General features: G+C 37.8%; 2 protein-coding genes across 3 annotated transcripts; one reads left to right on the plus strand and one right to left on the minus strand.

Annotated features, from left to right (window-relative positions):
- Positions 1-5,076: 5,076 nt before the first annotated feature.
- On the plus strand, positions 5,077-38,640 carry fn1b (fibronectin 1b). 2 transcript variants are annotated; one of them, XM_067442213.1, is made up of 45 exons: positions 5,077-5,414; positions 5,499-5,624; positions 5,827-5,964; positions 6,247-6,378; positions 6,744-6,881; positions 7,460-7,621; positions 8,282-8,479; positions 9,396-9,578; positions 9,808-9,984; positions 11,112-11,264; positions 11,371-11,499; positions 11,744-11,884; positions 14,037-14,149; positions 21,259-21,427; positions 21,530-21,706; positions 22,001-22,129; positions 22,453-22,542; positions 22,666-22,860; positions 24,712-24,990; positions 25,141-25,404; positions 25,486-25,580; positions 26,031-26,199; positions 26,292-26,378; positions 26,897-27,088; positions 29,168-29,356; positions 29,490-29,579; positions 29,678-29,944; positions 30,031-30,147; positions 30,238-30,411; positions 30,516-30,671; positions 30,802-30,915; positions 31,136-31,435; positions 31,968-32,155; positions 32,286-32,373; positions 32,460-32,651; positions 32,928-33,017; positions 33,142-33,330; positions 33,438-33,527; positions 34,299-34,798; positions 34,886-35,024; positions 35,122-35,283; positions 35,371-35,496; positions 35,582-35,688; positions 37,356-37,445; positions 37,653-38,640. In XM_067442213.1, the coding sequence occupies exons 1-45, from the start codon at positions 5,255-5,257 to the stop codon at positions 37,728-37,730; spliced, it is 7,242 nt and encodes a 2,413-aa protein (XP_067298314.1). In that variant the 5' UTR covers positions 5,077-5,254; the 3' UTR covers positions 37,731-38,640. The 2 variants fall into 2 exon arrangements, with proteins under 2 accessions (XP_067298314.1, XP_067298315.1); XM_067442214.1 differs by having other exon boundaries at positions 32,469-32,651.
- atic (5-aminoimidazole-4-carboxamide ribonucleotide formyltransferase/IMP cyclohydrolase) lies at positions 38,082-52,202 on the minus strand. The gene is made up of 15 exons (XM_067442216.1): positions 52,062-52,202; positions 51,253-51,379; positions 51,028-51,171; positions 50,479-50,567; positions 49,724-49,875; positions 46,066-46,222; positions 45,857-45,982; positions 45,334-45,441; positions 45,118-45,203; positions 44,908-44,997; positions 42,457-42,582; positions 41,944-42,036; positions 41,640-41,822; positions 39,459-39,614; positions 38,082-39,270 (listed from the first exon to the last, which is right to left on the minus strand). Exons 1-15 carry the CDS (start codon positions 52,075-52,077, stop codon positions 39,151-39,153), a joined length of 1,773 nt encoding a protein of 590 aa, XP_067298317.1. The 5' UTR covers positions 52,078-52,202; the 3' UTR covers positions 38,082-39,150.
- Positions 52,203-67,609: the final 15,407 nt, after the last annotated feature.

Consider the following 67,609-nt stretch of genomic DNA (forward strand, 5'->3'; position numbering starts at 1 on the left):
GAGCTCGTAATAAAACAAGAATCTACATTGGCTTGGCTTTTCAGAGATGGCGAGAACTGAGGGATTTTATTGAATAGATAAATTGCTATATCTAAAGTAGTTCATTGTAAAGCATTGTCTTTTTTGAAGGGTCACTTGATTATGGTTGTTGCACCGCTGTGATGGAATTTATTTTCAAGGAATGTCTATATTAATTAGTCTTCATCTAGTCAGCTTGTGGTCCTTTTCATCTAAACTGGTTATATATAATGTTTTATGATCATTAGAATACTTTCTTTCTTTCTTTCTTTCTTTCTTTCTTTCTTTCTTTCTTTCTTTCTTTCTTTCTTTCTTTCTTTCTTTCTTTCTTTCTTTCTTTCTTTCTTTCTTTCTTTCTTTCTTTCTTTCTTTCTTTCTTTTTTTTGAGAGCCAAATTCATCCACACCAAACAATATGATTCCGCAAACAAATACATGCAGTTTTGTTAGCTAGTCTAGCTAGATGGCCAAAAGTTAGTGTACCTTTTATTAGGCCTAGTCCTTGCTGAATAAAAGTATTAATTTCTTTAAAAAATTATAATAATAATCCTTACTGACCACAAACTTTTATCACTTTTTTTACACTCTCTGAAAAAAACGGTACACGAGCAGTCAGTAAGGCACTGGCTTTTCAAAAGTTACGCGTTCTTGTTTCTTTTAGGTACTAATATGTACTACAATATATACCTTTTAGGCACACAAGTGTACATTTTGAAAAGGTACCGCCACAGTGACCTCTTTTGTACCTTTTTTCTGATAGTGAAGCTGCTGTTTAGTGGTGGGCAAATGGACAAAAATACACTAAGACGATCATCTAAATGACCATCACTTTTGTAACTCATTGACTGTTTAAAATATGTAAACCCAAGGCTGACCAAAGGGGGCGATACACACAATAGGGGTGAACTCTGGCTGTGTGGGAGGACATATTTCATCATGGAACTGAGAGTTATTGAGTTGTGCATTGCATTGACCATTACGTACATCATACTTAATTACTCATACTTCTGTCGCCAACAGAAAATGAGACTGAAGCAATATTCTGAGCAATTTTCATATGACTTGTCAAATTCAACGGAGAAATAATAGTTGTTATCTGTAATATGCCATCTGTATATAATTTGGGAACGCTTTAAGTGAGGAATTGTTTAAACAAACAGTTAATAACTCTCATAGCAGAAGATAAATTCAAATAATGGTCAACAAGGGATGGTCCATCTCACATTTGACTAAGACTGATTCAGTCACTTACTGCAGAAAACTACATAACTACAATCAGTTACAATCATATTCATGAATTTTCTCTCAGGCAAGGTGAAAGAGTAATTTGAGGGCAAGAGAAGCATGTAGGCTAGCCTTTCTGGGAGACTTGGAGAATGTCAGGTCATTTATCAGCAAGGTGGTCTGGGATATATCTGTGCCTGTGCACTTAAATCACTGTTAAGGCCCGTTCACACCAAGACCAGGGACTATAAAGATAACCGTAATGATAACTATATTAGTGTGCACATCAAAGAACAAGTTTTGTCGTCTGCAGCTTTAAATGCTCAAGCTCTTTTTAAAGCGGAATGTTTTTCGGTTGGCCAATTTTATTGTTCATCGGCTGAAAAAAATAAAATTATTTCTAAAGTGATTCCAACAATATATTTTTTGTGCCGTTATAATTAAAGCTGTGTTGTGGACTCAACTATTATTTTATATTTAGAAAGATTTATCATTATTATGAACAGCCTTTATGAATGTTCAGATTTTTGTAAAGTTAACCAGGTAGACCATCCGGTGTTACTGGAACTTTCAAAGAACTGAGATATAAACCATGTTCAAAGCAACTTTGAATATACGATAACTGTTTAACAACCAATCCAACTAAAAAGAAAGTTAGTCACTTTAGATAATAGTTCCATTCTTATGACTTTTGCCTCAATACACTCATGATTAATGCCTATCAATAGTTATTAAGGTAGTTGTTAAGTTTAGGTATTGGGTTAGGGGGTTTAAAATATGGTCATGCAGAATAAGGCATTAATATGTGCTTTATTTGTACTAATAAACAGTCAACATCATAGTAATATGCATGCTAATAAGCAACTAGTTAATAGTGATCAGTCAATGTTGGGCAGTGCCGAACTGAAAGGAAAAACTGAGAAATTTGATATCAAATAAGGTTTGAAGAAAGATAAAAATCTGCACTTCTGAAATCAAAAAAGTAATTGTGGCTAATTAACTATATATTGACACTCCCAGTTTCCTAAGTGCTTTACCTATTTTGGAGCTTATATTTTATCTTTTAGATCCACAACTGAAAATGAATTCTAAAGACACATGGAATGAAAGGCAAATTGCTTAGTGAGCAAATATCTTGTTGCACTTGACGAAATAGAGGGCTTGTAAACCTTTGGAGAACGTGGGACGGCCCTGTCAGTGAAGTCCTGTTTTGCATCAGTTTTGAGGGGAAAAGTTCAGCAAAGTGCTATGAAGTAGATCTACTGCACACACCAATCACACTGACTTTATATTAAACTAACTCTACACAGATACACTCTCTTATGCAACTATATACTAGAGCAAGGCTTTCTCATTGACATTTTGTTTAAATAGTGAATCCTCTGTTGATTCTTTAGCATATACATTAAACATGCACTAATATTGCAGTGGAAAAAAACAGCTGGAGGCTAAAGGCGAGTAGAGGCTGTATCTCTGTGTTGATGAGCTCACCTGCCTGTCATTGAGTCACGGCCTGTTATGTCAATTCACTTCTGAATCATGAGGTTTTTGAACTTGTCAAATGGTCGCCTTGCCTTTGCTCTGTGCCTGCGGTGTTTGTGAGAGTGCTTGTTTGCTTCTGATTCAGACAGTCCCTTACAACAGTGCTTCACTGTAACTGGATATGGGGTGAGACGGCTTCATACAGAGAAGACCTTGTGAGTATGTACCATACATTGAAAAAAAAAAGGTGTAGAAACAGTTTTCACTCGAAATTGCTAGTAAATTTCACAAAGAAATAACACATTGCATTGAATTTCAAGTGTTAAAATAAAAGACTGGAATATAATTTTCTTTTAAAGCGTACATACTACAATTTTTTTTTTGCTTTATTTACAACTTTTTTTTAAAAAATCACAGTTTTATGAAAAGGTTTACCGCCCTGAAAAGAACTGACAAGAGCAACATTAGGGAACCTAAGTAAAGACACAATTCATTTTATTCTTTAATATAAAAACATATTCATGTCACCGCTTCATAAGTTCTTGATTGTTTTGAAGTCCTCTTTAAAAGCATTGTGCACCTGTAGATGCTTTCTATATGCGGTAGAATTAAATTTAAGCATGAGAAGTCCTGCTTGTTATAACTGATTTCTAGTTTTTCTTGACTATGGAGGCAATTACTTTTTCACAGGTTAGATTACTTATATATATATATATATATATATATATATATATATATATATATATATATATATATATATATATATATATATATATATATATATATATATATATATATATATATATATATATATATATATATATATATATATATATATATATATATATATACGTTTTTTTTTTTTCTCAGGTTACTTGTCTATTATTCAATGTGGAATGCTTGATTCTGATTGGTCAATCAGAAAGTCCTAAAGGTGGAAAAAATGTCTACACTGTATAAACTAAAGTGATCAGTTTACTTTACTTAAAAAAGTGAGGAAACCAGTTGTCTTAAAATTATTAATAAACTTAATGCTTAATTGAAAAAAGTAAGTTTGACAATTCCACATAACTTTTTTCTTTTTAACTTAAAATTATTTCATATGCATGATGTTTATTTACTTTTTTAATTTAATATAACTTGTTTTTCATTACAAATTATATTAGCTTACAGTTTTAGTGTAAAGCTGAACAATGAATGTGAATTATGAATATCTTAGTATTTTGTCTTTTTTTTTTCTTTTAGGACAGCAGCACTCAAACTTTCATGGACTGATTATAATGACTAATACCAAAAGTCCTTCTGATGCGTTTCACAGATGTGAAAAGGAAAGAGTTGGATGACAAAACTGAACAAACTTGCAACAGTAGACCGCTGGCATTGTGGGCAATGATGAGAATTTGATAATGAGCCGCATGCCTAGACAAGGACACCACTGGACATCGGTTCCTGTAAATGAACGTGTGTTTAGGCCTCATAGTACTAAATATTGTTTTGTAGCCAGCAGCTATTTCCCTTTCTACTCTGTGACTTCCAGGATAAGCTAGACGAAAACATGCACCAGCAATATCACATACTTTCCACCCATAAAAAAAACTCAAGGCATGATGGGTAATTTGTATGCTCAGAATTGCTCTGCTCTCTTTTCTCTTTATTCAGCATGGAGGATAAATCTTATGCTAAGCAAAAAAAAAAAAAAAACCTTAAGTGCTGAGGGAAAAGAGCCTATTTTAAAAGGTACACCAAAGACAAACAGATGACAAAAATACCACACAACAAAATGTTATTTGATTGTCATCTAAGTTGGGGGGGGGGGGATGATTAGACAGACAGACACAGATAGATAGATAGATAGATAGATAGATAGATAGATAGATAGATAGATAGATAGATAGATAGATAGATAGATAGATAGATAGATAGATAGATAGATAGATAGATAGATAGATAGATAGATAGATAGATAGATAGATAGATAGATAGATAGATAGATAGATAGATAGATACGTGTTTAACTCTGAATAATTGTGAACTCTATGTGACAGTTACCTGCGGGTTTATGACTGCGCAGGTGATGCTTGTGTTGTGTTGTGCCAGATTTCCCGACACTGACGCACGCGAGACTGGAGAGGGTGAGAGATCCCTCCCCTCAAGCCCCCAAACACACACACACACACACACACACACACACACACACACACACACACACAGACACATTCTCTCTCTCTCTCTCTCTCTCTCTCTCTCTCTCTCTCTCTCTCTCTCTCTCTCTCTCTCTCTCTCTCTCTCTCTCTCTCTCTCCCCCCCCACACACTGGGCTGGATAAAATCCTCCTTTAAAAGAGCACTCGTCCCACATCAGCTTGACGGTGGAGGTTCAGTACAGTCAGGGGAAGGCAGCTGAAAATCCAACGTGCGCAAAGACAACCAGCATCTGCGAACCTTTCCTCGCCTTCCTCTTCAGTGCGCAAAAGAAAAACACCGCACATTGGACACAAATACACACAAAACTGGTCTCCGTGACGGGTGGAAATGGCCCGTATCCCAGTAAAGAAGCTTCTGCTCCTGCTGTGCATCGGGGGATCTGTCCACTGTATGCCAAAATCTTCAGGGAAAAGTAAAAGGCAAACGCAGCAACAAATCAATCTGGACCCGGTCTACGAGGAAGCCAGGAGTTTAGCAATCCATGAAAGTAAGTTCATCATCCAGGGCAACTCAGACCACTGTACATGAAATTGTATAGGAATATATGCTAATTTCGTCTTTTTAACTGTAGATGGCTGCAACGACAACGGTCGGTTTTATAGGATGAATGATGAGTGGGAGCGCCCGTACATGGACAGCACTCTCGTCTGCACTTGTCAGGGGGCTTCAGGGGTCAAGTGTAAATCCAAACCAGCAGGTATCACACTATTGTATTATGAGTTGTGATGCGTTAAGGTTATTATTTATTTTACCTGTGTTTTTCTGAGTGCGCAATAATGCGCAATTACGCACGTTAAATATAACGCGTTTAATGAGTTGTTTGGTTATGTTTAATGTTAATATAAATGTGTAGTATGATGTAAATTGATGTAAATATATAATCATTTTGCCACCTGCAGCCGAGGAGATATGCTATGACAAATTCAATGCCCGCTCCTACCGAGTTGGAGAGACCTACGAGCGACCAAAGGATAGCATGATATGGGACTGTACCTGCATTGGGTCCGGCAAAGGCAAAATTAGCTGTACCATCGCAAGTAAGTCTAAGTCATAAAAAATGAAATAAAAATGCTCACATAAAGCATTTCTTTGATTGCACTATTGTGTACTTACCTAAGAAAGTGTGTGTAATATAAGATAACTACATGGGTTAAGGTTAGATTCAGGGGTAGGTTCAGGGATAGTACCTAGTTATTACCCAGTTATTGTAGTTACTAAAGTAGGTACATAGTATGTACATGGGAACAGGACTGTAAAATAAAGTGCTACTGTTCTATTGTCTCGTTACTAAACTGGTAATTTTTTGTGTGTGTGCACAGATCGCTGTCATGAAGGAGGTAATTCATACAGAATCGGGGACACCTGGACTCGACCCCACGACACTGGAGACTACATGCTTGAATGTGTGTGCCTTGGCAATGGAAAGGGAGAGTGGACCTGTAAACCCGTTGGTGAGACAGTGTTTAGCTGTACATTTGTCTTTGCAAACATTTTGCAGACTAATAGGAATTCAGATAATTCTGTGTAAATATTCAAGTTGTTTGCAACTTTTATTTAATTTCCCTTTTAGGGTTAGGGTTAGGTTAGGTTATGAGTGGTTATGCATATGCTGTATTTGTATTTATTTATTTAACATTGCGTATATATGACCTGTGGATTTAGCTATTATTTGTTTGTTAGTTGTTTTTTTGATTTGTTGCTTGGTTGATACAGTATACAGATGAAACTGCATGTGTCTCTTGTTGGAAATTTGGCATGTTAGCATGCCACACCCGAGTGGTAAGAACAAGATGCTAAGTTTACTGTATCTTCACAGCGGAGCGTTGCTATGATGACTCAATGGGAACTTCATATGTGGTTGGTCAGACATGGCAGAAACCCTATCAGGGCTGGATGATAGTGGACTGCACGTGTTTGGGAGAGGGCAACGGGCGCATCACCTGCACCTCCAGAAGTAAGAGTCATTACATGTCTTTAACATCATGAATTTTGTGACAGACTTTCTAAAAACACCTCTGTGTTGTGTTTGTTGCTCAGTAAACATCTACTTGTTTCTAAGATCCTGTTTTCTTTTTCCTAAAGCACACAATTTTCCCATGTCTCCATTCATGACTTTGTAGTTATTTACATGGCACACCCTTATTACATAATTACCAATGGGTTCTACAAGCATCCTGTAGCTGGCTGGGATGGATTATGCACATGGAAAATTACAGTGTGCACTTTGCGGGGCTATTTAAGTTGAAGTCTTGCAGTGAAAAGAAGTGGTGTGGATGAAGAAATACTAATATGATTTTGGCTTCCTTCACCTGTTCGGCTTGGAAAGTGTCGGAAAACACTTAATAATGGGTCATAAATAAAGACAATCCACTGAAGTGTGATGGTGTGGAAGTGTTTCCTAAACAAGCTTGTGCCAAGCATGACCATCTTAAGAGATGGGGTGGGATGAATGGATTTGAGGAATGTTTCCACGTTTGTTATGTGCCACATCCCCTTGACTACATGTTTGGCATTGTTTCATCGTCTTTCCAGACCGCTGTAATGACCAGGACACCAGAACCTCACACCGTATTGGTGAGACTTGGACCAAAACCGACTCCAATAGAAACACTCTGCAGTGCCTTTGCACAGGCAACGGTCGTGGAGAATGGAAGTGTGACAGACACTCTGCTTCCCATGCACAACCTGCCATTGGTAAGTGTACAAAATCTAGTAAAAATGAATGGATTGAAAAGACTTGGAAGCATCATTGTATTATTTTATTACAATTCTCCACACTTTTTAATAAATTTTTACATGATGACAGACTGTCAAATAAAGGTGCAACATTTGTTAAGCTCTAGACCAAATTTGCATTGGGTGATATGTAGCATATATGTGTAGCAAACCAGATGTTCATTACATACTGTTGTAAATAATGGGACCAAATGGGAATTCCAAGGATTGAAGCATGGTTTTAAACCAAAACTAGATCTTTAAGCACCTAGTTCCTAAATTCCCAAAATTAGGATAAATGCCTCTATACGACATTAAAAGTAAACTATTAAAGTTCCTACTGTAATTTCCATGTATAGGAAACAAGCAGAAGAAAATTATTCCAATGTAATACAAATTAAGATCTGATAAACATTGCACAATGTCTAGTAGGACTCCAAGAATCAAGAAATAACCAGAATGTCCTGTAGGAATTTCAGTAGGATCATAGAATCATACTTCCCATGATCCCAATGGGACTTATTCGTAATTTCATTAAAAACACCAATAGGACCCTTTAGACATTTTATTCCCAAAAGGCATTTTTTTTTTTTTTTGGTCAAAGCTTTAACTGCATTTCTCTGCTGTCTTTGTGACTAGGTTCTGGCTCTTCTGTGGCTCATAAAGTTACAACAGTGATGAACCAAATCAACGTCCTGCCTGATCTTCTTGAGGAGGGTAACTGTAAAACCGATGCAGGTGTGTCCTATTTCAATGGAATGAGCTGGATCAGAACTCAGGGCAGCAAGGAGATGCTGTGCACTTGTGTTGGAGGAGGAATCAGCTGTGAGGAGCAAGGTGATGTTTAAATTCAGGGATCCTGGGGTATTTTGTACCCTATCCAGTAGAGTTGTCAAAAGTGAGTGTGTGAATGCAATGGGCAATCAGAGTACTTTTGACAACTCTGCTATCCAGTATGTTATCCATGTCATAGAATCTTTACATCCATGTTTACTTTAAGACCTGGTTGAGACTTGAGGTTATGTGACCAATAGCTTCAAGTCATTTCTTTCCCATTTCTTGTCCTCTTTCTACTGTCTCTGCATAAAATGGCAAACACTTTAACTTTTGTGCATTTGGCATATGAGTTTTACAATGTAAAAAATGTTGCTGCAATTAGTTATTACAACTTAAAATTCAGCATTAGAATAAGTCATAGTATGTTGTTTCAACTTAAAGTAAGTGTTTGTGTTTGACTCAAAATTTTAAGTTGTTAACTTTAGTTGTTTAGTTAAGTTGGATATTTAAGTTATCTCAAATTTTAAGTTGGAGCAACTTTAATTGAGAGATATCCTAAATATCTAAGTGAAAGTTCACTAAACTTTTGAGTTAACTACAATTTTGAGTTATACACTAACACTGAAAAAACACATTATTATTTTAATGTAAAATGTAAGTTTTGATAAATAATTGCAGCAATAATTGTTTTTGCTGTGTACCAGTTTGTACGTCGCTGCGAACTGAACCCATGACCTTGGCATTGCTTGTGCTATGGTCTGCTGTTTGAGCTATAGGACCTAAAACAAACTGTTTGGGCCAACCCATTGACCCTTATTCTGTACCCATTGACACGCACTGATTATCTCCCCAAAAGTTGGGGGATGAATAAAGATTTTTTTTTTTTTAAATATTGGCAGGACATGAAACCACATTTCTAATGATTGAAACACCCCTGGTGCCATTAATAATGTTGCCCTCTCTTTGATTTACGCAGATGGACAGTCCGGGGTTTATGGTGGCAACTCTCTTGGGAAGCCATGTGTGTTCCCCTTTGTTTTTAGGGGGAACACCTACTACTCCTGCATTTCTGAGGGCCGAACCGATGGGCAGCTATGGTGCAGTACCACCTCTGACTATGACAGTGATGAAATGTACTCATTCTGTACCGGAAAGAACCGTAAGTGCATCTCAGATCCTCTTTCTTTTGGTTCCCTGCATAGACCAACTTGTCCATACTTGAATACTTGTCCATACGTGGCCAAGCCACATTTTATTGTATTTCTAGTAAAGCCGGTTTACCAAAGACTTACCAAAGTTGACCAAAGATAAAACATGGTGGCCTGGTCTTTTCACTAGTAAAGTAATAGCTCAAGATTTCACTCTTGTTCCTTACTTTGGTCTTTCAGAGCATGTGACGACCCGTGGAGGAAACTCTAATGGCGCTCTGTGCCAGTTCCCCTTCAAGTATAATGGACGCAACTACACCGACTGCACATCTGACGGCCGTCGTGATGGGATGAAGTGGTGTGGGACCACTACAGACTTTGATGGAGATCGTAAATATGGATTCTGTCCCATGGCCGGTGAGAATGTTTAATTGATTTAGATCAGTTTTTTTTCTTTTTGAAGTTGTTAACTTTTCCCCGCCAGCAGTTTTTTTTTAAGTTACCAGCCATCATCAGAATTTTTTATCATTTTCACAACAATTTCATTGTCCCCAGATTATTTTGTTGTGAATATCTGAACATGCAATATATCAAAATAAATAACAGAGCCTCTGCTTTTAAACATAAAATATGTTTTATTTTAACTTTATGCATTCTTTTTTTTTATAAAAAAAAATTATTCTCATCCTAGGTCAACATTTCATTTAATTTCATTAACATTAGGCAGTTTTGATTTATATGCTGTTTGTTGGTTATCACGTTGTTTTGCATATGAATATAATTACATTTAATATTGCTTGTTTCTGCATCTTCTTCGCATGTGTTTTGATCAGGAGATTCAGTACTCTTTCAGAAGATATGACATAGCGCCACCTTCGGAAAGCCGTGTTTGGTGGAGAAAGTTTTACTAAGCAGTTCCCCCACAGCAGTATTGGCTTTGTATGCTAAGATATAAAGTTATATCCTCTAGGGGTAACAGAGGAAACTGTTCCTAAATGTGGAAATTTATGAACAGCTTAGAAATAAAATTTTAAACTGAAACTTTGATTATACTGTAAATACTGGAGGATTTCAGCCCATGGCTGCATAAAGATCACATTTTTCACTCAGTGTGCCAGTAGGCGTATAACTGTGGGTTGTTATCTGTTAAAATTTACTGATTCTTTTTAATACATTCAGCTGAAGTCAGGTTTTATAGACAGTAATAGATTTTTTGGCCTTAATTGGTCATTTATGTGCTCGGGCCATGACACTCAGTGGCCTGCAAATGAGTTCTCAAGCTGTATTTAAGAGCCATTAAGGGAGTTCGAGTTTTTAAGACCATGTAATGCGGTACTGATTTGTGGCTCCACTGACTGGATCTATGGGTTCCGCCCCTGTCAGGGTTTTAAGCCTGGCTCCACTCCAGACCAGACATGGTTCCTGGCTTTGTTCCAGGGAGAATGAGATCAGAATGGACAACGAACATTACATGCATTCAGAATAGACGTCCTTGTTGAAAGTATTAATGCAATCATAAATTCCCTTTCTTCGTTTTAATCCAGCTCATGAGGAAGTCTGCACTGTTAATGATGTCATGTACCGCGTGGGTGACGAGTGGGACAAGCGCCATGACACACTTGGTCACATGATGCGCTGCAAGTGCCAGGGCAATGGACGCGGGGAGTGGAACTGCATTTCCTACACTCAGTTCAAAGGTCATTAGATGTTCTAAAATACACACACACACAAAAGTAGTTCTGGACATGACAGATGACATACAATAAATACAAAAGATGTCATGAAAATTCTTGCCTATTTCAGACCAGTGCGTTGTGAATGGACAGACATATGACGTGAACGAGACCTTCGATAAGCGCCATGACGAAGGCTACATGATGAACTGCACATGCTTTGGCCAAGGCCGTGGTCGCTGGAAATGTGATGCCATCGGTAAGCAGGCATTCGTTGCTATGTTCAGCCTTTTGTTCTGTTTCTTTTTCTAACCTTTTTCTCAAAATGTTAGAACTTCCCTTTATACGTTCAAAGTATCTTACAACATGAATGGTCATGTTTCCTTCAATTCAAATCGAACAGCCGAATTTTAAACAATAGTTTTTGTAAACATGTCAGAGTTGTAATGAAAGAAAGCTTGTTTTTACTTTGTCTATACAAACCATTTATTATTTGTCTTTAGACCAGTGCCAAGAACCAGAGACCAAGGTGTTCTACGAGATTGGCCAGACATGGAACAAGGTCATCCAAGGCGTCCCGTATAGATGTTCCTGCTATGGTAACGGCATTGGAGAACTGGCCTGTGAGCCTCTGCAGTCTACTGGTAAGAGATCGCACAACTTTAGACCCCATTCATAAATGACCCAGCTAACAGTGGTTAAAAATTATGTGAGATCAGTTATACTTTATTTTAGGGTCTCACTATTATCTATGACTTTTGCCTCAATAAACGTCTAATTACTGATTAGTAATAGTTTGTAAGGTAGTTGTTAAGTTTAGGTATTTGGTAGGATTAAGGAATATAGAATATGGTCATGCAGAATAAGGCATTAATATGTGCTTTATAAGTAATAATAAACAGCTAATATCCTAGTAATATGCATCATAATGAGTTAATATTGAGGATTGTACCCTAACATAAAGTGTTACTGTGAATTCAAAGGCAGGAAGCAGTACTGTTGATGCCAACACTATATTAGCACAATTTTGTCTTAAAAAGTGGTGGTGCTTTTTATGGCCTGTTTTTTATTTTAAACCTAAATTTTATCCATAGCGCATGGCTAAAATTACTGCAACTCCATATATAATATTCAATTGCTTTTATGCTGATTTCATGTAATCTGTATACTCCATTCATGACATTAGTATATTTAATCTTAATGTGTAAATGGAAAGTATTCTCTTTACTTCATCTCGTTAATCACAACGTAAGAGAGTGCATGCGGTTTCAGAGTGTGTGGGTGCTGTGCACATACTAATGACATTAACTGTTTACAGATTCAAACAGATTTATAAATCAGGCCTGTCTGGTTGGCACAAATGCATTTTGTGTACATGTATGTACATGTTTAAGAAAGATGGATTGGAGATTCTGTTTCTTTGTATTTTACGCTTGCCGTTTTCTGGTGGCTTTTAAAAAGTGATGAGGAAAAAAAATCAACTTTTGGCAAAAAGTAGTAGGGGGCATGTCCCACCCGGAAATTACACCTATATGCAACAGTCACTTTCCCGCAATTACCCTCCTTTAACTTGACTAACACTTGATTATGCATGTTTGTTTTTCTTTTAAAAGCCTCAAATGGTCCCACTAAAAGAGCTGTCACCCATCGTTTACCAATCAACAGCCTCTTTGAAATTCAGCAGATCAACCCCCATCTAACCTGTCTACAGGGGAAACATTAACCATTTGAAGTTGGCAGATAGGACAGATGTTTATGCCATTTATCCCAACAGAAGATGTTTACCAGAATATTTTCTAGAAAGTACCATAAAAGTAGTCTATATGATTTGTCCACTGCTGTATTTTTTCACGTCTTCTGAAGCCAAATGACAGCTTTGTGCTAGATTTTGATACAAATTTTAGTCGTTATTCATTGAAAAGGAATACCTTTAAACAACATTATAGTTTTATTTTAGCCTATGGTTATGACAAACTTCTGCAAAATACCAAGTGTGATTCTCAAACAGCATTTATAGCTTTTAATACCATGGTTTGATGTTCAGTTGTGATTATTTGCAACCAAATGGCCTGTAGGAGTAGCAATAAGAACTATAAGACAAGTTGCCGTTTGTTAGCAGACAGCAGTTGGCCTTTTTTGACGAAAGTGTGAGCTGTTTTTTTACGACCTTCACAGAATCAAGAAAAGGACAGCCACGCTATGTACCTAAACCATCTGTAAATGATTGTCTTTAACACTGTATATTGAACGGTGTGCTTTTGAAGGGTCAATGTGAATGTTACCATCTTCTCGTTTGGTTTTGACACCACAAAGGCCTGTGTATTTTCTGCCAGAGGTGAAAGGGACATCAGAATTGTTCAAAATGACCTCACCACGCTGAATTGCATGCAGCTGTTAACCAAACTATGTGAAAGCCTGGGGATAATAAAGGGTAATGTGGTGCAGAATGTTATGGACAGGTGTGATTTTTAACACCGCACCCATGCAATCATCCTCTGGACTGTTTAACTCCCCTCACTTGACAAACTGGGGTCATTTTGTTCTATTTTCAGACATCTGGCCAGACAAGAGATTTGATTGTCTTATCCAAACTTCTCTTCTTAATGTGAAACAGGCTGTTTTCAAATACTTCTCGCTCCTTTTCTTTGTTTTTCCTTTTCATTCACTGTGAATGAATCACCTGTTTCATCTGCCATGTCATATTAAACACAACTGCAGTGTAAATGGCCTTTACGATATGAAACTAGCTAAACAGTAAGTTAACAATCATTATTTGTTTATCCTCCTCCTCAAAAGCTCCTGTTCGGGTCATCATCACAGAAGCTGGAAATCAGCCGAATTCCCATCCCATCCAGTGGAACCCTCCGCCATCTGCCCACATTACACAATACATCCTCAAGTGGAGAGTCGTAAGTCTTTTTGTTTTGTACTTCTGATCTGTATTTTTTTGGTGATTATAGTTTTAGTGACAATTTATGTCGCTAAAAAAGATTCCAGCGACATCGATTTTTAAGCCGGTTTCCTGGAACGAGAGACATTTTGTCCCTTCAGAGAATGTTTGTGTACCTCTGTCAGCAATGGATGATCACTGATGTTAAAAGTGCAGGATGAGATTTCATCACACACAAACAAGCCACAGTCCTTGAACTTAAAAACACACATTTACTCTTCACTCTGATACAATGAATCACGGATTTCAGTGGAAAGTTGCAAAACTGTGCATGTTTTCTTTTTCTTATTAACTAAAAGAAAGAGGCTTTTATATATACTGTATATATTTGGCATTTAAATGGAAATTTATCTTAAGTGGGACAATATTTAATTTTTGCAGGTCAAAATACATTAAGAAACAATTAGTCTTATATATTTTGGAATATATATTATTTATATGTTTCCTAATGTTATTTTTTTGCGTTTCCGTTTGCTCAAATGGCAATAGAAAAAGTCCACTATAGCGTTTCCACTGTAAGGGTGGATCGCCTACGGTGGTTCTGACTGCAGGGTTGCCGAACGACTAAAGAAACGTTATCAGCGTGATGGTAGAAAACTGTACATTTCTTGTCTATAACCACCCACTGCAACTTATACCAACGACGGAAATAAGCGCAGTTACAATAGCAAAATATGTGGGAGAGCGTTGCTTTAATGTGACTATATTGTATTGCAATAGGGAGCACTTCAAAGTCAATACCAAACCAAAACTAGTTAGCAAATCATTTATAATTGAAAGAATTTAATGACAAAATCCGGTTATGGTTACACTTAAAATAGTTACAAAATAGATGAATGAGATGATAAAACTTATACCATTAATCGTACCCAGCATGTGTAGAATGTTACCTGAGAGATAGGGAGAGATAGAGAGAGATAGAAAGATAGAAAGAGAGAGAAAGAGAAGAGCCAAAGAAGGCCCTAGAAGAGACAGCCAGAGAAAAAGACAGCGTCAGAGGAAAGAGACCTCCAGAGAAAAAGAGAAGACCTTCAGAGGAAGAAGACCCAGAGAAAAGAAAGACCTTCAGAGGAAGAAGACCCAGAGAAAAGACCTTCAGAGGAAGAAGACCCAGAGAAAAGACCCCGAGCAACAGTTGTAATCTTCTTTTATCTCTCCCTTGACCATGTGACTGAAACCCTGAGACATTCGAACTGACCAATCAGACCAAACTTCCCCCACTGTACTACAGGTGTGGCACCATTTGGCCTACAGGCCCTCAACATCTCTTTGTCTTTAGGAATCCCAAACAGCCCCACTGATAAGAGAGAGGGGGGTGAAACACAGTAAAACAAATGTCTTTGTTCAAAGAAAAATATCAAATATCTTTGAATATTTTAGATTCTTTCAGTCCTCCCATGGCACCTTTGGCCACGCTCATAAAGTGTCCAGAGGTGACACAGAACACAAAGACATTCTTCCAGTTGTGTGTAGATGTCATCTTCAGACTTGTCGTCCAGAAATGTTGAAGCAGTTTGCCAGTTCGATCTTTGTTCTCATTGCAGTCCTGCATGGGAAGGCTCCATCAAATGGTGTTGCATCCTTCTTTGATATGCAAAACGTCCATTGAATACCTCACACCTCGAGAGAACAGTCACTGAAGGTTAGAGCAAAAGCTTGTCCCTCTTTCTGAGGACACAGGATGTGAACTTGTCCAGCAGGTATCCTGTGATTAAAAGAACATATAGCACAACAAAGAGCAAAAGCATACATGGCATTTGTCATTGGTCAGAAGTTTGATATGGTCAGATTTAAATGGTCTCTGGCAATAAGCCCTTAAATCGACATACTTAATAAAGTGGTCAAGGTTGAGAATAAAAGAAGATCTCACAAGCTCTTACATTGTTTCTGGAAACATTAAAAATAAATTGCATTATAACAAAACAACAATCATTGCTGGTTTTAAACCCTTTTTTCATGTATCAACAAAGTATTCAGTGTAACCGAATACAGAGATTCAGTTGAATGGATGTCCTAAAACATTGTTCCAAGTCAAGTGGACAAAATTCAAATAATCAAAAAAGTTCAAAATCAAAAACATTGTTGCAAGTCAAATGGACAAAATACACATTCAAATCAAATTCATTGTTACAATACAATGATGAAATAAATGTTTGCACTTAGGTAAGAATGAGAAATACTAACGTAAAGTTTGATATTTAACTTGGTGAGACAAATAATAACTAACTGAATTAGTAAATCAAAGAAAAACAAAACAAACAATAACTGGAAGAAATTCACAGTTATAATACAGTCTAGATGTAAATAATTTTTTATGAGGCAGATGTAGATTTGACTTTGTGTGTGAAGATCAAATCTATGTGAATGCATTTAGCTGTGGCTATGTGTGTATCATGCCCAAACATGGTGAGGAGGGTTTACAATTGTGATGCAAATTTGGTCCTGTTGAACAGGCAGCCAGCTGAGATTGTGAGTGAGGTGTGGTTGGCTCAACATATCCCCCCACCAATGTTTGAGTTAGAGGGCATGATAAAGTGCAAACGTCAGAGTGACTGAATCCTGCTGTGATGAAAGCATTTTCATGGTTAATGCAATTGTAAATTACACTGTAGCCAAAATGGCAATTCTATGCTCCTGTACATGGTTTTACTTCAGCTATATGAAAAATAGCAGAGTTTTCCACTTAGGAGACAAACAAATTCAACATAGAAACACATGAAACTTAAAATTGCTTTACAATTCAAGCATTAACGTTATTCCAATTTTCACAAGATACATGGCCTAGAATGCATAGCATCTACAACCTTTATCCTAAGTGTTTCATAAAACACTTACAGTAAAGCAATCATGTGTTTTAAAGGACGTGCACAGGGGGGTTGCTCAGGTTGCCCGGGCAACTGCCCATATGCCCTTCTCGACTCACGTTGCCCTTCCGAGGTGGAAAAAAAAATTAAAAAATCGTACAATGGATGCAGAATTTCACGTAGGCCTAGATGCAAAAAAAAAAAAAATCGCAAAGCCTCATTCACTTCCATGTTCGGGTACCCGTCCGAAAGTGAAAGTCAAGCAATTGCTTGGGGCCCCGAGCTGGCCCGGGGGGCTCCAAGACAACGACAGGTTAAGAATAAAATGCAACGACAAACTGCTTGAGCGCCCCTTTGATAGTCTATGCAGTAAAGTGCAATGACACTGTTATCGGAATCCCCCTCAAGGGGGCCCTCTCAGTCGTCGCTGACAGCAGCCACCCAACCACGCGATCTCTGCCGGCAAAATACAAATCCTCCTCGGCGATCATGAAGCGGAATTATGCTTTAGGAAGCCAGAAAAGAAAAAAGAGAAAAAACAAGATAGTGGTAAGTGATAAATTACACAATATAAAATAGCTCTATTTGTACAAAAATGGTGTAATTTAGCAGCAGGTAGGCTAGCAAAAATATGTTTATGTTAGCTAACGTTACCTGCCTGACGGCAAATGCTGCTTGCAACGAACAGTTTTGTGCAACTTTTTTTTTTGAACGGACGGAATATGGTTACATACTGTAAGATGTTTTTTAACGGGATAAGGAAGACGCAGATCTGTTCCAGAATAACTGTTTATTGTATTTAATGAGATAAAATTGCTATAGCTTTGTAATAGGTTTTGATGAAAGTGGCATAGCATGCTATACTAACTATTTTTATGCTATGCATAAATAACCTGGAATAGTTAATATAGCATTAACTATTATTATAAACATTATTTAACCAGAAAGAGGCAGAGGAACATGATTTTTTTTCATATCTTATCTTAATGTGCTAGTGTCGGGATATATGGTAGTAACAGTTTATACAAACATGATATTATTTTTATGAGTTACCAATGGATCTTGAACAGTTACTTTATTCTGTGTGGCAATTTTTACACTGTTGCATTTTGAAGTACAGTATCAGGACAACCCACATGTTTTACTGGTACTGTTTATTAACTATTTAACAAGGTATTATAGTCATCTGTTGCAACTTTATAATAATCATCCAGATAATGTTTATAGACAGTTTACAAACCAACTAGTAACCCTTAATAAAGTGTTAGGAATATTTGGTCTGTCTATCTATGTAATGTTTATAGATGTTTTAAAAATGGTTTCTTAAAGTTTTACAAACATTTTTTAATCATTACCCGCTTATCTGTAGAAAATTAGCCATGTCCATTTTGCTTGGGGCCCCCAAATTCCTTCTATCCGCCTTGGCTGAGCCTGCATGAGCGGCACTAGAAGGAGATTGTCGCGGTTGTCGGGTGAGACTTAACGTTGTCGGAAAGGTATAACAAACGGACGATCATAAACTGTTGATGGCAGTTAAATTAATATTGTCTTTTTTTATTAGACTATTGATATTGACTGGTTTGAGTTCTTTATTGGTATAGGCAAGGGAAATGGCCTCAAACGCACCATAATGCAGGAAATCACATCTACGGAAAAAAAAAATTCTTGGGGGAGAAACCCCCAGACCCCCATGCAAAAAAATGGCCCCACCTATAATATTTTCCTCAGCAGAACATAAATACCACTAGGGGGCATTGAAATAATAATGATAATGGAAATAACAATAATATGTAATTGGACAGATGATGAGGGGGGGGTTTCGGTTGGGGGGGTGCCCTTTTTTAGGTCAGAGCAACTGCCCCTCAAAAATCCTGTGCACGTCCCTGAACTTAACTAGTCTATGTGTATTTATTAACACAAACAACTATAATATGTGTTCAATGCGCACAATGCATTGGTACAATTACAAATTTGAAAATACAAACAGGATCATTGCAATTTGGATGTTTAACTATTAAACTCACTGCTATTAGGCTGCTAGCCCACTAGCCAGTGAGGTTAATAGTTGAAGGCCTTGCATGAACAATGCAGTTAACTCACTGAGAGTTTTACCTGCAAATGAGCGATAATCTTTGCCCTTAGAAAGGAATTTCCTATCTTTCTGAAAGTAAGGTGGAGGTCGACCTCGGCCCAGTGACCAGCATTTTACCTCTGAATGGCCTATTTTCTGACAGGAACTGCAAAACCTGTTCTCTTTGCCATAGGTTTGTCTGCTATGTTCTCCTGGAGTTGGAGGATTTTTATGACTCTCTAATGCTTGAACACGAAGCGTACTGGTACATGACTCTGCGCTATTGCGGTGCTGCATCACCTTAAGAACTGAAATAGGCACACTTCCTTGAGTTGCACATGCATTTTCTGAACTAAACGTTTCAGATTCATTAGATTGAACATGCGTTTTAGTCCCATCGCTGTTAAGCGTTTTGGAGATGGACTTTTTAGCTATTAGCTTAGCCTTGAGATCTGCAATGGTCTCCTTGTGATTTTTACACTTCTCAGTCAGGGCTAACTGATCAGCTAGTAATTTATCTAGCTGTGCTTGAAGATATTGAATCTTTGCCTCAGACTTTTCTGCTTCAGCATTTTTAGAATCAATTGCTTTACATTTATCCTCTAGACTTGATAATAGAAATGGTGTCACAACATTATGTAGCCTTTTACAACTTATGAAGTTTAAAGCCTCAATTATTTCACCATGTTTTGATTTCTTTTGGTGTTTGCCAATTATGTCCCACCAATTAAGCATTTTATCATCTGAACTATTGATTCCAATATCCTCTTTCTTAAGTTTGGACAAGATAGGCTCAACTTTTTCGCTCCATAAAGCAAACAATATCTCACTTTTATCAAAAATGTTCCCTTCCATCCCGAGGTGATATTCTGAATATTCTCGGATTGTACAGTAATGGGACTATTGAAGCTGTTTAAAACCTTCTTCTTGGATGAAGTTCTGTTTCATGCAATTCATAAACAATGAAAACAGACTTACCCAATCCTTAGTCAGAAGGCCAGCTTTAATCCAAACACAAGATCAATTGTGGAAAAATGTCCTCATTCTGATGAATTTCAGAAAATTCACTGCAAGGGATCCCGGGTTTCGGCACCATCTGTAAGGGTGGATCGCCTACGGTGGTTCTGACTGCAGGGTTGCCGAACGACTAAAGAAACGTTATCAGCGTGATGGTAGAAAACTGTACATTTCTTGTCTATAACCACCCACTGCAACTTATACCAACGACGGAAATAAGCGCAGTTACAATAGCAAAATATGTGGGAGAGCGTTGCTTTAATGTGACTATATTGTATTGCAATAGGGAGCACTTCAAAGTCAATACCAAACCAAAACTAGTTAGCAAATCATTTATAATTGAAAGAATTTAATGACAAAATCCGGTTATGGTTACACTTAAAATAGTTACAAAATAGATGAATGAGATGATAAAACTTATACCATTAATCGTACCCAGCATGTGTAGAATGTTACCTGAGAGATAGGGAGAGATAGAGAGAGATAGAAAGATAGAAAGAGAGAGAAAGAGAAGAGCCAAAGAAGGCCCTAGAAGAGACAGCCAGAGAAAAAGACAGCGTCAGAGGAAAGAGACCTCCAGAGAAAAAGAGAAGACCTTCAGAGGAAGAAGACCCAGAGAAAAGAAAGACCTTCAGAGGAAGAAGACCCAGAGAAAAGACCTTCAGAGGAAGAAGACCCAGAGAAAAGACCCCGAGCAACAGTTGTAATCTTCTTTTATCTCTCCCTTGACCATGTGACTGAAACCCTGAGACATTCGAACTGACCAATCAGACCAAACTTCCCCCACTGTACTACAGGTGTGGCACCATTTGGCCTACAGGCCCTCAACATCTCTTTGTCTTTAGGAATCCCAAACAGCCCCACTGATAAGAGAGAGGGGGGTGAAACACAGTAAAACAAATGTCTTTGTTCAAAGAAAAATATCAAATATCTTTGAATATTTTAGATTCTTTCACCACACATTTCCAAAACAGAAAAAATATATAGAGAGAGATTGGTTACGGCAGTCTGACGAAAGATGTCAAATGTGCCATCACTCCCTTAGACATTGTATTAGAAAATCCCTTGCAGAATATTAACTTGTTTTTGTATAGTCTTGTAAATGTACAATGTTTTATTTTTTAAACAAAAGAATTTTTTCTAGATTTTTCAGTGTGTAACATTTTCCTTTCACAGAAAAATACACGCACACCCTGGAGGGAGGCAACCATTCCTGGCCACATCAATTCCCACACCATTTCAGGGCTTAAACCAGGTTTGACCTATGAGGGTCAACTGATCAGCATTCTGCGATATGGACCTAGAGAGGTCACTCGCTTTGACTTCACCACTACGTATGGCTCTCGTATGTAGATTTTTATTATCTTCAGTGCTTTTTTATCGGACTTTCAAAAACCTTGCTATTGAAACAAAACATGAAATTCAACATCATTTCCCATTTTTGCAGTGGCCAAAGCAGAGGGTGAGACCACCCAGCCCGAGCCGGTTTTGGACACCTCAGAGTCCGTTACCGAGATCACCTCCAGCAGCTTCGTCATCTCTTGGGTATCTGCATCCGACACAGTGTCTGGGTTTAGAGTGGAATATGAACTCTCAGAGGATGGAGCACAGCCAAGTGTGATTGGTGAGTTTAGTTAGAGACATGCCACTAGTAAAAAAAACAATAGAAATATTAATGCTTAACATGACAGCAGTGGGAAAGGAATCTTAATGTTTGGACCAACTTCCAAAAAAAAGCTATAGCTAAAGAAGCTAAAATATATGATGACCATTCTTGTCCGATTACAATCCTTGCAAATTTGTTTTATATGGTACTTTATATTACTGGGAACTAACTGAACTAATTACACCTTTTATGAATATAATTCTCAGATTTTCTAATGATAACAATTCTACTCTTTTTGTCCCCATTACACAGACCTCCCAAGAACAGCTACATCAGTGAACATCCAAGATCTTCTGCCTGGCCGTAGGTACAACGTCCAAGTTTATGAAGTCCATCCAGAAGGAAATACAGATCTCATCCTGACAACAAGTCAGACCACTGGTAAGAAGACCGTCACTGTGCAGAGGGTCCAAAACTAACTTTGCCATGAAGACAAATGAACAACCATGAATATTTCTTACCAGGCATGGAACAGTATTGTGCATTATTTAATTAAACTATTTTATTGTTTAGGTGTTTTTCACAAGCGTTTGCAGAGCAAAAAGTTAATTACTGATGTGATTTAGTTGCTCAAATTCTGTTCTTGGTTTGATACTAAGAATGGGTTGCCACACGTACTACATTTACAGATTTACCATCCAACCACCAGAAGGCAGTCATTAGATTGGTAATTTCACATTAAGTAACCATTTGTCTATTCACAGCACCTGATGCTCCAACCAATTATGAGGTCTCAAATGTCCAGGATACATCCATCATGATAAGATGGTCCAAACCCCAAGCACCTATAACTGGTGAGTAAATTTGAGTACAATTCATATATCAAAGCTAATGTTGGCTTTTTGGTATGTCTGCTGATCATGTTCAGGAATGTGGAATAGGCATTCAAATATTGTTCATGTAATGTGTGTGTGCAGGCTATCGTGTGGTGTACACACCCTCAGTTGAGGGCAGCAGTACTGAGCTCACCCTCCCGGAGACTCAAACATTTGTGACACTGAGTGACCTTCGACCTGGCTTGTCATACAATGTCAGTATTTACTCACTGGAAGACAACTTGGAGAGTGTGCCTTTGGTCCTACAGGTCAGCACCACCGGAGAGCAACAGCCTGGTAAGAGTTCCGAATATCCTTTTTTGGGATCTTATTTTATTGTATGGTTATCCTCCTGGGACCCAGTAATAGACTTTGGTCCACTGTAGTGGACATTATATTTTAGTGAGTTTCTGTGACATCACACACGTCACAGTTTTGAGTCAGGATGTCCTGTAAAGAGCACATTCAGGGCTTTACACAGATACCAAATGTTTGGAGGTTTCACCAGGACAACAACAACTTCTTGGTCTTTAAAAATGGCTGACATTAATGTTTAGCACTCTTATGGAAATATGATAATATTTTGTAATTATAATTTAAATCTGATTAATTTTCTAATTGTTTGTTATAAATCAACATTGATTTCATAAATGTCCACTGTAGAGGACACCAGGACATAAATCATGTTTATCAGGCATTTTGGAGACACAAACAGTAAATAGGGAATAAAATTACATAACAATATTCCTATGAAATATTACATATTATTATGAAAATTTTGCCAATTATTACTCACATCATTACACTTCTTTTTTTCAGTACATGTTGCACCAAGAACACAATAATATGCAAATTAGATGCAATATACCGATACATTGTATTGAATGGGAAAATCCAAGTATGGCCATTTTACTCACATATTGCATAAAGTAAGATGGTATATCAAAGCATTCAGTTATATATATTTTATAACATAGCTCAGAATCATCTTTAAAAAAAGTTTGTTTTAAAAAAAATCCTGAAACTTAAACATGTATTCGTGAATTAAAAATAAATCCCATTGTTTTTGCCTATACACGCAATTTCATTTTATTAATTTTTTTGAACAATTGAGTCCTGGTGTCAGCTACAGAGGACATCTTATAACAAATGAATACAATATAATTTTCCCAAAAAAATAATGTGTCCATTTGTTTCTTATGCTCTAAACAATCTAATGACATGAAAAAGTACAAAATTCGAAAAACTTTTTTTTTCTGGGTCCCAATAGAAAGTGAAAGAGGAGGACATATTGAGACATTTTGCAGGCTGCAGCTCCCAGTTTATTTGTTATTTAGTTTTTATAGCTTTTTACTGTTTAATTTTAGTTCAACATTTGTATTCTTACCTCTGATTGTATCAAAATGTTTTACACCCACACACTCCTAGTATGTCTGCATTCAAGTTCAAACAACTTTATTTACTCAGTTTCTCTGAGCTAGTGAAAGTGCCCAAGTTCCTCACTCACGTGTAAAGATGTCTGCCAGTTCTCTCGCGCTAAGAGCTCACTCTAGAAAATGCCTGAGCTGAGAGATTTAGTACCTAGTCAGAGAGCCAAAATAGCTTTATAAGGATGGATTAAGAAGTTTTGAGTACCTTTTTTAACCAAACACACACTTCCTTATGAAAACTGTGAAAAGTATTTTCTGTCTTGTGTGATCTTGTTTTTATTTTGGAGAACTCTACTCTTTTTGAACTCCATGCATTGATTACCTTCCTGAATAATCCAGCATAAACCAGCATGAAATACATGGTCCAGGCTGGTTTATGGTGGTTTGAGCCTGTATAGTGCTGGTTTAGCTGCTGGACCAGAATAGCATGCTGTTCTCAAGCAAAACTAAGCTGGTGTTGCTGGTTTGCCATCACTCCTGCTTCTCAACACTCATGCCGAGGACCAAGCATGCAAAACAACTTATGCTGGTGACCAGCAATTTTTCAGCAGGGGATATAGACATTCCCAATGAAATAAATATTTAGTGTTACTTGTTAAACTTATCATCATAACGTTTTGCCTATACTTATGGTTAGGATTTCAAAAGACTCCTAATCATAGCTTGCCCAAAATGCTCTTGTGTTTACATCACATTTTGCTTTCCACCTCATTAACAGAGGAGGTCCAAGCTCCCACAGACCTGCAGTTTTATGAAGTTACCGATGTCAAAATCACCATCACCTGGACTGGTCCTCCTAACGAGGTCTCAGGATACCGCGTGACCTTTGCACCTGTAAGCACAGACGGCCGGACTCAGAGACCCCTTCAGCTTCCTGTTACGCAAAACGCTTATGCCGAGCTCACGCGCTTGCATCCTGGCACACTCTACCGCTTCCATATTTATGCAGTCAATGGAGGAGTGGAGAGTGAACCTTTGGTTGGGGAGAAATCTACGAGTGAGTTACATTGATATGTGTGTCTTTGAGCATTACAACTAACAAAAGATACAAAATCTGTTTATAGTTATGTTTATGTCATACAGACCATCTAGGTCAAAGTTTTCACTGCATTTCCTATGTAAACAATTCAACATTGGCTTTCCTCAGAGCCTGATGCCCCTACTGACCTGCGCTTCACTGATATCACTGATGACAGCGCTATGGTCGTCTGGTCTGTCCCTAGAGCTCAGGTCACAGGGTATCGACTGTTCATCAGCATCGGCAACTCGGTCCCCAAACAGCTGAAGATCCCTGGCGACGAGTCTCAATACAAGCTCAATGGACTTCAGCCTGATACAGAGTACAGAGTCACTCTGCACACAGAACAAGGGAACACACTCAGCGAGGGAGTCACCGATGCCTTCAGAACAAGTGCGTAACCTTTCCTCATGAGTGATAGTGCTCTCAGAGGAGTGCTCGTTTTAAATATCCTCTTTTGCTTTTGTTCCCCAGCTCAGCCTACGGGTAATGCTCCTCGATTCACCACTGATGTCACCGACACGGCCATCATCATTACCTGGATCCCTGTAGCACGATTCAGCTACAGGGTATAAACAATTCATTTTATTATATCAATTTACTGGTTGTTACAATAGCATTTTGTTGTGTAAAACAGATGAAACGAATGTGGCTATATTGTAAATGTTATATATCGGATGGAACGTTATGAAGTTTTTATATTGCACATTTAGGAGTTGTGGAAATATATCACCTACCTTTCTTTAAAGTGTTTCCATTCCTTGCTGGAAAATCCATCTTCTTATGGTAGCTGGTTTATATGACTACCAGCCAGTACAAGCTAGTACATGATCATAGATGGAAAACCGAGTGAACAGTTTAAGCTGGTAGACCAACTTAGAACAGCTACCAAATACCAGCTTGACCAGTTTAAGCTAGGTTTATCCAGCAGGTGTTGCATCTACATTATCTACTTATTTAGTTTCCTGTGATGCTTTAACTTTGACTCCCTGTCTTAAGAATATGTATCCTTCTCTCAGATGTCTGTGATGCCCAGCCAAGGTGGTGAGACTCTCAGAGAAGTGACCTCTGGGGATGGCACTATTAACTTTTCCGGTCTGACTCCAGGATCGGAGTATACCTATAGCTTGCAGCCCATGTTTAATGGGCATAAGCGTGGCAAACCTATCACAAATAAAGTTGTGACATGTAAGTTACAGATGAATCTATATAGTAGGGCTCAACCTAGTATGCACATTTTCTAATGTTGGACTAAATGTCTATTTGCTCTGTCACAATAGCCCTATCCCCACCAACTGACCTGAATGTGGTGTCTAACCCTGTCAACGGTAACCTCAATGTCAGATGGAGCAGAACCAACAGTCCGGGTAAATATTGACTATACACCCACTTTTTATCCTTGTTCACCTTTTCTTTGAAACATGCTATTAGACCTTGGCCATCTGTGTAGGCTGTGTGTATGCGACTAGCAAATATTTATGTTAATTTCGTCCCATTACTTCTCATTGGGAATTGTCTGTTCTTCCAGTCATCTTCCCTCCAATTATTTTTTGTCAGTTAACCTATTTTTTATTCGTTTGTCATGTTTATTATTACATTTAGTGTGTTTAATGTTTTGTATAAGCTAAACTCTACGCATTGTCTGTTAGCATTTATTTTTTATCCTGTTATTTAATTGCATTACCAAAAAAGACATAATCCATAGTTTATTGAACAACGCCCATGGTGTTCTTTAGAAAACCTACATAATTAACCTAACCCTATGGTATTGTATATGAATATGATAATCAAATGTTATTATGTCCCTCAACCATAGTCACAATACTATTTTGTAAGGGACCGTTTTTATTTTTGTATACTTGAAATATCCCCTTTATCCTGTCAGATATAACTGGCTATAGAGTGACATGCATTCCAACCAATGGGCAGCGTGGAAGTACTCAAGAGGAGTTTGTTCAAGGGCAAGAAACCTCATGTACCCTTGACAACCTGAGTCCTGGAGTTGAATACAACGTCAGTGTCTACACTGTTAAAAACCACCTAGAGAGTGAACCTGTCTCAACCACCATTACACATGGTAAGTCCCCATTTATAGTGAACACTATAGAAATAAAATAAATAAAGGTAAGTTCAAGCCATGCTCTACTGGATCAAAACCCCCATGACTGATCCAGAGAATCACCTGATTATCATGGAATTGTAGATTTGTAAAATCGCCCCCTCAACAGGTGTAAAGAGAGTTGTTCTCATTGACAGCAATTTGGCATACATTATTGCCATTTGCTGCTTTTAAAGAATATCTGATACATAATAGACAGTTGATCGCAAGTATGCTACTAAAATGTCAAGAGTGAAACCAATAGGTCTTGTTTTTTTTTTTTTTTGTTGCTCTTTGCTTAGGATTCAGTCAGTGCCTATAAGTAGACCCAGGCATTGTGTCAATAATGAACAATTAAATGTCATCTAGCTATACACCTATCCTTATAAAAAATATCAGGTATTAAACCTAACAAAGAAACAGACAGCAACTTTACTACTGTTCAATAAAAAGCTAAGAAGACGTTATTAAAGAAATGACCAAGCACTGAAGAGGAACAACAAGCACATCTCAACAAAGGGCATGCTATTCCTGCGAGATGTTATGTGGAAACCAAACCACCATGTTCTTTCCATCAGTTAATGCTCAAAGCCACAATGGCGATAACTAATGGCTCACTCCTCATGTAACCCCTTCGGTCCTACTTGCCCCACTCAGAGCAGAAACCATCATCTCCGGCATGGGAGGTGGGTGCACTAACAAGGAGTCTCTTGCACGCCACTTGGGATCAGGGGAGTGAGGTTTACCTGCACAGCTCTCCCAGGGTTATACTCACCCTCTTAAACTTCACTCCCATCCAGGTCACGGCACCAATGTAACCCCTCTGGTGCCTCCTGCAGATCCTTTTAGATGCATCACATGCACCCCGTACATATCCACAGAGACAGCTGCTTTTAATATAGAGCTATTAATATCTAAGAAAATCCAGTAATACGAGTCATTAGAATTATTTATTCTGTTTGTGCATCATGAAAATAATTGTGTAATTCTCAACAAGCATGGCTGCTTCACTTTTAATTATACATGTTTGAAAATATCTATTGCAGTTGACAGGCAGTGAAAAGTTGGAGCTTGATTTATATATTTTTTAAGTATGCTTGACATCTTTTTTGTAGTATGTCTAATTCAAATCCTGTTTATTTGACCTTATTAGTATTATGTGCATGTCTTCTGAATGAATTAGCTTTTAGCATTTGTTAGCATTGATGGCATGAGAACAGTAATTTGCTGCTTGTCTTAATTATTCATTGTCATTGCTTCTTGTGTGTCTTGTCTTATCTTGTATTGTCTTGTCTTGTCTTGTCTCTCCCTTCCCAATGAATGCAACTTTGTAAACCGATTAAAGATGTGCCCAAGGTGGGTGATCTCAGCTTTGTTGATTTCACGGATACCACAATCGGAATTAGATGGACCCCATTAAATTACCCAGCGGTTATTGGATACCATATAACAGTTGTAACGGCCGGCCAGAATTTTCCTATTTTGGAGGACATGGTGAACTCCTCCGTCAGCTATTACACTATCCATGGACTGGAGCCAGGGATCAATTATGAAATCAGTGTGTCAGCCATTACAGATGAAGCGGAGAGCGTGCCCTCGGTGATCACACAGCAGACCCAAACTGGTGAATTATCCCACATAGGCTTATTATTTCTTTTCGGAGGGTGCGAGTAAAAGAAGTAGGAAAGGAATGGAAAATATGGGCGTAAAAGAGAGGCCAAGACCCTCTTCCCTGAACATCATTTGCTCAGACCACGTCCTTCCATTATTTCCTCGGTAGCCCAATCTCAGAGTACCTCTTTGAATCAATAATATTCTTACATCAGAATACTTTTCTTATTTTTAAGAATATCTTTGCATTTGCTTTCCCTAGGTAGTTTATCTTGTTTGTCTTGCTGTTTGTCTTCCATTGTATTCCTGTTCAATGTTAATAAGAAAAAACTTTTTTCTAGCAAATATAGTATTATTTGAAATGTATTTTTAGTAGACACATTTCAATCCATGCTGACAAAGTTAGTAAGTTTTATGACTTTATTCTCTCAATTTCCTCTTGTTTAGCTGTTCTAGCCCCCACAAACTTGTACTTTCCTGAGGTGGGCTCAGACTTCATGCATGTGTCATGGACCGCACCTTCTGTTCAGCCGTCCGAAATTAGTCGTTTTGTCATCCGCTACCATCCCACAAACAATGATGATGACACTCAGGAAGTCAATGTAGGAGGTGGCACCAACAGCTTCATCCTCCAGAGTAAGAGTTTACTAATGCTTTCAAAGTTCTTTATTTCACCCTTTAGCAAACAAATAACAAGAAAGTCGGTTCCATGCGCATCTTACAGTCCAAACTCATTTCACCTGCTGATTCATATTTTTTCTTGATTCAGATTTGCTGCCAAACACAGAGTATCTGGTGAAAGTAGTGTGCGTGTATGATGACAAAGAGAGTGAACCTGTAACTGGAATTCAGAAAACAAGTATGTATTTGAAAATAAGAAATGTTTTCGTTTTCTTACCACTCTCTGTTCATGTCTGTCAGATCCTCCACTTAATCTTTTTCTCCTCATCCTCACAGAACTGGACTCCCCGACAAATCTGGACTTCTCTGATGTCTCCACCAACTCATTTACCGTGCACTGGATGGCTCCACGTGCCGTCATTACGGGTTACCGCCTACGCTATCAGCCAACAAAAAATGGGCGCCCTAAAGATGAGAGGCTTTCCCCGACAAGAAATTACTTCACATTGGTGAACCTGGCCCCCGAGACAGAGTACGATGTCTATATTTACGCTGTCAGCAGCAATACAGAAAGTCTACCCCTTACTGGAACACAAGCAACAGGTGAGAAGTTAGAAAACTATTATTATTATTTATTTATTTTTTATCTTTGTGAGGTAGAATGATGTGACTCTTGTTTCCTCCTGTAGTCTCTGACGCTCCCACTGACCTGGCTGTGACGTCCTCCACTCCTACTAGCATCACCATCTCCTGGGACGCCCCTGCAGTCACTGTACGCTACTACAAGATCACACATGGCGAAACCGGTATGACAAATGGTTTAAAGTGAGCTTGTGGTGTTGCAGCAGTTTACTTGAACTTGTAAATGCAGTCAATTCGTTCTCATTGACTCCCAGGGGAAAGAGATGAACCCAGAGAGTTCACTGTTCCAGGAACACAGTCCACTGCTACCATCCAGGGCCTGCGGCCGAACACCGATTACACCATCACGCTGTATGCTGTGACAGGCAGAGGGGACAGCCCAGCCTCAAGCACACCAGTCATCATCACACACAGGACTGCAGGTGAAAGTAAGTGCTCATGTCATTTGTATTTATTATGGTTTCTGCCTATTAGCTTACCACAACTTTCATGTGACTTTATTTATTGTATTTATCCTTTTCTCCATTCTCAGATGTTCCATCCCCATCAGATTTAGATGTTACGGATATTCAAGACAATACCTTGACTGTCCGCTGGAGCCCAGCCAGAGGTCCCATCACAGGGTATAGAGTAACAGGGACACCCAAGGGTGGCCAAGGTCCTACATTCTCTGAGCTGGTTGGCCCTGGTGAGACATCCCTCACTCTTTAACCTTTTATCAATAGTTGATTCCTTTCTCATGGCCTCGAAGCTGAGTAAGAAGAATTAGTACAGTACTTGGCCTTGTTATTATAGCTATTCTGTATCTGACTTTTTAGACCGTACTGAAATGACCATCAGTGGCTTGGTACCCACAGTGGAGTATACAATTAATGTGATTGCCGTCAGCCGGGAAGGAGAGAGCACCCCAGTGGTCCACAAAGCTACAACAGGTTAGTGTTTTTATATCTTTTAACCTATTGAACTTTCTAAAATTTGAAATAACTTGTAACTCTAACTTGTCCTACTGGGACAACCTGGAGTTGTGTGTCTTGCTCAAGGGGTCAGTGGTTCATGGCTTGTTCCTTACGGGACTCAAACCAGCATCCTTCCGGCAACTATGCCAAACCACCCTATAAATACTACCTTTATGCTCCTCTTCCAAATCTCCAGCAAATTTGCAGCATCCAAGAGACCTGACCTTCTCTGATGTGGACTCCACCTCCATGCTTGTGACATGGGATGTGCCAAGGATTCCAGGAGTGACCTCCTACAGGGTTCTGTACTCTAGTCCAGAGGAGGGAGAACGAGAGTACCAACCAGCCCTAAGTGGTCGTGATAACAGTGTGGTTCTCCAGGGTCTACGTCCAGGAACCATGTACACCGTTAAAGTAATTCCCATGAAAGGACGTAACCCAGTCCGTACCCTTGAGGGCAGTCAGTACACTAACCATGAGGAGACTCAGCCCACTGGTATGGAATATTGTAATTCAGCTTAACTGTTCAAGCAAGTCAGCTAATGGGGTTGAGTGCAGAGGTGGACAAAGTACACAACTTCATTACTTGAATACTTGTCAGAGCATTATTTTATAATTGTTTTAAAATGAAAAATCAACAAAATTTGTATTTTGACAGCAGCCTTCTTCCATTTTTCTTCCATCATAAACTATAAATCTGTAAAAAAACAAAAACAAAATTGCTGGGAAATCATTTAACTTCACCCTACAAGAAGGATTCACGATAGGCTTTCTGCAAAAACCCAAACACCTTTTAAAGAAGACAAAAAAAATCATCCACTGATTTTCAAAGCTGCTACAAAAATGACTTTATACTTTGAGGACCTTGATAGAAATGTAGTGGAGTAAAAAGTACAATATTTGTCTTTCAAATGTAGTCAAAATTGTACTTAAGTACAGTACTCAAGTAAATGTACTTAGTTACTGTCCACCTCTGGTTGTGTGTTATGGGAGATCTGATCTGCTTTTTGTCCTTTCACCTTTCTCAGCTGTTCCAGCTCCAACCAATATCCAGTTCTTAGACATCAGTCCATCTTCCTTTATTGTGGCATGGCAGGCACCCAGTGGCAGACTTTCTGGCTACCGTGTGGTGGTGTCTCCGAAAAACCAGTTTTCCACAGCCAAAGAAATGAATGTTTCACCTGACTCTACACAAGTCTTAGTGCCTGGGCTTATGGTAATATGTCTACCTTTTTGCACTTTACAAATACATTAAAAAAGTACAATTTAATTCCAGGGACAATGCTCAAAATGCTCCAAAAAACGGTTATAAATATAGGATGTTTGACACATTGGTTTACTTCCAGGTGGCCACCGCTTATGATGTGCATGTCTACGCACTGAGGGGTTCAGAGAGCAGTTCTCCACTCACTGGAGAAACCTCCACCGCAGACAGTAAGTGGGTTTTCCATAATATGGATTATAGTAGAATGATTTTTAGTATCAGCATCCTGTATTAAATGGAAGCTATAATCTTTTTGGCTCCACAGATATAACCCCTCCTCGCAGAGTCCGTATCACTGATGTGAAAGACACCTCATTCACTGTTACATGGCGCGTCGTCAATAATGAGCCAATATCAGGTTTCCTTATTGAAGCGACACCCAAAAATGGAGAATACCCCACCTTAAGAAAAACTATTCCTTCTGACCAAAGAATATATGTTGTCAATGGTAAGCTACTGTGCATTATCCAAGTAACACTTTATAGCCCATCAGTTTCAACATTAATTGTTAACCACTGTCAACTCAATGAGTAAACTGAACCTGGAATTAGGAACTTCTTCTTATAATTTACTTCAAAGAATACCATGATATTACCATTATGGTAGTGTCTAAAATCTAGGGTTAACTTAGTTATTTTTGTAAATGTTGCATCGTGATTGGTTTGAATAAACCCATGTTTGGGAATATTGCTGTTTTTTGAAAGAATTTGATTTTATACTTAAGGTTTGCAGCCAGGTGTCACGTATGTGGTCAACATGTATACCCTGAATGGAAATAGTCGAAGCCCTCCATTCACATTGGCTGTAACCACAGGTACAATAAAGCAAATTTGTCCTTGTGGGAAGAGTAATGCTAATGCATGAATTCTCAAAATAAATTGATTGACATTTCCCTGAATTACCTTTATGAACATTATTTTTGCCCTGTATCGTCACAGTTCGGCCAGCTGTTCAGTCTCCTACCAACCTTCAGTTCACCTCCCTGACCCCCAATTCCATGTCGTTTACTTGGCAAGCCCCTCCAACACAGATTACAGGATATTACATTACTTATGAAGAATCAGGTGGTGCACCTCGTGAGCTTAAACCAGGTCCTACCGCTAGCCAGAACTATGCCACCATCACTGGTAAGACCCAGACTGCATCACGTTATACCCATGTGTGGTATCCAAATTTGTTAAAAAACAAAATTTATAATTAGCTGTGTGACCATATTATCATATCTTAATTTCAGGTCTGAAACCAGGCACCGAATACATCATTAAGATCATTGCCCTAATGCATACTCAGAGGAGTGCACCACTGGTTGGCAAGGCCATAACTCGTAAGTATTAGCTCATATAAAAACATTTTCATATCTTTGGATATAAATGTCTGGTTACTGAAAAATGTAAATTGTTAATGCACATATTGATACACAAGGTGTACTCCATTATGCTTTGTTGACGAATGGTACAGCACATTTTGTTAAACTAGCCAACACTGTATTTTATAAAAGCTTTGATATTGCACTCGCTTGCCTTTAGCTAGTAAAATATTCTTGGCTAAGTCATCAGTTTTCTTAGTTGCAGTGCTTAGCCTTTTAATGATGAAATGCATTTAGAATTGAAATGCAAAATGAAGGTAAATTGCATTTATTGTTGCTTAATTGACACACTTGCAAGCTTATCACTGCCTTGTTGTTTCAAGCGAAGTGTTCCCTAAATTGACTACTATGATCAAAAACCTTGATCAGTGTTTAAAGGGCTGGTCCATACTGTGTATTTTATCTCACTTTCACCAATATTTTCACTCTGAGGAGAAGTGTATTCTTTGAACTGAATCTTAACCTTATACCTTATCCAAACCAAGTGTGATGCAAAGTATCTTTGTTTTGATATTTAAACTCATTTGGTTGGTATATCAAATCACGCACTTCTTCCTCACTGTTTAATTGCAAAACGTTGGTTTGAGAAAATACTTGGACCAACTCCCCTTTAAAGTTATGTCAGCAAGCATTACTTGACTGAACATTTAATGCCTTAAAGGCTGGTAGATGCAACTCTGGCTGCCTCTTTACCTGCTGCTTTGCTTTTAACACCTTTTTCCCGCCCAGAGCTGACTTCTGAACTGCCCAGCCTGCCTACCCATGGTGGCCCAGACAAGCTGGATGTACCCGAGCCTGACAACAGAGTTCATGTAGTGGGTCCTACTGGGAATGAATCACCTGATGCACATGGGCAGCACGTGGAGTACACAGAATTCAATAATCAGCCCAATCAACCCAACAGAGGCTACCAACCTCAACATCGTCAACCTCAACCTCAACCTCAACCTCAACCTAACAAACCCCGACCCCAGCCTTATGTGCCTCAAGTTGGGGAGACCCTTGTATACATCCCCAAGGTGGGACCCGATGGGGGTCGTGTACCTCAGATTATTCAGGTTAGTGAAAGGCCTGGCGATGGCCTTCCGTTTCGTTTTTCAGAGGACAATACAGGAAGACCGCAGGAGGCCCAGACCCAGACCACCATCTCATGGCAGCCCTATCAGCAGAGTTCCGGTTACCTGGTGTCCTGTCAGCCCATTACCCATGAAGATGAGAAGATGTTCCAGGTAAGGACCTAGAAAGGATGAACAGGAAGGTCCTCAAATTTCTTTATCACCCTTTGTTCTTAAGATTGACCTTTTCTTGTTTTGCAGATGCGTCTCCCAGGAACATCCACAAGCGCCACCCTTATTGGTCTCACATCTGGTGCCTCTTATAATGTCATTGTGGAGGCCTTGAAAGGAGCCCTCAAACACAAAATCTTGGAGGAAATCATCACCGCTGGAAACACAGGTCGAGAAAGGAGCTATGAATTATGTTGAACATTTAAAACTGCACATGCTGATTATGCCTTAATGTTTCTTTATTTCATTCCCCATGAAACCAACAGTTCCAGGAGATGCTTCATCCAGCAAGGACTCATGTTATGACACCTTCACAGCCACTTCCCATGATGTTGGAGAGGAATGGGAGCGCATGTCTGAGACTGGCTTCAAACTCTGGTGCAGATGTCTTGGCCTGGGAAGTGGACATTTCAGATGTGACTCTTCCAGTGAGTAATGGAACACCTAAAGCTGCTTACCTGTAGGCAATCCAGTCTATCAAGAGCATATGACCCTGAATGCCTGTTTTTACACAGAATGGTGTCACGATAGTGGAAACAACTACCGCATTGGTGAAAAGTGGGAGCGACGGGCAGAAAACGGGCACTTGATGAGCTGCACTTGCCTGGGCAATGGTAAAGGGGAGTTCAAGTGTGAACCACGTAAGTCCTCCTTCTTAAAAGACTGTGTAGTCAGGTTTCTTCAGCTCCAAGCAGTGGGATTAAAATTTCTTCCATTTCGTCATAGATGAGTCTACATGTTATGATGACGGAAAGATGTACCAGGTCGGAAACCAATGGCAGAAGGAATACTTGGGAGCCATCTGCACTTGCACGTGCTATGGAGGACAGCAGGTATGAACACACAATTTAAAGCAGCACTTCGTAACTTTTGCTCTCGGGGTCCCCCTACAGTTTGGAAAAAATAATGTCCTCAACTACTGTTGTAAGCTCTGTCATCCTACAACAGGGGATGCCATCGCGCATGCATTTGTTGACATGACAACCCTGATAGCCCTGAACTAGTAATGCGCGGGTCTTCTCAACCCGCGGACCCCGTATGTCTATTTAATGGTCGCGGGTGCGGGGCGGGTTGTAAAAATATATACAGTGGTGCGGTGCGGGCCAAATAACTTCATAAAAGCGTCCCCGCGGGTTGGTGCAGCACTAACAGTTCCCCTGAACACTGCAGGAGTTGTTCACATGCAGGTGTTCTTCGGCGTCGCGTGTGAAATGTCTTCATCCCAGGTACAGTCAGTGGCATATGTTTCAGCATGTCATATGAATATAATTTCATGGGTTTTATTTTTTTCAAACGCCAAATAATCACGATGCTCACATTTACAAGCCAGCGTTATTATAGTAGTCTATTGGTTACTGTTTTACAGAATCTATATGATACTTTCAATGTTTGCGTGGTAGGTAATCACCATAACAAGCAGGACAGCATCGGTCGGGCACGCCTCCTCCAGCTCACGCCGACGAGCAAACGCTGGTCCAATGCTGATCCTCGTCCTGCCTTTAATCCCATCACTTTTTCGTTTCCTCTTATTGCTTTCCTCCAACAAAACCTTTTCTTTCTTATTTGTCTCTACTGCTTCGGACATGACTATATTATCCGACGAACAAAGTTGGGCTCGCACGTCTGAATTTAAGGAAGTGTGGGTGTTGGTGTAAGTGACGTATATGCCGTAAAGCTGTCGAATGTTGTAGTTCTTTTTGTTCTCGGGTTACTACCCAAAACCCGAAGTTTAAAAGTACGATTAAAAACGATACAGACCCCATCAAGCTATGGCAGACGTGTCATTTAACCTATTGTAAGTTGATTTATCATCACAAGAGTCTTAATAAATATATTATGAAGGTTGAAAAGTTACCTAGTGCTACTTTAAAGGAATAGTTCACCCTAAAATGAAAATGATCCCATAACTGAATCACCCTCCTGCCATTCTAGGTGTATGACTTTTTTCTTTCAGTCAAACACAATCAAAGTTATATTAAATAAAATCCTGGCTCTTCCCAGCGTTGTTTTTCTTCAAAAATGGGTTTTTGTAAGAAAAATATCCATATATAAAACTATTAACAATCCGTTGTCAGAAGATTATAGTTTAGAAAAGTTAAAATATTGCTACTTTTCTTACAAAAACCCATCACTTTGCTTTAGAAGGCATTTATTAATCCTTTGGAGTCGTAGATTACTTTTATGATGGATTGATACACTTGGAGCTTCCAAAATGTAACACTAGTTAATACCATTACAAAACTAGAAAGATCCAGGATATTATTTAATATAACTTACAATGAATTCGGCTGCATGAAGAAAGTCTTGTACACCTAGGATGGCTTGAGGGAAGGATAATTTGTGGGTGACCTATTCCTTAAATTCACATGCATGGACTAATTATAGAAAGAATATTCAAAACAAGTAGAAAAGGTCCTTTTCCTTAAAATGAGAGTTTAAAGAGGCATTTCAAATTCACATGCTTGAATATGGTTAAATGCGTTGTGTGTGTTGCTTTTAGGGTTGGCGGTGTGAGAATTGCAGAAGGCCTGGTGCTGAGATAAGCTCTGACCTGCTAAGACCCGTCCGCTTAAACACTGGCCACAGGGTGGTGGGTATCTGTCTTCATTCATTTAAATATTTCAAATGGCCACACAAAAATTTCAACCTTATTAAGCTAGTCAAGGCTTTAAGCTGTGAATGTACCCATTATATATTTTTTTGTAAATATGCATTGCCATGGTGCATACATATTTAAATGTATGCATATAAACAGTCCTGGTTTTCATTGTATAACATTTCCCTTTTGTTCTTCCAGAACATTCAATGCCCCATCGAATGTCTCCGACCTGATCTTCTTGCAGATGCTGTGACTAATCCCAAAACCCAAGAGTGAAACCTTTCTGACTTAACTGCACTATGACCTCCATTATGCAAGATTTACATGGGACACATGAGAACGTACTAATCACATACTGCCTTAAAGCCTCCTTGTTTATCACATCCGTTCAGATGCTGCTTTACAGTGTCTGTTGTGATACATCATTTACAGCCTTTGGCTGCTGTTACATAGAGGAATCTGATGGGCTTGCCTTGTACTTTTATGTTTGCAAGTGTGGTTTATACATTACATTTAAAAATATTGCAATATTAAAACAAGATATTCCCCATTGACGTGTTAATACTGTCTACTTGGTGATACCAAAACCAATAGGAAAGAACACTTTCCTTGTTAGTACCTGAAGTGTTTTTCTAATTTTAACGTTCAATTGAATGTACACAAAACAATGATTTTAGCCTTTATGCGTTGATAGGGCAATTTAACTACCTTACCAGTATTTTCAAAAGATTCCAGCCTTTATTAGCTGATATGGGCAAACATGAGGCACTGTTTTATAAGAATGTTAGAGCACCACTGGGGTACATGAGGTACCAAAAAGCAAGTCTCTATTTGTGCATCTTTTCTTTCTTTTTTTTCACATGGCTCATTGATTTAGAGTCAGCACTGGTTTTCGATTTTTAGATATTAATTTGATAAATTCTTTGGCTATTTATCCCCTTCATTCAGAACTGTTTGGTTGTATAGAATGTTCTTTTTTGCATTGACTGTCAATGTTATACTGTCAACAGTATTCACTCACTATTTTTAAATCCACTTTTTTTGGATATTGCAAAACACATGACAAATTATATTTATAAAACCTCACTCAAAGCAAAATCTTTTGGAATGATATTTTGGAAGTAAACCTTGCAAAAAACAACTTGTCTAATGCAAATAAACCCTTGATGGAATCTTTGAGAAACTATTATACTTGATTTGTGTTTTTATTTTGAAATGCACACGAGACATTAGAGGCAGCACAATGGAATGCATCAGGAAGTGTATGGAGACAAGTTCATATAGCAAATGTTGAAATAAAAAAATCCAGGGATAGTGTGGCAGAAATTATACAAAGAAAACAAAATGAACAGGAATGGATCATCTTATTCTTTCTGTATTGGTATTAAAGAAGTGATTATGTATCAAGATTGTTCATACATATATTTATCAGAAAGAGGAAGAAAAAAAATCACTTTGCTGTTGGCTTTAGGTTTAAACTTTTAGGTTTAAAGTAAAAAGAAACTCAACAATTCTAATATTTAAACTATTGAGTTAAAGTGGAAAGACTAACAATTAGCTATTGGGCTAAGTTAATGCATGGATAGCAACTTGGAATTACAGTAAACGATGTAGATCTAAAAATAAAGACACCCTACATTTCTGTAACAGTGATACTAGTTGAATTTGCATTCAACTGGATGTTTTGTGGCGTTTTTCAGTGATGGAACAGACGGATGTTGGTGTGCACCAGGCTAATACCCAGCTCATTGCAGGCATTGATGACCACCTCATCAGCAGTAGAGCCAGAGGGGGCGGCAATATACTCCACACCACTCTAAAACCATACACAGATTAAAAAAAATTGTCACTTTTAAATGCCATTCATATGCCATCTTAAGTATAATGTATAATATAGCAACAAGCCACTTGGATGAGAAGTATACAATTGCGCATAAGACAGCATGGATAAATGAGGTGCATTAGGAAACTATTTAAACTTGGTAACTAGGAGAGGGTGTTTACCCGTTTGGCACGGTCAACATTGTCCCGGAAGGGGAAGAAAGCATCAGAGCTGAGGGCCACAGCCTGAAGAGAACTGATCCAGTTTTTCTTCTCCACCTCTGACAAAGGCTCAGGAATCTCCTCAAACAGAGCCTTCCAAACCTCCATATCTGGACCCTGACATACGAACAAAAATTCAATGCCATCAGAAAACCTCTACATGAGAAACAACGTGATACACACAGGCCTGGTTTCACAGACAGGGCTTAGATTAAGCCAGGAGCGTCTTAGTTAAACTAGGACATTCAAGCAGCTTTTATAAACATGCCTTCGGACAAAAACATTATGGTGATCATCATCATCAGACAAAAATATATTTTAAGACATTTCAGTTAAAGTAGCTTTCAGTTAAAAGGTGCCCTAGAATAAAATAACAAGCGTTGAGTACATGGACAATTCAATTATTCAACTATGCCATGGTTATCACATACAGTGAGTCTCAAACACCATTACTTCCTCCTTCAAATGTAAATCTTGTTTGTAAAAAACACCACGGAAAAACAGGCTGCTCTTGACATAACGGCAACTGTGATGCATGTGCTGCCGTATACAAATGTTGGGGGCGTACATATTAATTATCCCAGCGATTGCGTCACGTGAGGATAGCGAAAATGGCAGATCATAGAAATAGATGTTATGTTCCAGGCTGTGCAGGGGACGTGAGGACTTTTCATGAGGACTTTTTGTTCAGTGGGACTTTTCCTTCCCACTGAACAAAACTGTTCAACAGGCATGTTTATCTATAACCAGATACCACAACAATTTAATTAAAAGTTGTTTGTTTGCTCGGCCCATTTCACCACGGACAGCAATTCAAACTATATCCCCGCTAGCAGTTAAGTAGTGATTTTATCCACTTACTGACTGTCTATACAATTTCTGATTAAACTGGAAGTTTCTTAGTGAGACAACATTAACGATAATATCTCCTGTGTTGTCTATATCCAACGCAAGATGCTAGTATAGTAACAGTAGGAAACTCCAAGTAGTATACATAAGTATGACAAATGTCAAAGTTAATATTTTCTGCCAGTGTTGTCATTCAAATCTACAAAATACAACCGTAGATACATATGGCAATTCCTTTTTTCATATAATTTAGATAATTTAGCCTATAGGCTATTTTCATCAACAACACAACTCAGGAGCTTATGTTAACTACGTTAGTTTAGTTGCTTACAGATCGCTCGATCCTTCTAGCTAACGTTGTCATCACCACTTAAGATGAAACAGTAGTAATTTAAAAAGGCATCTTCAATTTGTTAAAAAAAAAACTGTAGGCTACTGTACAAACAATATATTTGTGCACTAACGTTACCCAGTGCGCTGTTTGAAGTTTGCGATTCAAAGTGAAGCTATCATTGTAAAATCAAACTGTGACGCATTACAGTGATTAAAATGTTTTTAAAATGCTCAAAACAAAGTTGTGACTGCTGACGATACGAGTTAAAGTGTAAAGTTAATGTTATATGCTAGTTAATGTTATATGTAGGCTGAAGTTACAGTACTGACGTTATATTTTGCAGGTCTTACTGAAAATAAAGACTAAACTTACCACTCAAAAGCGTCCAATACCAAACTCAAAACAATTAGTTGTTCCTCAAAATCTTAATTTTTGTCAGAAACAGGATCAAACATAAGGTTGGATGCATAATCTCTCCATGACTGACAGTATACATACAGTAGATGTGTTTCTGCCACTGAAATCAGCCGCGCAGTGAAGCCAATCAGAGCCGAACTCCACATTAATATTCATAACCCTTCCAAATAAGGCAAAAACAGACCATTACATCCTAGGGACAATTTCTGGGGTTGTAAATGGACCTGTAAACCAGTATCTGGAAAATTTCAACCCTTAAAAAAAGTCACAAATGCTATATTTAGATATCAGAGAACAATTTAAAATATTGTTTCAACTCATTCTAGGGCACCTTTAACGCAGTTCAAACATGCATTTTAGTTTGGGACAGCTTGTCTGTGAAACCGGACAGCAACATTATTTCTATCACTTCTTATTCTCTGAAAGTTCTGGTCAAGTAAGCATGGTTGTTGGCTGATAAATTCTCTCAAAACAGCCAAATATCTGATGAATTAGGCTGGCGAATATATGCATGGTGCAAATGACCAATTTATGGACTATACCTCTCCAATTGTTCCGCTGACATACTGATCAATGGCATTAGCCATCTCTGCGCGCTTAACTCCGGCGCGGAATTTCATTTTGAGCACCCTGGGGTGGTGCCTGAGCCACCAGTTATCAGCCTTGTCTCCGGCCAGCCGAGTGCAGTGGATACGAGACTGCTGCCCAGCACCGATACCAATCACCTAACAAACACACACATCATACTAAAGGTTTTTTATAATGAAATGCACTGTGAAATGTATAAACATGTTTCAAAATGGCATTTGCATTATGTACTTATTTTTATCTTAAGTTTTTGGTTACCTGACCATCCTTTGCATAACACACAGAGTTGGACTGAGTGTACTTCACTGCGATACTGGCTACAATGAGGTCTCGAAGAGCACTCTCAGAGAGCTGCAGAGAGATCAAAATCACATCATCTGTGTTAAATAATAGCACAGACTTCCTATCAGTCAAACGAAATCCCAATTGATAAAACAACAAGCAACGTTTACAACAAAATAGTTGTTTCAAACCCCCAAAATGTTACCTTACCCAAGCAAAAATGTACAAATTCAATTGAATATATAGTCTGAACAATTAAAAATCCGGGTAGCACTTTGTATATACATGGGGAACAGGACTGTTAAATAATACTTGGAGTAATTACAATAACTGGGTACTAACTAGGTACTAACCTTGAACCTAGCACAACCCCTGTAGTTACCTTATAATAACCCAGTATTTTCTTACAAGAAGTACATGTACTGTAAAATAAAGTGCAACAAAAATCTGAATTTACTAAAGCATAATAGCATTAATGGAGTTTCTCACCTTGCCCTTTGACACAATGTTGCTGAAGAGCTCTTTATTAATGACAGCTCCATTCCTTTTCTGTTTGAGGTACAACCCAAACAGCACCCGCACCTCCTCTTCATCAGGTTCATAGTCAGGATCCATCTAATAGAACAGGACATACATCATGAAGGCTTAGACAGATTTTTGATGAAATACATGGACTATTCTTTTCATCAAAAATCTATTTCAAATAAATGCTGTTATTTTGAATACTGTAAACAATGCATCATGGTTTCAAAAATAAAAATACTGATCAACACAACATTGATAGTATCTCACCACATTAATGATTTCTGAAGGGTCATGTGACACAGAAGACTGGAGTAATGATGCTGAAAACTCAGCTTTGCATCACCGAAATAAATTGCATTTTAAAATATATTCACATAGAAAACTTATTTTAAATTGTTATAATATTTTACAATATTACTGCTTTTACAGTATGTTTAAGTCATTTAAATGCAGCCTTGGCGAGCATAAGAGACTAAAACCTTTACAAATATTAACAACCTAAACTTTTGAACCATAGTGTATTACTGCAATTAGTATGACTTCTTCCATGTGTAAAATAGACTTTTCTCCCAGGATAATCTGCATTATTACTTTTAGGGGGATAATGGTTTAGGACTGAAGACCAGTTCTGAAGAATGAAGACCAAGAGTCAGGAGTACAATTAATTAAAGAAAAATGTACTTAAGAATAGTTTGCAGTTTCATCAATAGAGTCAGCCTCAGTCTCTCGAGGAGTGCGGAAGCCAGACTCTACCGATGAATCTGCAAACTATTCTTCAGTACATTTTCTCTATTTGATTGAACATCTTGACTCCTGCAGCCTGTGCCATGATAGTAGTTTAACAAACTCGGGGTTACAGCCTTTCGAGTGGACAAAACAAAACCAATCTATTTAGGCTTTGTTGGCACCATGATGCTGATCATCAGCTTTCTCTGCCAACTCAGGCTTTAATCCTGAGTTCAGGAATTTAGCTGACATCATTAGTGAACAGCCAATCACACGCTCTGGATCAGTGACGTGACATCAGTAGTGAACAGCCAATCACATGCTGTGGATCAGTGGAACCGAGATTCACTTCTCACAAGAGAAGCTGTGAGATTCATTTCTCTCTTCTGTGGAATATTACATGAATGAAAAATATTAAGAATTTAAACAAATTTACACAACAAGAGCTGTCTATGAAAGAGGACAGCTTAAAGAAAAAATATGATATGTCAAAGCAAGTAAAAGTTATGTAGTTTAGTTGATATATAGAGAGAATTGAACATTTAAGCTCAGTGAACATTTTTTATAGCTTTATATAGGCTATTTATATTAATTTTAACAAAGTGCCTATTAATGATTGATAAACTAAAATGGTCAATGTGTAATTGATTAAAGACGGCATGAAATCAAATTTTACAATTCGTATTTTTATATGTAATAATGTAGCGTTTGCTATAAATGATTTATCTGTGCACTACATTAATTTAAAAAAAAATGTATTTACCTTATATAAATAATATATTATAAATATATTAACCTCCCCTTCCCCCTCGAAACGACTTCTCTTCTTTCCCGGTCATGTGCTATTGTGTAAGGACGGGGCTCTGTCTCGTTTCTGCACCGCCCCTCAGACACCGGTTGCTGAGGGCATTCAAATCTGCCTCCATTTTGTTTAGCAACGCCCAACGATCCAATCAGTTCCCGAAGGACGAAATCAAGCCTTGCCCTACATTTATTCTAATTTCAGAGTTCGTTTCACTTGGATATACGTCACAATAAGGTGAAAAAGACGATCTCAACTTCCGTTTCATTCCGAATTTAAGGGATATTATAATTACATAAATTATATCCAAGTCATTAAAAAATATATTATTATAAACAAGCATTGTTAAAATCCAGACAATTTAGTCTTTAAAAACCATTTGCTATGTAGTCACCTTTAATTTGGAGTAGAAAAGGGGGGTGTGGCTTTATTGCATCAGAGGTGTGTAACTTTGCTCACAGCTGATTGGTCCAGTTTCAGTTTGAGATCTCTTATCCAGAACATAACCTGGAGCAGGTTAGCCGTGGAATGTAAGTTACCATTGAGATGAACAAAAAGCCAAACCACTTTAATGGTACCTGAAACCCAGGATTGGCACAAATTAAGCTTTAACAAATCTGGTTAGCCAGCTAAACCGGCTTCATGGTATAGGCCCCTGGTCTTCTTTCAAACATATCTGGTACCTGGATCCTGAAATTTTACCACAACATTACCTAATGTATATATTAAAGTACCACGATACATCATCACTTTACCCCCCCCAAAAAAACTTTAGAAAGTTTCTTTTTAGTAAGGGCTGTTTTGATCCACTAACAAAAAGGTGGAGCAAATTTGGTTAACATAGTCCAATAAAAGTATCTTTAAATCAATGAACAAGCATGATATACCCGAAGGACACAATAGTTTCCATTCTTCTTTTTGGAGAGAATTCGCAGTGCTTCCTCATCATAACCAGGAGCAACGATCCCATCCGACACCTTAAAAAAAATGAATGCAATCACAAAAAAAAATATAGAAGAGGCTAATGCTTTGTGAGAATATTGGATGTAACTCTTAGGTGACGAATGACAAAGTTATTGTTTGTTTCTCTCACACACCTCTCTAGAGATGATCTTGGCAGTCGGGACGTCACAGACGTCAGACAAAGCAATAAAATCTCCAAAGGAGGACATCCTGTCAGAACCTACAAGACATTAGTTGCATTTTTCCATATTTATTTAGGCTTAAACATGCCAAACTACATGGGAGATTAATGCCTGACAATTCTTTTGGTTTGAAAATTAAGTGTGGAGATACATGGAGGGATGTGTCACCTCTGGCTCTGGCGTATGCGGTGGAAAGAGGAGTGAGGTCCTGGAGCATGTCATTCACCATACACACCTTGGCCTCGTCTTCGCTCAATGGGACGCCAACTGCAGCTCCTGAAATGTGAAAATTTGTCTGAGATAGTTTCTGAAACTCCACAAAGGCTCTGTTTGCTCCTGGTATTAAGATGCTTTTAGGTCAATCGGATCTCAAGTGGACGACACTTAATACAGGTGTAAACGGGGTCTAAAACTTTGAGCTTGTTCACTTTTGACCACTTCCAGAAGTAGTCTCACACACATTTTGCAAAAGATGTGAAAAAGCCCATACATTTACCCTCCCCTCAAAGAAATGTCCCCAAGACAGAAGTGGTTTAAAAGTGGACAAAAGAGATGGATTAAAACACCAGGAGTAAACAAGGATGTGTCCCTCTCATCCACTTGTGACCTAAAACGCATCTTAATACCAGGGGTAAACGGGGCCAAAAATGTGAGCTCTCCTGGCATCTGGAAAGCAGGTTTGCGTTCATACCTGCAGGGCTGACATGTTTAAATGAAGTTGCGGCTGGCAAACCAAGAGCTCTTTTCAACTCCCTCACCAGCTGCCAGGCGTTCAGAGCGTCACACAGGTTAATGAAGCCTGGAGAGCCATTCAGCACTGAGGAAATGGAGAAAAACATTAAGATCATAACTTCTGTGGTTGAATATTTGTCTGACAGTAACGTATGCGCTCATATATACCGGAAAGTGGAAGTGCTGGGCGTATAGTGTACAGCTGAGCAGGAGCTTGATGGGGATTCATGCCGTATCGCAAAGGCAGCTGGGAAATTCCTCGACTATATTCACGTCTGAAGTAATCAGAGATGGCCTCATCGTACTGAGCGGTGTGTGTGAAGGCCTGAGATATTATAAACACAAAACGTATTGTTTAATAACTAAAACAGAGTAATTGTCTATCAAAATAGTAACCATTAAGCTGACCGATGGATTTAATTAACCCTCTGGGGTTCTTCATTTATGGGTCACACTCAGGACCTTCGGGTCTAAAAGGACCCGGAGGTCGGGAATAAAAAAAAAAAAAATTGAGTGAAATCAATGAAATATATTTTTGTTCAATAATATTTTTTCTTTTCTTTTTTGGTGTTTTGAGATAATTTTATGATTTATAAATAATATTTATGCAATAATTATGACCCATTTTTTCCCATTGAATATAATAGAATTTTTTTTTTTTTTTTTTTTCCTTTTTTTATTAAAGCTGTATTTCATTTTAGAGTCAAGCCTAGGCCTCATGAAAGCATTTTTTTTATTTGATTGGTGCCATCTGGTGGACACAGTGAGCATTTTTATCACGCAATAGCACATTTTTACCACTAGAGTGCATTACAGAACCTGTGTGTGTGTGTGTGTGTGTGTGTGTGTGTGTGAGTTTTTGTTTGTCTGTTTTGCACTCTTGATGTTTTAGAGATTCACCCCTTCACTGTTGAGTCCTTTTTTTCTGCATCCTGGCTGATTTGTAGATTATATGCACAAAAAACTCTGTATTTTCATATTTTTGCCAATTTCCCATTCATTTCCTATGGGGGTCTTTTTTGACCCGAAGGCCCCGAGTGTGACTATTTTTTTTACGACCACTTAGACTTTTCCAATCCTGTCCCCAATTTTTTTTCCTGTCCATATACCAAGTACCAATACCATCACCAAGTTTCGTACCATTCAGATGAAGCTACGATTTTTAACATTTCTTTCAAAAAAAAATTCGGGTCAGAAATGACCTAAGAACCCCAGAGGGTTAAGGACAGATGCAGAGAGACATCTAGAGAGATGGGTGGCTAATATTATAAGAATAAATATGATTATTTAACAACAGCAGATAAGACATACAATTAAACACATGCATGCACTGACATTGCTGAAATCACTGCAAAACTAGTTCATCTATATAATTCAGTACATTTAAATATATATATATAGCACTTTTATTCTGCAAGGATGCAAATGATCAAACCTGACACTGAAGATATTTCGAAAAAATGCTGTTCTTTAAAACTTGATAAAGAAAAGCCATGGGAAAAAATGTATTATGATTTTCACAAAAATATGAAGCAGCACAACTGTTTTCAACATTGATAAAAAGAAATGTTGAAGAAAAGAAAAGAAGAACATTTTCCTAAGAAGAAGATCAGCATATTAGAATGATTTCTGAAAGGTCATGTGACACTGAATACTGGAGTAATGATGCTTAAAATTCAAGTTTGTAGCACATTTTTGTAACAAATTACAAACATTACAATAGAAAGTTATTTTAAATTCCAATAAATGTTTCACTGTTTTCGATCGAATCAACCCAGCCTCGGTGAGCATAAAATACTTCTTTCCAAACCATAAAAAAAATAAAATAATAAATAATAATTATTGACCCCAAACATTTTTAACAATCCTTAAAATAGATGAAAAAAAACCAATAAGTGACAGCTCAGCTCAAATATTAAGACGATATTCCTCAGAGGTCATAAGAACACAAACGAAGCACACACTTTATTTTACCCAAGTGTCCCAAATTAACATAACCTCTGCTGCTTGAACTTTGGCTGCAATTGCCTTTATATTCAGCAAACATCTGAAACCCAATCTGATAATAAAAAAAAAAAAAAAAAACACATGCAGACTAAACTAGGGTAAAAGTACCACCCAAAGAGACACAAATGCCCAGCTTGCTGAGGGCCAAAATGCCAGTTGTGATTCCCTTTATCATCTAAACCTCCAGTCCTCCAATCCACCTCCCAGAATATTAAGCGTTTAACGGTATATCGCTATAAAATATAACTGCGACGATATGCATTGTTGATGTAAACGATTTGATTCACGACAGAGTTGTTTTATCCAAGGCTTAACTTGTTGTATTTATTAGGTATAATTCACACAAAAATGTAAACTCTGTCATCATGCACTCAGCCTCATGTCGTTTTGTTTACCTTCCATACACAAATGAAGAGATTCTGTATAAAACCTGAGAGATTTCTGTTCCTTCATTTAAAGTCCATTGCTCTCCAACTTAAAAGATCCAATAAATGTTAAAGGCATTGTAAAAATTACTAATCGAGTGTCTAATCCAAATCCATGTCTTATGAAGAGACACAGTGGTTTTATATTTAGTATAAATGCTCCTCAATTATGGAATTCGCTACCTCTTATACTACGAAATACCTCATCTGTGGGTGCATTCAAGTCCCAGTTAAAAACATATCTATTCAACAAGCATTTCAGATAATGCAATTATATGCATTATGTGATTTGTATATATAGATGTTTAAGTAGGTGTCTAAATGTACTGTAATTGTGCAATGTAAAGCAACCTTGAGCTATGGAAAGGCGCCACATAAATAAAACTTCTTCTATATGATGAACAGATTTACCACGAAGCGGATAACAGAATGACACACCTCAAAGTCAAAGCGGAAACATACTTTAAATCATCAGATCACATTTAGTTTTAGTAGTATGATTATTCAAAGCATTTTAGATGGTTTATTCTTATACGTATAGTGCATAAATAGCGGCAGAGGCAGGACATGGCGAGCACCGGGAGAGAATGCAGCCTGTATTGAAAGCGAAGTAATGTGCTAAGGGAAAAAAATTAAGTTTGCAGAGTTTCAGTGACATTGCTACATTAAATGACTAATATATATATGATGCTATGTGGGAATATTTGTGGGTACTAACAATAAAAGTAAAATATAACAATATAAAAAAACTTTGCTGCCTCTCGCAATTTCGCCTTAAAATATTGAGATATGCATCATATCGTGAGTTCAGTATTGCGATATATATCGAATTGTGACATGAAACCTCGAAGGAATATTTTAGATGTTGATGAGTTAATTTAGATGTTTTAATTAGTTAGAAATCTAAAACATTCTGGTAGATGGGACTAAAATATTAGATTTGATTAAGTAATATAAGTAAGAGTATGATCAATAGACCATACCGTACCCTTTTATTGGAGGTAAAAGGGCTCAAAACACAAAGCAAATATGAGTAAGCCTATTTATCAATGGCTACAGCAAATCTAATTTCATGTCTGAACATGATTTACCAGACAAATCAGAACATTAGCTACTCAGTAACATAGCATGTGTACAATTAAATAATTTAAAATTGAAATCAACTAAATTAAAATCAAACTAAATCAAAACCATGGCTATATGCCTGTAATCAAGGTCAGTTTTACATTAAAATGATTATATTTTCTGAATCTATTAATTTTATTAGTGGTGAACATTCTTCCCCTTCAGATTTCAGGTAACATCAGGTGGGATTGCCTGAGTTTTGGACGTGCACAAAGGTCAGTGGGTCGTCAAAGCTGAATCAAATCTCCTCTCAGATAGGATCACGCTACCTTGAGTGCAAGAGTTTTGCGCGTTTCCACTGTGGTATCACGGTTGCTGGAAGATTCCATTTCCTTGGCAACAACATCGTAGTCAGATGGATCAGAGACGACAGTGACTCTGGCATGATTCTTAGCTGCTGCTCGAAGAAGAGTCACTCCACCTAAATATGGTTATGAGATTAATGGTGAAATTAGAGACAACAGGGCGAATCTGACACAGGCTGCAAAGATAACCCCAAACCCCCTGTTGTTTTGGCATGGCATTTTCATGAAAATCAAACACAATTACCAGAAATTAAATATACAGTTACAAATAATCATACAAAAAAATGCTATCATTTTTTTTTTTTAAATGAAAAAGCTTAAACAAAATAAAAAATAAATATTAGATGGATAAACAAACTTAGGAAGAAAAAAAAAAAAAGTTAAATGTTGCCTTAGCAAATAGCTGAAATAATATCAGTAACTACAAGTACTAAAATAACTACATTTGAAATACTAAATGTATAGTAAGTTGAAGAGCTAAAATTACTGTATTTGAAATAATACATTTACCAAAAGCAGAAACATGGAGAAAAGAAAAAAATACTAAACCTTAAGGTACAAAAATATCAAAATAAAAGTTATTTCTATATCATAACATTCCTAAACATACAAAACCATAGCACTGTTGAATTCAAGTCAAGGAAACATTAATAGGGTCAATTAAAGAGTCCTTTAAAATAAAAATGTTAAACCCTGTCAAAAATGAGCATCGTACTGACCGATATCAATCTGCTCAACAGCATCTTCCACGGTCACACTGGGGGATGCAACGGTCTTCACGAACGGGTAAAGGTTGCACACAGCCACTCTTGAAGAACAAGTTTACATTTTTTGTTTGTTTTTATTTATCTTGAAGCAATCATTTAAAAATGATTTACTGGCTAGAGTAAATAAAAACATCTAGACTACGAGCCTAACCTGCCTTGATTGCATCATTACTACCCATTCATAGTTCACAGTGCTCATATGACCCTGCCGAAATGGATGAGAGCCTTTTGGTCACAGTCACCACAGCGGCACTATTTGAATTATCAGTGATTAGATTAGCAATGCTGAGTCTCTTCTTCTAACAAAAAACCAATGGAAAGCATGTTAGCACTGCTAAACCTGATTATATCTTGTACTGGTGGCACATGACAACCATTCATGAACACCAGGACCTGGATTTATTTAAAATCTATAAAGCAGAACTTGCTAAACAAGTACCATGTTATTATTTACCACTGTAACACAGATATCATTAGACTCTTCTTACTAAAACACACTACCTGACAAGACTAAAGCCCAGTTTATCCATGTCGGCCTTATCAGAGGGAGTTTGTCTAGCCAAAATGCCGCCATGGACAGCTGGATGAAGGGTCTTAACTCTTCCTCCAAGCATCTCAGGAAATCCAGTGAGCTCAGATACATCCCTGTGAGAAAAAAATTAATAAATCTATGAATGACGTAATCAACAACATTTTGTATTCCCAGCAACTATAAGCAAGTTTTACCTGACGGTGAGTCCCGCATCTCTGAGGGTTTTGGCAGTACCTCCTGATGCCACCAATGCCAGACCCACTGATACCAGCCGCTTGGCAAACTCCACCAGTCCGGTCTTATCCGACACACTCAGCAATGCTGAAAGAGACAATGCTGTCAATTAGACAAACACAAACTGTGCAATACAAAAATATGACATAACAACAGCAGCAGGGCTGAACTTCAATTACATGCATCACTTTTGAACAAATACACACTTCCCGTCACGTAACAATGATAGAACCAGATGGTAATACCGTAGTAGGTTGATACCATGGTACTACAGTTAGAAAGTAAGTTACCATGATAAATAAGTACTGTAGCAGTACGTAACGTACTCTGGCACATACCAAGAAATTCATGCAACAACAAAAAAAAGAACTGCTCCATCACAGCAAATGCATGGTAACGTTACACTAAAATAGTTCAAAGATTACCATGGTACACACATCCCTCAATCTGGTAAGTGATATTTACCCTCAGAACAATACTATGGTACTGTAAAATTAGAATAGTATTATCGTCATGGTACTGTGTAAAACAAGGCATTATCATTGTGCTTTTTGGTATTTTTTTTTTACAAGCAAGATATCAGATCAGTGTTCTGAACCGGAATTCATCACAAAAACTTTTCTAAACCTGAGATTGTCTAAGTTAAGTTAATGCCAGTAAAGGCTGTGACGGATCAACAAGGCATTACATCATCCATCAAAAACAAACAACGAAAAGTACTTGATTTGTAAACAGAAGCTTGCAACGAGTAAAAAAGACAGTAGATTACCTAGTTCAGATGCCATGCTGCAGGTAAAGAAGAGTCGATGTGAGATTTGAGCTGGGATCTCGTGCACCGCGCGCTGTTAATAAAAGCACGTGGATGCAATAGTTTTATCCGCGTTGATGATGCATGATGGGAAATGTAGTTTTTATATCAAAAGACACTCCCACCTTATCAATACTCAAGGGAGCGTTTGTTAGCGTTTTTTTTTTTTTTTTTTTTTTTTTACAAAAACTGCATGAAATAAAAATGCTGATGCTTGATGGGAAATGTAGTTTTTTTTATATCAAATGACACTCCCACTTTAACGAAACTCAAAGAAGTGTTTTTGTTTTATTTACAAAATATGTATTATAAATAATGCATGTAATGTAAATGCTAATGTTTTAGCAAACTTTATTGTAAATACACACAACGTTCACAAATAGCACATTCAAAGAAACAGAAACGCAGAAGAAGAAAAAGGAGGAGGAGGAGAAGAAGAAGAAAAATGTTTGGGCTTCTTAGTGAACTTGAATAAACAATCATTTCGTTTACCTTTGTAAACACACCAATAGATGGCGCCTCTTGCATACCTTGAGTCTTGACTACACCTCACGTCATTTGTAAGCATTAAAAGCCTCTTTCTTTGTCCTCCTGTGTCAAATGTGTCCTCTTGAGATCCAACGGAGAATGGGCAGACCGAGGAGATTGACAGGATGATTTCATCTCGATAAATGGAGCCAAAAATCCCACAACACCAAACGCCTTAGGGGAGAGGGGGGTAAGATGAGCCTTTCCCTTCAATTTTTATATTAATTTTGTATTTATTTATTTACTTATGTGGACCTCAAGATAAGATAAAACAAGGCAGAAGTTCAAAGAAAGTATTTTAAGTAATTTCGGGATTTTTGCTATCTGTTATATGGGATCAGAATACATCTACGACATATAAAAATATGACTTCTTATAAAAAAAAGTGTTCATGTGGCTCAATTTACCCCAGCCCTTTTAAAAGCTAATTTAAACAACATAAAACCAACCAAATGAAGTGGACATTTCTGTATCTTTAATTGTTTGCATTTTGTAACCTTCCCAAAAACAGCCTAAACAAAGTTTGGGTAGCCTACAATTAAAAAAAAAAAAAAAAAAAAAAACTGAATTAGAATAGATAAATAAATGTCATTGAAACTAATGAACATTTTAGTCAAACTTTTCTTGGCATGGTAGTTTTTCTGCAATGTTGAACATGTTAGGCCATTAGGGCCTACAGATGGAAACTGGAAAGATACAGTGTATGATTAAGCAGCATCTGGGTCTTATAAGGATTTGTGTACTTGTAAATCGTTCCTATAAAATTATAAATTAATCCAGTTGTGTAACATTACATTGAAATTATACCAGTTTATACTTCAGAGATTTAACTTAACTACAGTGCCGTATGGTGGGGTAAGTTAAAACGCTGGCTCAATTTACCCCACAGCATTTGGCTCAATTTGCACCATAGCTGCCATTTTGGGCTAAAATTTTGGATTTGGGTAAACATTTGGGTTTAGCTAGCTTACCAATTTAGGCTAATATTTATTCTAAGGATTTGCATGGTTTTATACATTACTAAATCACATATGGATCTTATAGCTATATTTTAGAGCTGAACAAATTTGCTTTGACAAGCCAAAAACAGTTTTTAAAGTAAATGTGTGCCTTCCACTTCTTTCATGTGCTTCTCCTTTTCACAGTGTTGCAGAAATGATGGGTGGTTCCAAAATATATGGTCACATGACAATAGAAATTACTTTTTGAATAATGATATAAATGATATAATGAATAATACATTTAAATGGCCAATGCAATATATTGTAAATAGTTGTCCACTCACCGAACCCATTTATTAGAATTCTCCACAGCCCCTGCTATTTCTATTTATTAAAATTGGGTCATACTAGTTTAGGGTCCAATTCTCACTATAAACTACTACTTTTGCCTTAAAGCTACACTGTGTGATATTTTCCCCCATCTAGCGGTGTAAAGGTATATGACCATCCAGTGAATATTAGTTTCTCTTCCTCTCAATTCTGATTTCGTTTTAACTCCTACGGTGGCCGATTTAGTCCAAGATTAACATGGCAATCCCCCTCTTCACATTCGACACATCGAGTGTTAAAACGCGAAAGGTGAAGCTTGAATTTATGGGTATGTCCCTCTTTGGCTAATGTACTTTCAAGATGGAGGGGCAACATGGCGACCAGCATTCGAACCCCTCACCCGTATGTATTTTCAATGGCATATTATAAACTTACGAGAATACTTTATTACTTGAAAGAAGTAAATATACATTAATGAGCACATATATTTTTGAAACAACTAAGTGTTTTTAGCTAAGAATAAACTAAAAAAGTTACACAGTGTAGCTTTAATAAACTCCTACACTCTAAAAAATTATGGGTTAATAAAAACAACCCAAGTGTTGTTGAAAATGGAAAAACCCAGAAATTGGCAAATGTTTGCTTGGGGCCATTTACTGGGATCAAACAACCCAATTTCCTGGTTTGTCCATTTTCAACCCAACTGGGTTGTTTTTAACCCAGCATTTTTTTTGAGTGTAAATTGCTCATTAATATAAGCGGTAGTTGTTAAATTTAGGAATTGTTTAGGATTAAGGATGCTGAATATGGTCATCCAGAATAAGGCATTAATATGTGCTTTATATCTACTAATAATGTATATTATTAGGAACACCTTTTCAATTTCTAATTAATGCAGTTATCTAATCAACCAATCACATGGCAGTTGCTTCATTGCATTTAGGGGTGTGGTCCTGGTCAAGACAATCTCCTGAACTGCAAACTGAAGAAATGGGAAAGAAAGGTGATTTAAGCAATTTTGAGCGTGGCATGGTTGTTGGTGCCAGACGGGCCGGTCTGAGTATTTCACAATCTGCTCAGTTACTGAGATTTTCATGCACAACCATTTTTAGGGTTTACAAAGAATGGTGTGAAAAGGGAAAAACATCCAGTATGTGGCAGTCCTGTGGGCAAAAAAGCCTTGTTGATGCTAGAGGTCAGAGGAGAATGGACCGACTGAGTCAAGCTGATAGAAGAGCGACCTTGACTGAAATAACCACTCGTTACAACCAAGGTATCCAGCAATACATTTGTGAAGCCACAACATGCACAACCTTGAGACGGATGGGCAGCAGAAGCAGAAGACCCCACCGAGTACCACTCATCTCCACTACGAATAGGAAAAAGAGGCTACAATTAGCACAAGCTTATCAAAATTGGACAGTTGAAGACTGGAAAAATGTTGCCTGGTCTGATGAGTCTCGATTTCTGTTGAGACATTCAGATGAGTCAGAATTTGGCATAAACAGAATGAGAACATGGATCCATCATGCCTTGTTACAACTGTGCAGGCTGGTGGTGGTGGTGTAATGGTGTGGGGGATGTTTTCTTGGCACACTTTAGGCCCCTTAGTAGGGGTGTAAGAAAATATCGATACACGTGCGTATCGCGATATTTTGTTTGGCGATACTGTGTCGATTCTCAAAAACGCAATATCGATATTTAAAAAAAATTATTCATGGCAGTTTCAATTTGTTCTGTTTATATCTCGGCTGCTAGATCGCAGTCTTCTAATCTCTGAACTTAAACTGTGACAGGAAGTACTAGCGTAATGACACGTCACTTATGTTTACGTTAATATAGTTCTCTTATAGTAATGGCAGATGATAGAATAGTACCAGGTCCGGCTTCGGTATACAAAGCCGATGTGTGGCGTCTTTTCGGCTTTCGGTACAGACAAGGAACAAACGAGATTGACAAAGATGTTGCGAAAATATTCGAAGAACACAATCAATCTGAGAGACCACATAACGAGGCACCATTCGGATGTAGGTCTAACATTAACAGCGCAGCAGCAAACGGCTCCCCTTCAACTCACTCCGGAGCAAGTTCACACATCAAAGTTGCCACCAACCTCAACGCATGCAACAAAAATAACGCAGTCACTACTTTATTTTATTTGCAAAGATATGCGCCCTCTCAGTGTCGTTGAGAACGAAGGCTTCCGTCATATGCTGAAAACTTTGGAGCCTCGCTACGCCATACCATCCCGCCAGAGCATTACGGACATTGCTGTGCCCAACTTGTACAACGAGGTAAAAATTAGCGTAATAGAATCTGTTAGGTTAGCTGAGAGAGTCGCTTTATCGTGTGATGCTTGGACATCCCGGGCCACTGAATCATTCGTAACGATAACAGCGCACTACATAACAACGGAGTGGAATCTGGTCTCGTATGTACTACAGACAAGAGCCATGCACGACAATCACACAGGGGATAACATTGCAGGATTACTAAAGAAGGCCATCATTGAATGGGGTTTTGAAGATAAACATCCAGTGATTGTAACAGACAACGCATCCAATATGAATGTCGCGGCTGGACTTGCAAACATGACCCACATCCGATGTTTTGCGCACAGCCTGAATCTCGCTTCACAGAAAGCACTAAAGTTGCCAGCAGTGGAGCGACTCCTTGGCAGGATAAGTCGTGTTACGAGCTTTTTCAGACGCAGCACCATAGCCAGACACCAGCTAAAACAAAAACAAGACCTGCTCCAGCTACCACAGCTTAATTACAGATGTTGTCACGCGGTGGAATAGCTCTCATGACATGATCAATAGATTTTTAGAACAACAACCAGCCATCTATGCAGCACTACTTTCAACAGAGGTCAGAAAGAGTGAAAAGGATGTATTCACACTGAATGAAGCTGACATCACATATGCTGAGGAAGTGCTCAAGGCACTGAAGCCAATGAAGAATGCCACATTGGTAATGTCAGAAGAGAGCATGCCCACTATTTCTGTCATTGCACCACTTTATTCAAAGCTTGTCATGAGCACAGAAGAAAGCCCAGATGATACAAAGCCAGTAAAGGACATCAAGGCTGCTATAGCACAAGATCTGGGAAAGAGATATGCCAATGAGAGGGAAACACTGCACATGTCATCAGCTCTGGATCCAAGGTTTAAGGATCTACCCTTTCTCTCTGAAATGGAGATAAAAGAGACCTACTCCAACATGGCTGATGCTGTGGTGGCTGCCATAAAGAAGCAACAGAATGTAAGAACATAAATAAATACATTAATAAATAAGGCTACTTGTTTTTATTACATACATTAGAATTTTTTAAGTGTATCAGTTAATATAGATAAAAATATATATATTTCAAACATTCATGGTTTAAATTTAGTTTTAATAAATAGTTCTACTTATTTTTAAATTATTTACAAAATAAATATATGCAATAGGATATTTTTTTAATCTTGATTAGATTTTGTTGTGAAAGTTAATGCCAATTTACTATAATAAATAAATAAATTTGATGTTTTTCCAGCAGCAAGCTTGAGAAGTAGAGGAGACTGACCAGTCAAAGGATGTTGAAGATCTACCTGACTATGAGGATGGCTCTACCTCCACCTCCCTGCAACCCATAAAGAGACCAAGGAGATCATGTGCACTGGCTGATTTGCTTGGAATGGTATTGGCCACTTCTGAAAACAGCATGCCACCAAAATCTGCACACATGATACTGCTGCAGCTAAGATTAAGAGGTTTAGAGAAGAAAAACCTTTGCCTCTCCAAGAAAACCCACTCAGTTGGTGGAAAGAACATGAACATGCATACCCCGAGCTATCCAAACTAGCAAAGGGTTTCCTGTGCATTCCGGGCACAAGTGTTTCTGCGGAAACAGTTTTCTCCAAAACAGGAGACAGTGTAACTGCACTCAGAAGTGCCCCGAAATCTGAGCATGTTGACCAGCTTATCTTTCTCCAGAAAAACCTTAACATTAAAAAATAAAGACAAACATAAATACAAATGGGGAAAAAACAGTGAAATCCAAGTTTATAGGTTCTGACAATGTTCAACATCTGTAAATATTTTATTGTTTATGTTTATGAAAAAATGTTTTCTTTATGACAGCTTTCCTAAAATTGTATCCTATGACTAAAATAAGAAATATCCCAATATATCGCCTTGCTTACTGTATCGCAATATATCGTATTGCAATCCATTATATCGTGATACGTATCGTATCGCCAGATTCTTGCCAATACACAGCCCTACCCCTTAGTGCCAGTTGGGCATTGTTTAAATGCCACGTCCTAACTGAATATTGTTTCTGACCATGTTCATCCCTTATGACCACCATGTACGTATCCTCTGATGGCTACTTCCAGCAGGATAATGCACCATGTCACAAGCTTGAATCTTTTCAAATTGGTTTCTTGAACTTGACAATGAGTTGACTGTACTAAAATGGCCCCCAGTCACCAGATCTCAACCCAATAGAGCATCTTTGGGATGTGGTGGAACGGGAGCTTCGTGCCCTGGATGTGTGTCCCACAAATCTCCATCAACTGCAAGATGCTATCCTATCAATCTGGGCCAACATTTCTAAAGAATGCTTTCAACACCTTTTTGAATCAATGCCATGCAGAATTAAGGCAGTTCTGAAGGCGAAAGGGGGTCAAACACAGTATTAGTATGGTGTTCCTAATAATCCTTTAGGTGAGTGTATATATATATATGAAATCATAGGTCAATCAGTGTTGAGCATGAACATAGGTAGCCTAATAATATTATCATAGTGACAAAATCTGAAATATAATATAATGTATGTAAACATTTAAGACATGTGGTCATCAAAATGAGCTGGTGGAGGAAATCTGCCAGATCTCAAGCCAGATTCAAATTCTGGTCGGCCACATGAGCACCACAGCTCAGTATGTGTGCAGACAACTCTAGGCCACCGCTCCAGTTACCACTCCATCCTCAGGGTGGACATTAAAACCTGAAAGCTCTCGCTTAAATTATTCGCTTCTGCAAAAGCCTTGAGTTTTTACAGTAAGCCGCATGTCTTCTGCCAGCTCATTAATTGGTGTGTTTGGGTTAAAATACATAATGAGTTCATTAGGGCACATTCCGGTAATCAAAAAGGGTGTCGTTTTAATTACTGGGCTCGTGCCAAGCCAGCGCTCTTACGACTTTTGGAAACCTGTCTTTGTAATTTAATTAAAGTGAACAAATGGCATGGGCAAACCTGGCCCTGGAGGGCAATTAAGACGGAATTGTGAGCGAGCGAACCCCAACTGGACGATTTGCGCCACCTATGTCAGTTAAGCTGATTGCATCGATTTCATTGATTTGCAACAGCTTCAGGCTAATTTCATCTCCAAAGGTGTGCACTCTATCTCCAGAGGCATTACTTGTTTATTTATTTCTTTAGCCGTCCACCTCTTTAGATTTTGCCAAGTGATTAGATGAAAGTGTTTCATCAGGGGCAACAAAAATCTCTTTTGCTAAGGGTGTCGTGAGGTTGGCGGAATCAATAACTTTTTATTTGCCTCAGGGTCAGCACAGGTTGGATGTTATTGATGCTCTTAAATGCATCACAACTCTCTTTAGTCGAGGAGTGCAAAGCGCTGAGGTAGGCGAGAAAGTGGCCTAGAACGGGGAAAACAACATGTTTTAAAACCCTTATGAAACATAACACTCTCGTGTGTATTATTTAAGGTATTATGCTTTTCTAGGATTTTCAGGATGGTTGCTAAGGTGTTGCAAGGTGGTTACCTTACCTGGTTGTTGCTAGGTCAAAAGAGTCAATTCTCAAGTTTCCTATTCTCAAGTAATCCCTCAGATGAAAATTGTAAATTAGTAAAATCACACTTCTCCACAAACAACTGCATGATCTGGAATGTTGTTAATGTCCGTAGCACAAACAGAACAGGACATAGTTTAATACTTAGGGTTAGGGTTTACAGATGCCGTGCTCAATTGGTTTCCAACATTTCATTAGGAGATTCATTGATTCATTGCCTCCTACAGTACAGATCTTGCAACCTTTCCCACAAAACCCCAGAAGTCCTTGAGCTGTCCTTGCTTACTGTATCTGTCTCTCTTGCAGTGTTTTTTCCCTCCAGCTTGGCCAGTGTGGTGGTTATATTTATCTTCTGCTGCACTGTGATTGTGTCTAATTGGCAGATCAGGACTTCATTAAAGCAGATTAAATGTGAGAGAAGATGGGCAAAACACAGTGTTGTGTCGGTGAACGGGGGTACGGTGAAGGAGAGAATTAGCTGATTAAAATGGACAAGCGCTTGGACATACGGTGGGAGGGGCTGCGGGTGATTGATGGGCAGTTGTAGCAGGTTGAAGTGTTTGGGTAAGGCCTGTCAGCGAGCTGGTAGAGAATGAGTGAGATGTCTTCATCAATTTAGAGCCATTATCATGTCAAAAGGAGAGATGCCATCTGCATGAGACTGCTTTTCAGGCAATCAATTTCACACGGTAAAAGAGTGTGCGTTTGTGTGTCTCTATTTCTTTGCATTGTAATGTTATGCAGATATGGACAATTACTATGTATGCACGCAATTGCATTCAAATTGAGGATGCCGGGCTAGTTTTGAGACCGGGTCAGAAGTTTTCTTCTGTCAAAAGTTCAATTTATGAATTGTGTTCACAATTTTAATAAAGTGCGTATCATATACACGCGCAAAAACGCGTACCATATTTACGCCAAAACTCATTTTGGCGTATACATTCCCAAAATGAGATTGCAAACTCATTTTCTTGAGATCGGGCTCGATTATCTCTTTATCACAGGACCTGTTAGTGGGTGATGTATATTATGCAGGTAGTGAACATTTTGTCCTCAGAGCAGAGTTGATTTGTTGTAAACAGGAAAAATGGGCAAGCGCTAGAATTTGAGCGAGTTTGACCAGGGCCAAATTGTGATGGCTAGACGTCTAGGTCAGAGCATCTCCAAAACTGCAGCTCTTGTGGGGTGTTCCCGGTCTGCAGTGGTCAGGATCTATCAAAAGTGCTCCAAGGAAGGAACAGTGGTGAACCAGCAACAGGGTCATGGGTGGCCAAAGCTCATTGATGAACGTGGGGAGCGAAGAATGGCCTGTGTTTACCGATCAAACAGACGAGCTACTGTAGCTCAAATTGCTCAAGAAGTCAAAGCTGGTTCTGATGGAAAGGTTTTAGAATACTCAGTCCATCGCAGTTTGTTGTGTATGGGGCTGCATAGCTGCAGACCAGTCAGGGTTCCCATGATCTGTCAGCAGCTGAATGCTTGGAAATCGTCTTTCACTGTAGTAAAGTACTTTTTTTTCTGCGGTAAAACAACTACCGTGTGTGTGCCGCCTAGCCCCAGTCTCCCATATGTTTAACTGCACAAACTGTCAAATGCTTAAACGTCTTTTTTAAGTACTTATTTGTGTTAAGCAAAGGTTACAAACACACACACACACACACATAATTCATGCACACCCCTCCCTCACAGAGCATCTTTACCGTAAGCCCGTTTAATTTTCCTGAAATAGGCAGCTGACAGCCGCTTCATATTGATGGAGTGTGCAGGGACAAATGCAAAGATTGAGTGACATGCCGTTATCTGCTTCTAGATGCTGTTCATCCTCTCATCTTATTGCATACACAAACACACATTCATCCAGTTACTTTTTAGTATCACTTATCATGATTACAGTAAGAAAGCGGTAACCATTTGTGTTAAACGTCTTGCTGGAATGTTGACACAAACAGTTGATAAAAGTGATATTAGTTGATATTAATGGTCAAAAACTGTTAACTCTAGGCTGATACTAGGCCAATATAAAGTTTATAAATTACTGTATATTATGAAATACACTATGCCTTTTAATGCAGTTGTGTTTATAGATGCTGTCTATTTGATTTATAGAATGTCTTACAATGCTGAAAAACTTATTAGCTGTGTTTGGAAATGCAAACTTCACTGTTACTGTTGCTTGAATGATCTTTATTGCTAGCTTTGGTATACATTTTTAGAAGAACGTACAGCGATGAGGGGAAGCCATTGAATGAGGTGATGGAACTTAGGACGGCAGCACCTTTAATGGGTGTAATTATACCAAGTGGATGGTTTCACTCTGGATTACAACCTTCTGCCACAAGGTGAAGTGCTCTGATAAATGAGGTGTGTAATCTCTCAAGACACACACAAATAGGCTACACACATATACATGCACACATATGCACATACATTCATCTCCTTGAAGCTTTGAACAAGAGTATATCTGACTGGTGAACACTGCAGAAATTTCATTTATGTCACTTAAGTGTTGCATTTAGGTGTTTATGGTTAGGCCCAGGTGTATTGTGAAAAATACACTCAATCATTTATTTATCTGAATCATTGCACTGAACCAGTTATTCAACCGATTATTGTGCAGGAACAAAAAGTGACTAGAGCTGCGTTTTCTCGCCTCATATACCCTCATGCACTGGAATGGCTGGAGTTTTTCTCGTGTTACGCAGCACGTTTGAGCTTCCTAAAGAACCAATGAGGTTCATTCTCGTGTTACGCAGCGCATTTGAGCTTCGGCAAGAACCAATGAGATTCATTCTCGTGTTACGCAGCGCATTTGAGCTTCAGCAAGAACCAATGAGATTCATTCTCGTGTTACGCAGCGCATTTGAGTTTCGGCAAGAACCAATGAGGTTTGTTCTTCAAGAAGGTTTGGTTGAGCTGCTGTTTATGTCCACTGATCAATATTTCATTGTGAATAAAAGCCAAAATTAAATTTGTTCATTATATAGTTTTACTGTATCTTTATGAACTTTTTAAGTGTCAAAATGGTAAATTCCAATGGAGGGACAGAATTCATTAAAGTCCATTAAAAATATCTTCATTTGTGTTCCGAAGATGAACGAAAGTCTTAAAGGTTTATCTCTTTAAGATAGATGTGAGATTTCATGTGACAAGTGTTGTTAAATCAACAAGTGCTAATACCATAAATAAAATTCAAATTACTTTAAAGTGGTATTCTATGGCATTTGAGAGGCACTTAAAACTAATTTCCCCCCTTTATTTTATATTAGTGTGTGCATTGACTAATCCTTTATGTTTAAGCCTGGCAGTGTAGACTGCCTCCAATCCTTGATTAAACATGTTGAATGTGTTTTATAAGGGGGCGTGGCTGCTCATTTCAGTCAATTAGCTGCCGGCACCAGGGCCAAGGGGCCATCTGTGTAAAAAGACATGAACTAATTGACCCGTCTTCCACTGGACGAGTGCTGGAAAGAGGAGGACAGGAGGAGGAGAGGGGGATGGAGTGATGAGAGTGATGAACGGCAATGTGTCAGTTTGGCACACAGATTAACCTCAGGTCCAATCGAGCGCCAGTTAATTAACCCTACTGATGAAATGAACTGAGTATTATATCCCCCCCACAGCATCTATCAATGACATCCCTGACTGCCTTCATCTTCATGAGAGTTTCCAGGACAGGACTGGGAACGTGGATGGGTCATTCGGAGCAAATGGGGCCATTTGTGCTATGGGGAAAAGAATTATTCATTTATTTAAATTTGAATTAATACATATCTATTTTTTTATTTGAACAATGTCAATGTGTAAACAAATTTAAATCGTGAAGAGCTAAAATTGTGTCTCTCATTTGTCGATTAAAGCGTGGAAGTTTTTTTGTGACAGTTGTATGTTTAGATGATTTGAAGAAAAATTCTGAAAACCTCAAAAATGAAAAATTGAAACCTATTGTCAAATAGTTATTATCCACTAATAATTTAATGATTTTTAAAATGAGAAATGCTTAATATAATGAGCTTATAAGTGCAGGGACAAAAACAACTTTTGAATTGTTACATGAAGAAGAAAAAATGATTCTATATGACTATACAATTACACATTTTTTTGTTGTTTTTATTTTTCCACTTTGCACACATCAACCATATCTATCAAATAATGTAAACATTGTGTATCCATTAATTCCATGGAATTGTTTTCTGGGAAAAAAAGATGTGAAAATTAATATAAGCACATTATTTAAAGATGCACCCAGCAGAGAGTCACAAATAAAAATATTCGCCAGTGATTAAGCAAAAAGGAAGCGTTGTCTTGCTACTAACATACAGTAGTGAGCCGTGGCAACCTGTGTTCATAAATGATATAATGATTCAGTCAGAAATCAATATTAGGTTCATTGCTTTTCCATACTCTTATATTCTAATGCAGTCACTCACCGATGCTGTGGCCTTTACTTAGCAGCTGTTGATGAATAAATGTCATCCAATAAGAGCTTGAGAGAGATGTTGGACTCCATTTGATCACAGCTAAGGTGACACAGACACTCAATCGAAATACTGCCACCAAAAAGCTATTTCTTGTCCACACAATTTATGAGGAATTGAATAAAATTTGTCAGCTTGACTGAGTAATTGATTTATTTATTTATTTTCGCAATTCAATAGTGGTCGAAGCTCGACAGTCAACGGTGAAGTGCAAAACTGGCACATGTTGCAGTTTCAACAGGGTTCCTATTGGCAAAACAGTTAGACTGCTTAACTCAATAACCTCAATCTATCTGGTCAATAATTTGGGTATAAAGCTACTCAGACACTTCTACATAGACACTGTAAATCAGATTTACACAGTGCAGAAAGATCTCCCTTAGAATTCAACATTTATGTATGACAAGGTCCTAATAAGATTAAAATAAAAGCCATAAGAAACGGTTACTATATTCCATATTTGAAATATGTCATGACTGCATTCACTTGATTATTAGTGGTTGTTTTTTGTTCAAAGACTTAGGATGAACATTGAACCTTTTGAAATGACAAAATGGTGAGTAAATGTTGTTTCTTGCATGCTTTGTTTCACTTTTAAAGTGAAATGTCTATTGAGTGGCACTAAAAGCATGTTTAATTTCCCTCAAACAGATGAATGTGAATATGTCAACATTTTATTACATTGGCTGTTGTACGTGAGTGATTCTATAATTGGAGATACTTTAATCAGTGCTTGCCGAACACAAGTTACCACCTTTTTTACCTTTATTGAAAAAACTATTATTATAGCATTGTTTCCCAACTCTGTTACTGTCAATTCTGCTACATAATGTCCACATTGTTACTATACCTTAGCAACAGGATTAAAAATTATAATCTTTTAGGCCAAAAACTACATTTGCTAGCATAAATGCTAAGAGCACAATTCGCTAAAAGGTTCATCTGTTTACCCAGGACACATTTTGGTTATAGATAGTATTCCATGCATTTACATTTATGCATGCTTTTATTCCAAAGTGACTAACATTGCATTCAAGCTACACACTTTTACATTGTTTTCAGTTCTCGCTCTCCCTGGGAATCGAACACATGACCTTGGCGTTGCTAGCACCACGCTCTGGTTGAGCCACAGGAAAGCCATACAGAAGGGGCATACTTTAAATCTATTGAAATTAATAAGGCATCTTTGAGTAAACTTCGAGTATCATTTGAGTATCTCATTGCCGGGCCTAATGTGTCCTGGTTTTCGGTAATCAAAATATGGTTATAACGTTTGAAAAAGACATAGCACGATGTTGGACATACATACGCAGAAGATTCAGTGACACTAAATCTAGCTGATACTGTTGACAAAAGCAAACGTGAGATAAAAACACATTTTCTGAAGCAACCATTTTATCACGTGAGCAGCTACTGAGCACTATGGTAAAAGTATTTTGAGGTCATAGCATTGTGCAAGGAATCGTACAAAAATAAGTCTTTATGAATTGATAATCTGCCTCTATAATCATATTTTGTGTAAAAAGGATTAAAGGAGACATTAACAAGCTTTGCAAAATTGAAACTTAAGAATTAAAAAAATAACACAAACAGGCAAAGATCACTCAGACAACTGCGATCTTGATTTTCCTTTAAATGTTTCAACTCAACACATGCCCTCAAAATGTCCATTTTGGTTCAACAGATGGTTATTCTCTCAGTCTGTATCATAATCAGACAGTCTGATGTCCGCTTATCTGCACTGATAAATAGAAGTCTTGTTCGAGCATATCCATGCAAATTTTTTACCAAGGACAAATTGGAGTGGTTAATAGATGGTGTCAACATCTGCTGCCCACACACACACTCGCATTTTAACATAACATGTCCATATCATTAATCAAGCCATTTAGACACTGTGTGAGCTGTCACAATTGTTGTCTGGGAAGTCTTCAATTCTCGCAGGTCATTAGAGGGAACGTGTGAGTGAGACAATGGAAGAATAGAGAGAGCTGGAGGTGCATTGTTCTCTAAGGGCCGTCCTCTTGTAGGATGTGGAGATAAAGCTTTCAGACTAGGGAGGCAAAGAGAGGTCAGTGTCTAAGCAGGAGATGTTTCTCACCCTCCTCTGAGAGGGACAGAAGCTGCATTATTCATTCAAACTATTCCTAAAAGATTAAACACAGAAACTAAAATTAGCGACTTACTGGAGAGTATTCTTCTTCATATTAAGGGTGAAGTATGAAAAAAATAAAAAAATATATATATATATACTTGAAAATATATGAGTATGAAAACTTCTGGATTGAAATATCTTTTGAAGAATGTGTTGCTTGTTTGTGCAAAACTATATTAGGTGGATGCTATAGTGTGCATTGTTATTCTTCATTAAAACTAAACAAATTAAAATCATTTTGGTAATATAAAAATAAAATAATAATAAAAATAAATTCAATATTAGATGAGGCCTTTGCAACTAAATGAAATGAACAATAATAAATTAAAGCTAAACAGAAATAAAAATACAAAATGTATAAAATTACTAAATACAATAAAATAAATAATAAACTTAAAATGGAATTTTTAAATGTGGCCTTAGCAACTAACCTAAATTAACAATAAAAATAAAAGCGGAAAATAGAAATAAAAATATATATAAAATGAAAAAATTATAAATTACTACAGTTTAATCCATTTAAATGAAAGTTAAAAATATAAAAAGAAAAGCTCAAACCTATAATAGTATTTTAAATATAAAATGAATATTAATGAATACTTTAATAAATAATACTAAAATAACACATATGATAATAATAATAATAAAAAAACTAATACGGGGAAAAAAAATATTAATAATAAAACATTACAAAAGTAAAATGAAAAAAGTCTGAAAATATACATATATTTAAAAAATAAAAAATCTCATTAATTCAAAATATGAATAAATATATACTGTACCACTAAATATCTGCTAACTCTTCAAGTGTGTTCTTCAGGGTTGTTGCTACACAAGTCACATGATTTCAGGTATTATTCATGTTCGAGACACAAATTCTGGGAGCAATAACACACCGCATATTATTATTTATGGTTTATTCAAATCTCTATAAGCACCGGTAATAATAAGGCGTGTATAGAAAGCACCACTTGGATTGGTAATATATATAGATGATATCACTGAACAATATCATGATGGCTTGCGATCAAAAACCACATCATTCAGTTACTATGTAGCAATTTTCATGCAAAGTTAATTAATACAATAATAATGAGAATATTTTGCATTGCAGCCATTTATAAAGCAAGGTTACCAACGGCAACAGTTGGCAGTAAATCTGTGCTATGGTTATTAACTTATTTGATATATTGTGTTGCGGTTCTTTGTCTGCAACAAGTTGAAAGCGCCCCGACTCCATCCCAACCAAAGGTTGCCATTCTCAGACGAAGTAGCCA

Source organism: Pseudorasbora parva, chromosome 4 (genome assembly GCF_024679245.1).
Source record: "Pseudorasbora parva isolate DD20220531a chromosome 4, ASM2467924v1, whole genome shotgun sequence".
Taxonomy (NCBI): domain Eukaryota; kingdom Metazoa; phylum Chordata; class Actinopteri; order Cypriniformes; family Gobionidae; genus Pseudorasbora; species Pseudorasbora parva.

Coding starts and splice junctions, on each gene's coding strand:
- fn1b (XM_067442213.1), top strand. CDS start 5,255: ATGGCCCGTATCCCAGTAAAGAAGCTTCTGCTCCTGCTGTGCATCGGG. Junction 22,130..22,452: donor GACAACAAGTCAGACCACTG/GTAAGAAGACCG, acceptor GTCTATTCACAG/CACCTGATGCTCCAACCAAT. Junction 30,148..30,237: donor GATCACACATGGCGAAACCG/GTATGACAAATG, acceptor ATTGACTCCCAG/GGGAAAGAGATGAACCCAGA.
- atic (XM_067442216.1), bottom strand. Junction 50,568..51,027: donor CTGGGCTTTAGTCTTGTCAG/GTAGTGTGTTTT, acceptor TTGTTCTTCAAG/AGTGGCTGTGTGCAACCTTT. Junction 46,223..49,723: donor GCAAAACTCTTGCACTCAAG/GTAGCGTGATCC, acceptor ATAATATCTCAG/GCCTTCACACACACCGCTCA.